Source organism: Lissotriton helveticus, chromosome 6, assembly GCF_964261635.1.
Source record: "Lissotriton helveticus chromosome 6, aLisHel1.1, whole genome shotgun sequence".
Classification (NCBI taxonomy): domain Eukaryota; kingdom Metazoa; phylum Chordata; class Amphibia; order Caudata; family Salamandridae; genus Lissotriton; species Lissotriton helveticus.
The window spans coordinates 1,682,084,647-1,682,156,735 of NC_136067.1; positions in this window are offsets into that span (position 1 = coordinate 1,682,084,647).

Sequence of the window (72,089 nt, forward strand, 5' to 3'; positions counted from 1 at the left end):
TAGGGAATCCCTTGCTACCTCCTAACCCTTGGATCACGCTAAAAAAAACCTCAATGAAACCCGGAAACATCTAGCCGTATTGCATGACTTACAGGGACGTCTTCAAATGTAAAATCATTTAATTATGATTGTACTTTAGTTAGTCCAGTATTTATCAAGACTGACCTTTTCGCCCTGCTTCGAGTTAACACTTGTTCGTTTTAGCCCTTTTGTATCCAAAACGATTTTAAAAACAACAGATCTATTCTCTTGGCAACTGGGCCTTAAACCGCATTGCCTAGAAACAACCTACTGGCGTCAGAACGCATTAAGTCCTTAGACTGAACTTTGATGTTCACACTCATAATTGTAGCATGTGAAAAATATGTAATAATTTTATTAATCAAATTACTAGTTTAAACTGCATAAAATCTATTTATTTAATGATCCCACACACTTGCACTTTATAAAGTGAATTATCTGAACAGCTAGGCTTTTTAATGAAGTGTTCTTAGTTTTAGGCAGTTCTTATTTTTTATCCGATCAAATCTTAATTGTGGACGAGTTCAAGCACTGGCTTTTTAAACATTTATAATCAGGATATTTATTGAAGTGACCTTACTCTTAGAACGTTACTATTTTTTTTACTGAGTGTGCACAAGTTAAACAGTATGTTTGAATATCATGCAATGGTTTTAACTAACAAAATCATTACTAATAAACATTGATATTGACAATTATTGTTTCAAATAAATTATTAATTAAATCAATATATTTAATTATGTCAGTATTTTAAAATACATTTACTTTGATGAGTTAATGTGCTCTAACACATAGGGTTGCTAAGTCAGCACTGAAGCAAGTCTTACTAGTTGTCTATTTGTCTTGTCTCCTCTCTCAATGGAACAGCCAGCTTGTCCTACTTAATTTTGGTTGCTTTCATTTTTAGGTCTCCGCCTGCGGAAGACTGCGCACATGCTGGCAAAACTTAGTGGGGTAGAGATAACATCACTAGCGAGGTTAAGCCCCGCCCCTCTTCTCCATTGGCTGGCCTCCTAAACGGTGGCCAGCCATTGGAGATGAGGTCCTAGTGACGTTCTTCTTTCTATCTAAACCCCGTCCTTTTCAGACTGGGGGCGTGCTTTTGACTTTCTTTCTTACATTCTGTTAAAACAACAGTCAAAAACACGCCCCCCAGTCTGAAAAGGACAGGGCATGCTGCCTCTCGAGGACACGAACTTTGTGTTGACAATGCCTCTGTTTTTTATGTACTGAAAAACTGCTCTGTTTAATTGTTTTTTATTACACGGGTGCCCACCCCGCGACTTTGCCCGCATTTATATTTTTAATTCCTAGCGGGTGCCCACCCCGCATTATGGATGCCTATTTTTGTTATTTTCGCATTTATATTTTTAATTCCTAACGGGTGCCCACCCCGCGTTATGGCTGCTTATTTTTTGTTATTTTAATTACGGATGCCCACCCGCTTTATATTTTGAATTAGAGGGAGCCTACCCCTCGTTTGCTTCGAGACTCACCGCCACGGCCCGTGTGTCCAAACCGACCGTCAGGCACCTCCTGCCCGTGATGTGGGGGGGGCCTGAAATCCGTGCGGAAGTGCAGGAGATGGCAGCTGGGAACCTCGCTGTCTCCACACTAAGTCCCGGACCTGAGATGGACCGGGTGAAACAGGGCCCTGGCGAGGCGGGGATCCCATGAGTAGAAAGAGCCCCGCAAGTGCAGCAGCCGTTGGAGAGGTAACATGGAGGAGGCACGAGGCACATTGTCGGTGCCTGCCCCCGCCGCATGTCAGCCCCGCGTGCAGCCACCCAAGAGCCCAGACAGCGATTGAACCCCCACCGGAGGAGAACTAGTGAGTGGGGCTCAACATAGTCCGTGTTAGGGAGGAAGAGTCAGAGCGACCCCGTCTAGCAGCGGGCCGCTCCACCGTTGTTGGGCAGTTCCTGGAGTGCTCCACAGTCCTGTGGGGCCGGTTCTGTTCTTGTGTTGTGTGTGGCTTTGTGTGTGTGTGTGTGTGTGTGGCTCTGTGTATGTGGCTCTGTCTGTGTGGCTCTGTGTGTGTGGCTCTGTGTGTGTATGTGTGGCTCTGTGTGTGTGTGTGTGGCTCTGTGTGTGTGTGGCTCTGTGTGTGTGTGTGTGGCTCTGTGTGTGTGTGTGTGTGGCTCTGTGTGTGTGTGTGTGTCTGTGTATGTGTGGCTCTGTATGTGTGACTCTGTGTGTGGCTGTGTGTGTGTGGCTCTGTGTGTGTGTGGCTCTGTGTGTGGCTCTGTGTGTGTGTGTGTGTGTGTGTGTGTGTGTGTGTGGGTGCAAATGCAATAGGTCTCGCATTTGCGAAAGATTAAGCTATTGGCATTGTAAATGGCAATGCCATTTATTTATCTGTTTTCAAAGCCAACACATAAATAAAAAGGTTGTCATTTAGAATGCCAATAGCTCTAACTATTTGATCTTCTAGCACAGTGCCTTGCTTTCGGGCCTTGACGTCAGTAGGGGCCATTTTTCATGCTATTTCTGTGGCAACCACAGATTGTTTTCTAAATTTAACGTCTGCATTGAAGAACTTGACAATTGACCATTTTGGGGAATCTATAAAAAAAATGGAAACTGGCAGCTAATAAAGGGTGTGAGGTGGAGCGTAGGGGTTTTCAAAGACAGATTAGAATATGTGACATATTGTCACATGGCTCTTGGGGACATTGTCGTCTTCTCTAAGCATGAGCGCGCTGCAGATTGCCTGCTGCTTTGCGCACGTTACTATAAGACTTTGTTTTTACAACTGTCTCTATTGCCGTTTTCACACGAGAAATCCATTGCTGTGTTTACACTCTGCAGGTTCCTGGAATTTTGTCTGAACATTGTGGGCAAGGTCGAACAACAATGCCCCTTGTTATTTTGTTTTGGCCAGGCCTTAGCACCTAGACAAAACATACTGATGCAGCTGTTGTTTGGGACAACGTACTTTAGTCTTATTGGAGTACACGAGAAGGTAGCACAACCTTGGAGAGGGAGCTTTCCAGGGAGAAGAGCAAGACAGCACCTCTGATGTAGATCTTCTCTCTATAGGCCATGATATGGGATTTGCTGACAAAGCCCAGAGATCTTCAAATATATAATAATACTATTTCCATGCAAGGGGAGGGAGATTAGGCTATAGTGTCTTTTCACAATGACATTTCCTTTCATGATTTATGGACTAACTGCTATGCTGACTGTACTTGTATTATGCATTTTTCTGCTTGTTGTGGCACATATACTGCATCTTAGAACACGTCAGTTAAAATAAATATTTAAAACTTGTTTTTGTCCCTGTCAGATCTTATTGTGGGCAAATACAAGAGTGAGAGCGAAAGGGTGTTTCTTGCTACCGCGATTTCCGAGCGAACTGGGAGTATTGTGTTCTGGGTTGTCTAATCACTTGTTTCTCTGTGAGTGAGTAGGAGAGCAAGGGAGACACTATAGCAGGTCGGTCATGGGCTCATGGGTACTGATATGGTAGGATGATTCAGTCCCTATACACTACGGTCCCATAATCCTATGCATAGTTCTGTTTTGGGCAGAATCCCTGCAACAGTATGAGCCAAAATATGACAGCTGAACGTAGAAGAGCAACAAGAGGTGAAGGAGGGTTGCCACCGATATAAACAGTTAATTTTTTAAGCTATGAGAACTAAATATTCAATGAACGCATGCCAAAATAGTTCATGGTAGGCTACTGAGAGGTTAAGAAATGGCCACTGTAATAGCAGGAGGTCGGTATAGGATCGGAGGAAAGTACCAAAGACATATGCCGCACCCTCAGATCATCCAATGCTAATCTATTAAAACCCCCAGCTTGCAGATGTATCTCAAAAGGGGGGCAATCTATCGGAGTGTTCGGCACCAAAGCCTGGAACTAACTACCTAGCAACCTCAGTCTCATTCAATCAGAAACCCTCTTTAGGAAGGCTCTGAAAACCTGGATTTTCATGGCCCCGAATGCTCTATGTAGAGCACTCATCTAAACCCCTCTTTCCAGTTCTCAATCACCCCGCCCACCGTTCAGTCCATTATATCGCCATGATGCTCCCCGGAGTAATAGTTTGCGCTTTACAAATACCTTCTAACATAACATAACATATTTGCCCTTTCCTGAAGATTATAAAGTGGAAGTATAATATTGGATCTGTAAAAATAAATATTAGTATCTAAATAAGACAAAATGGATTAAAAATATTTTTGCACGGCCTGGCAGGAGCGCTCAGAGACATCAGAAGACGCACCTGAGAGCGGGGAGGGGAAGGTATGGAGGGTGCTTTGGGTGCAGGGGCTAGGAAAGATGCTTCGCCTCTAAATAACATCTTATTGTAACCTGTGGGCTCAATATTCACACTCACGTCCATGCGTAATCCCCAAAATCCCAGCAATGGGCCAGTGAAAAATAATTTAAGAACACTGACAGGCACATTAGGCCTGAATTTATATCTTGTGAAAGTAGGGTGGGCGACTGGGCACACTCAGCATGGTCTGGTAGCAAAAACTGTGCTGATTCTAGACATGTGCAGATATGTTATTCAATGGCTTGAAGAGGAGGGTACAAATGTTATGTTTCGGGGTGTGTGAGTTTAATTGTTTATGATAGATGTTCAACATATAAACAATTCGGCTAACAACATACTGGCTCTATGCCAACAGAAATTTACAATAATGTGTACAACTGTATCTGCATGCATTCTACAAAGTTGATATGTAACTTGAATTGGATTGCTGATGTTTCAGATGTACTTCAAGCTGTTGCAATTTCATAATTGTCATGCACATAATACAAATGATAATAATACTAATAATAAAAACAAATGTAAACAAAACAAAATGGATAAAAAATATTTTTGGCACTAGGTGGAGTGTGTTATGTCATTAGATTCTTGACTCAAGCTACAGTCAAGAATCTCAGGTGGAATGTGGGAAGGGTGGTTGGTGACAGTTAATGGGGGGAGTACTGTTAAGGACTGACATGCCTAGTGACTCCCACAGACTCCCATTCAGGGCTGAATAAAGAAGTACTTATTTACTTACCGTGTTCTGAGTACTTCCTTCACAACATGTGGCGATGATCTCAGCCCTGGCAGAGAACCTACGCAGCAGTGAAGTGAAGCTGTCACCCAGGTTTCCGGTGAAACCAGATTGTGGTGGAGTGGTAATGCAGAGAGTCTGTGGTCTGCAGGAGGTGTCCAGCTGTTCACCAACCCATCAGAAATAATTTCAAAAATAACAAAGCACGCACTTCATAAAATTTTTGCGGTGAGTGCGTGTGCTATACTATGGCACAATGCATAAGACTGAGTGCGTGTGCAGTTCGGCTGAGTGTACTCGTGAGCCCTGCATGAGCAAGCTCCAGAGCACATGTCAACTGCCTTCCTGCAGGTCCATCCTGCTGGCTCGGACCTAAAGGTCATGTTACATGACCTCCGGGCAGCCATTTTGGAAGACTTTGCTGTAGGGCCATGTTCATCAGGAGGCATTGCGCTGATAGGCACAGCAAGAGGAGCCTATCAGACCATTTTTAATGTCGAATTTATCAGGAGGCATTGTGCTGATAGGCAGCCTATTAGAGCCACTTCAAAATGAATACAGGTCACGTAGACAGGAGGCATCATGCTGAAAGGCACAGTGAAGAAAGCCTATTGGGCAGATATAAAGTGCATCCAAGTTTTATTGCCACACACTGACAGGCACAGCTAGTCTAAGTGCTTTTCATGTGCTGGTAGTACACATGCTGATAGGCACAGCAAATACAGACTAACGTCCTTTAAGGGAATTGTCAATTGGCAGCTAAAATGAATATTTCCGTGGAGATATATTATGCAGTGTGGAGTCTAATTAGGATGGGAGCAATTTATTAATTATCTTCTTCCTTCAGGAAAAGACAAACTTTTGGGACCTCAGCTGGTTTAGTGGTGGTTATAGGGAACATGTGTGCCTCACAAATGTTCACACTTACTCCCCCACAACTGTTCTTAGTTGTACCAGGAGAACCACCATTGAAGTGGAAGGAATGGAAAGAGTATTTCTTAAATTATATTGACCCCACTGAGGATTAGGATTAGTTTGTGGAGAAGAAGATATAACAGCATTGAGAAAAAACAAGACTGCCTAATGAAGGAGGTATTGTTCTAAATGCCTTTTCACACTTGTTATTATTTGCCGGTAGTTTGTATTGTCATTGGCAGAATCAAATAATTTCAGAGGAGATAAGCAAATTCAGAATCTGTTGAAGACTATGTAGCAGTTTTATAGCAAATAGCAATTAATTGTAAATTAGGTCCACTACATGAGGAGCTGGCGAGAGATCAGCAAATAATGCATGTAAATAGTGAACATGTTCATGAGAGATTGTGGGCACATGGGGATACGACTTTGAGTGAGGTAGTGGCATTAGTGAAGAAAGCTGAAGTGCCCAACAGATGTGCTAAAGAAGCTTTGGATAACTCCTTAGCTAAGAGTTCTAGTGAGTTGGTGGCATAGGTTTAGCTGGGAAAATCGATGAATGGAAGTGAAGGCAAATATTCAAAAGATGGACAACGTAATGAGAATAAAGGAACTAGTAGGGGGAGCAACAGTAAGGAAAGGAAAAGTTCTTATCAATGTAGAAGTAGGAATCATGTAAAGAGATGCTTTAGGTGTGGCAGTAGAATACCTGGCATTTAGCAAGTGGCAGGTGTTCTGCTTGTGGGGTCAAGGGTCAATTTTCCAAAGTGTGTAGAAGAAAGGGCAAGGATGAAAGAGTGAAGATTGTGGAAGATAACAGTAGCTCGGATTCAGAACACATGCCTGCAGAGGGGATATAAAGTTACAAGAGGAATTATGTATTAAGTATAGAAGGGGAGGAAAGGAACAAGTCGGAATTCATAAGTAGCCTGACTAAAACACGTAGAAATAAACCGGCCTGCAAGATTAAGTTAAGAGGGGTTCAAGTGCTAATAGTTGGGATTCAGGATCCCCTTATGTCAAAGTAGATTGGGAGTTGTGGAAAAATACATTTGAAAAGGTGTTAGGTCATCATCTTTTCATGGAAGATATCTCCCCTGAAAGTTTCACGGACGAACCAATACACTGGTTGGAGACAGAGAAGTGGAATTTAAGTTTAAAAATTGGATGGCTATGGGGAAAATGTATGTGGCCAAGGAAGGACCATCAGTATTGGGATGGATAGATGAAACGGCATTGTATAGCATCCTTGATCCCAATAGTGAAGAACAGATGTTGGTGATGGAGGATGAAGAGAGAACGAGTAATTACTTGGAAAATTGAATTTTTGGAAGTGCTATCTGGAGAAGTTGGTTTGTTTACAAAAATTCACACAAGATCACCTTAAAAACAATTCTATTCCTAAACTTCACAGAATGAGGAATTTACCGTACAGTATGAGGGAGGGGGTGTATGTGGAAGTAGAAAGGCTGTTAAAATCTGGAACAATTGAAAGGGTGGTGGCATCATAATGGATTGCTCCCATTGTGGTGGTGAGGAAACCCAATGGGAGAATTCATTTATGAGTGGACTTGAGACACCTCAATGAGAACATTGAAGTAGAAATGTTCCCCCTTCCAAAAATAAATTAGATGTTGGCCATGACAAGATGGATGAAATGATTTTCGACTATTGACTTGGCATCAACGTGCCATCAAGTTAAGCTGCACCCAGACAGTAAGAATCTTACTAGGTTTATGATGCCATCAGTTGTTATAGGCTTGTGAGTATGTTGTTTGGCTTAGCTTCAATGGCAGCGGTATTCCAGAAACTCTTTAAGGGAGAAAAAGGAGTACTGTTCTTTCAGGATGATATCCTTGTGATGGGTAAGGATGAACATGAGCATGATAGTTGCTTGAAAACAGCACTATCCACTTTAAAGAGGAATGGGCTGTGTAAAGAGTTCAACAAATGCAGATTTAAGGAGCAAACACTTAATTATTTGGGTCATGAAGTAAGCAATGTGGGTATAGTACCAAAGAAGGATTTGCTAGAAGTCATACGCGGTGCTCCAGATCCCAGGGGTAAGGAAGAACTTAGGTCATTTATTGGCCTAATACAATGTTATACTAAATGTGTAAATTGTTTCTTAGAAAGAACCTATGAAATGAAACAACTGTTAAAAAATAAAGTTACATTTGAGTTTTGGGAGAAGCCAAAGGGAGAGCTTACCTCCTTAAAGGATGAGTTATGTAAAGCAGCCCCTTTTCATGGGTTTGAACCTAATATGAACTGTATCATTACTGCTGATGTTGTTGTATATCAATCTAGGACCCTTGTGTAATTTTCTCAATTCATGCCCATTTATAGGTATAAATCACCCTATCCTTATATAGGCATAGAAATCATAACCATATTTAGACTTAGCCTATGCAGTCCAAATACGGCATGGATTCTTCCACTAGTTCCGAGAATCCACAACGATTTCTTGGAAAACCCCGCCTTCAGCAGTCAGGGACTTTCCCTTTCTTGAATATTGATTTATCCAAGAACTCAAGGAGTTTTCAAAGAACTGAGTCTTTGATGACATTATTATGTCCAACCTTACGTCAATCTCAGCACCTTTAAGGTATAAATATTCCCACACTTGCCCAGGCAAATGCACAGTGATTTGGAGCAGTTTGACTATCTACCTACGCGACACAGCTTGCCGCAGCAAGTGCCGAACGAAGCCGACCCTCCAGCAGTCGCACTGAGAGAGACGCTGTCTTTTCTCTTGCTGAGAAATCCAGCTCCAGTGTTTCCAGGCTACCCTTGCGGGTTGCTGGGAAATCGAGTCATGAGAGAGAGATACAAGACCTCCTTCATTCTAAACCAAGGTACAGAGCGGATTAGACCCTTAGAGAATTCTTGGAATAGATTCTTGGCAAAGAATACTAAAACTGAGCTACACCTCACTTACTTCTTCCCTTGTACTAGACCTAGTTTAGGTACACCGGGGTAGGCGTCTTTTAGAAGCACCAGTTGAGTACTTTTAGTCTTTATTTATTAATGTATGTATTCTATGTGTTTTATGGCTTAGAAACCATATCATGCTTTTACAGTATTATTTTATAATACTCTTCGTACTATACCCATCGTACTTTGCAACCAGTATTACGATTGTAGCAGTTCATTTTCTCTGCATGAGAAAGAAGACTGTTCAATAAATACTCTTTTATTGAAAACGCCTGTCTCTCTATTTCTCTGCACCGCTGGTGAAATGAAGCATGCACGATTGACTGAGTGAAATAGCTATCTATTGCTTCCGCGACTCTAGAGATACATTTCTTATTCTTGGGAAACAAAGTTGTCATGTTTATGCGGTTGTCAGAAACTAATCCCTTCTTGTGAATTCGAGAAAGTTTCTAGTGACCTTTGAGCTAGCTGGCACTCATAATTAAGTCTAATATAATCGGTAGAGACCTAGTCGACCTCAGTCCTACATCTAAGCTACATGATATATTATTCCAATGAGCAGAGCCTATTGGGAATATAGGAACTACACTACATCGCGCCCAATGTTTGGTAAGGCAATAATTTAACGCTACATACTAGAGTAACTCAGTCGTGCTTTTCACACAGACCCCTTTTTCTCGTAAAATACTCCAATAGAAGTCTGGAGTGGGTGAAAGGATAATATCCGCCAAAACTGAGTAGGACGAAAAATCATATGCATTAGTTTTTGGTTTGTTCAACGTTGAAGGATACAGTGTTCCAAAATATTGTGCACCTAATCTTTGTTTCCTTGAAACTTGTTCTCCCAACATTCGGTCAACAAAAATGCCGGATAGTGACGAAGAATTAGCTAGAGCTGCTCAAGCAGTTTTAGACTACACAAGTCTCCAACAAAGCGAGGATGATGCTATTATCATCCCGGCAAATGTAAGAAAAACTGTAACTTACAAACTCATAAATAATGGGGTATTATTGAGAGGTGGTAAAGTAATCTTTGACATAGAGGCACATGAATATCGGCAGACAGAGGTATTCTATTCATGGATTTAGTTTCCTGCAGCAAATGCAGTAACACATGAGTTCCACTACTTCAAAGTAGAGGAACCTCCAGTGGAATATGTTCCTTACGAGGACGTTGAAATTCCATTAACTTACCAGGAGCATCAGCTCTGGTTTAAAGCTGCCCTACAACATCAAAATCACATTACCAGGCTCGGTCCACTAGGTAGACCAGGAGCAACAGGGCCGGTACTAGCCAGCTATACACCACATCCTGACATTGAAAACATGACAGGTCAAGAACTGTTAGCTCAACTAAAACAGTTAATTAAAATACATAGGCAATTGGTTCAATATGTCATGCGGACCTTAACCGTCCAACCTGCTGTAAGAATTCCACAGCACACCCCTCACCAGGGGAACACAAACAAAATTCACCACATACTATACAATCAGTCATTGGTAAATTACCCGCAAAAAGGGAACAAATTCCGTTTTGGTTATCCCAAAATATTACTCAGATAGAGGCAGTATTTCCTGATAGTACACCTCATGAGATACACAGAATTCTGACAATCTGTTTACCAATGGGGATGGCACCACACGTGGAGGACTGTGACACTTGGGTTACAGTCTTTGCTTCAATCTACACAAAAACACATGGTGTTCCATCTATGGCGGTAATACCAGACGTCCTAAGACAGATTCCAAATGAATATGGTCCACAATCTGCTTTAACTCTTGGTATGAAGTTACTAAAAGATTTCAAACAGGTCTCGGCTATACTATTAGCTAACATTAAAGGTGAAGCAGCGTCCGTGGCAATCCACCAAAAACTAAATGAAACTGATATAACAGAGCAACCATATGAACTTGCAAGAATAATTGAAAAATCCTATGAAGAACTAAGTAGAGATAGTTTGGGTGGGAAACCAGAAAAAACCCAACTAACTGAAAATCCTGAAAAAGTTTTTATTAAAAATAATCTCACTGTTATGGGGAGTTTTTGGCAAGATGGCCGCTGGTAGGCGGTAGGGAGAAGTCGTGTTTCTCTGCTCTCCCCACTAAAGAAGAAATGGACCTGATAAAGCACACCATGCTCTCGACAACAGAGGCATAAATTCCCTGGAAAATATAAAGTATGCTGCTCAGCTCTGGAGATAGCAATATAAAAACATTGAACTTACCTTTCGATTATTCAGCAGATTTTAAAGTGCCGTTTTTCCTAGTAAGGACCCGGTTCTCTTGGAATGTCAAGGAGAGCGTGGAGCGCAGACTGTCTCAATCCTTGCTGCTCTTGGTAGAGATTGCTGGCTGGGGTCGATATTATTGGCACAGGGCGTCAGCATCGTGGAGTGTAATGGCCCCGAAACCGCCAAGGAATACGAGGGAGGACAAGGAGAAAGCTGTCTGGAGCGGTTCCGATGCTCCAGCAGCTAATCTACGGGCAAAGAAAGCGCTTCGAAATCAGGAGGAGCGGGTAACTTCCCGTGATATTGAACACGGAAAATCTGACGAGGCTACTGGAGGGACGAGCTTAATGGAAAAGAAGGAAAAAAATAAGGAAAAAACGCTTTTCACTAGGAGGCAGAATCTTGGAGGCAGAATCTTGGAGCCAAAACCACTGAACAGCCAGGTCTGAGGCAGCCTTCTGTACTCGAGGCGTTCTCACCTGCAATGGCGGCGAATGCAAATCTCAGAGCGATGCCGGGTGTTAAAGTGACGGCTGCTGCGGTAGCTCGGCCTACGTGTTTCAATGTTCCTGACACTCATCCCTTGGAAGTACAGCAGAGCTCGAGCTTGAACAATGCCGAGATTCCTGGAGTAGCTGCGGCTTTCCCTACAGGTACGGGAGCGGCAGGCTCGCAGGGGGCGGTACAGCACTTGGGAGAAGACCTGACACGCATTGCGCGGTGCGGTGTAGAGCCCTTAGCTGGAGGGGGAGAGCATATCCTGCCAGATGGAGAAGGACAGGCTGTATGCACGGTGTCACTGACCCCAATAACTCTGGAGATAGCAAGGATTACACAGACAGTGCAAGAGCAGGGGCATGAGGTATTAACTGACGAATGTCTCCAGAAGATATGCGATAATTTAGGAGTTAATGTGCAGGCTGCTGGAGGTAATTTGGATAAATCTAGCAGCAACTTGGGGCACAATATGGAGATTGGGCTTGGGGTTATGGAAGAGCAGAATAGATCCAGGACTCTGCCTGCCTTATTGATGCCTCCCCAACCCCAGATTGATGAGTTTATCATAGACCCTGAGTTGCAAAATGGAGGTCCTAATTTGCCCCCCTGCACTAACCCTGGTTCACCCAGTGATGACTGTTTTTACTCTGTGAATGAGGGTGAAGAGGACGAGGGGGGTATGGGGGGGGTGAAACTGCCTCTATATCCGCTTCAAGCCCCTCAGATACGGAAAATGATTTAATAGCGTCTGGGTTAGTCTCAAATTCATCTGGTACTTCAGGCTCGGGAGAGGACACTCTTCAAAGATCACCCTTTAATAGAAAGTCAAAAAACTTAACGAAAAAGCGACGAAGTAAAACAAAAATCGTTATAAGTCCTCTACATACAGAGGTGGTAAAAAGACTGGACTGGGACTATTCTGCGACATCGCAGTTTTATCAAGAGGGTGCAGGGGCTGCCCCCCTGCAAGATCAGGTACAGAGGCAGAGTCAAGGTAAACCCCCCCCCCCCCGGGGTTCGACATGATGTACTCAATGCTGAAGCAGATTCAGGTGGAAGCGAGAGTGGAGAGTCGCAGAGCAAGACAGGAGAGTAAGAAGATACAAGGCTCTCTCCGGAAGGTGAATAAATTGTATGCAGATTTGGTGGGAAGAGTTACAGAAGTAGAGGAGAGAACTGGCAATTTGGAGGATGAAGTTAGGAAATGGCAGGAGTTTAAACAAGAGCAAGAGAAGACCACATCGGATGTTTTATGGAAGGTGGAAGACTTTGAAAATAGACAACGAAGGAACAATGTTAGACTTTTGAGTGTGGCAGAGGGGAAGGAAGGGCAGGATGTGCGGGCTTATGTAATTGAGCTACGTAGGGGTGCATTTCCGGAGATGGCAGGCTGGAATTGGGAAGTAGAAATACAACGTGCGCACAGATTTCCATTTGCACAGAGTAAGGGAAACTTGTCAGCTAAACCTAGAGCAATACTCATATATGTAGGTAACTATCTTTTGAGAGAAGAGATCATGGCAAAGGCAAAACCCCAGGCTAAATGTAGGTATAAAGATGTGGAATTTTTTGCAAGGCCCGACTTCTGCCACACAACAGTAGAAAGGAGATGGAGAATGCGGGAGTTGATTACGCCTTTTCAAAAGATAGGATGTGAGGCATATTTAATGTTTCCTAGCCGGCTGAAAGTGGTAAGAGATGGTCAGTTTAAGATTTTTTATTCTGAGATCAAGGCTCAAGAATTCTTGACTTGGTAAAAAGAAAATATGTCGCAGACTGATAAGGAGCGTACAGTGGCTCTGGCGTCACAAAGAGGCAAAAAGACATAGATATAGATGTTTTTTGAAAGGAAAGGAAGAGAATATGTACTAGCAGGGAATTGAGGGTGAAAAAAGGGATGTGCATGCTTAAGGGACTTTGGTGTGTATAGGTAGGCATAGTGGTGGGGGGGTACGAGAATCCCATAAGGTCACAGCTGTCACACATAGGTCCTGTGGACCTATTTGCCAGTAGGGGGGGTGGGATCGTCAGGGTGGGAACCCAGGGAAGGGGGAGGGTGTGTGGGGGGTGAGGGGCACAATGCAAGGATTTACTACAGAGGGACAAAAAAGAGAAATCAGAAGATGATGAATAATAAACAAAAGTGGAACTCATGTTTGTCCGATACAATGTTTGAGTTGAGGGGTGAAATAATGTTTGACCAATTATCTGATCCTCCCTGATGGCTATTCGGATAATGACATGGAACGTATGTGGTTTAAATGATAGACAAAAGAGGCAGAAGGTATCTACTCTAATAAGAAGTATGAGACTGGATTTTTTACTTCTGCAAGAAACGCATATCCAGGCATCTGAAGTACATTTGCTGGAACAATTGGGGTTCACAGTTTTAGCTTTCTCAAGACAGGGGTCTAGGAATAGGGGAGTTGCAATATTATCAAGACAGAGAGGCGTCACCATCAGGAGGAAATTGGAAGATGTTTGGGGGAGATGGGCTTTGGTAGAGTGTTTAGTGGGGGAGGAATGGACAACCATTGGTTCTATTTATGGCTCTACAGGGGATGACCCGGAAATTTTCGAGCAGTTAGATGTAGAGCTGGCTACCTGGGCACCCCGTGTTGTGCTCGGTGGAGATTTTAATATTAATGGAGCAGGGGGGCTGGGATTAGGTTAGGACCGCCTGTAAGATATCAAGGAAGAAAGAGAAGAGTTTTCCGAGCAGTTTGCTCTTTGGCAAGGAATAATGGTTTACTAGATATTTGGGACGTCCTAAAGCCAGGAGAGATGGGATATACGTACTACTCTGCGCCTCACAGGGTGAGTGCAAGATTAGATTATTTTCTGGTTAGTAATACCTACACCTCAAACTTACAGATTGAAAGGTTGCCACGTTTATTGGCTGACCATAATCCCCTGATTATAACTATAACAGTGACATCAATCTCAAGGGGGGGGTACAGTCTGGACTTTTGAGAGAGCACTCCTAGAAGATGAGAAATATATCCAACATATGATGCGGTGGATCGAAGAATATTTGGCAATAAATAGGGGCACTACAACAGAAGGCATGGTCTGGGATAGCTTCAAGGCTGGTGTGCGGGGGGAGACCCTAAGCTACAGTGTAAATAAAAGGAAGCAGGAACAACACAGAAATCAAATATTAAGAAGAGAGATGCTTTTAGCCGAGGAAGAGTTGAGTGAATGTGCAGCAAATGCAGCAAATGCGGCAACTACACCGACTGGTAATTTAGTGGAGCTTGCCATGATTAAACTAGCTAAGATAAGAATGGAGGCAGAGAAACATATTGCATTTGAGGCCGCAAAAATATATGTGGCAAATAGGGAGAAATGTCATGAGGTCAGCGAACGGGTAGGGCGAACGTTAGCAGTGCGAGCAAGGCAAAAAGCAGCGCTAGGAGAGATAAGCGCGGTTAAAGATAGCTCTGGGAAGGTGGTGACAGATACCCAGGAGATTAGAGAAGTCTTTAGACAATTCTATACGAAGAGCAGCAAGGGAAGGATATAGGGGAAATAACAGCATATTTGAATGACACTCCTAGGGTGGAGTTGGAAGACCAAGAAAGGCGGAGATTAGATACTCCACTAGATTTACAGGAGGTTGAAATGGCTCTTAGGAATCTCCCCTCTGGGAAAGCAGCCGGACCGGATAAGATACCGTTAGAGTTCTATAAGGTTTTCTGGAAAGTACTGGGGAAGGATATGGTGACTACTATGCAACTGGCGCAGATGGGGTTATCGATACCAGGCTCATGGTCTGCTGCAGAAATTGTAGTTATTTTAAAGAAAGGAAAATTACCCACGGATCCTGGGTCATACAGACCAATAACTCTCATGAACACTGATACAAAGGTCTATTCAAAGACATTAGCAACAAGATTTACGAGCATTATAACACCGCTAGTTACCATTAATCAGCATGGATTCATACCAGGGCGTGGAACCACCCATCATACACGGAAACTTATAACTCTTTTTGATAAAATGGAAGTCACAGGTGACCCGATTGCGGCATTGCTTTTAGACGCCGAGACAGCATTTGATCGGGTCTCCTGGGACTATTTATGGAGTGTATTAATTAGGGCAGGATTTGGGGTGAGCTTTATTACTGCAATAAAAGCATTATATAGGGATCCGGTGGCTGCTGTAAGGATAAATTCAGGATTAACTAAATTAGTACAAATTAATAGGGGAACTAGACAGGGCTGCCCGTGCTCCCCCCTGCTCTTCGCCATGTATTTGGATCCATTGATTCGTAGGATGGAAATGAATGAGAATATAATTCCAGTAAGTACACACAGAGGGGATTGTAAGATACTTGCATATGCCGATGATGTGGCTGTTTTAACATCAGCACCCACAGAGGCTATTAGGCAGGTGGAAATGGAGGCCAAGAAATTTGGAAAAGTATCAGGGTATTCCCTAAATACCAATAAGACTCAAATAATTAAAAATGCTAAGACAGTATGTCAGGATCAACGGGTGGTTCAGTCAGGAGTGTACCTTGGAATTACAATCACTCCAGATTTGGAGAAGATAGTAGAATTGAATATTGGCCCTGTTATAACTAAAGTTGGTAGGGATTTAGATAGACTTCATAACCTCCATCTCTCGATAGTTGGTAAGACAAATATTATTAAGATGCTCGTCCTTCCAAAATTTTTGTATATTTTCAGGGCAATTCCACTTATGTTTGATAACTTTTGGTTTAAAAAGCTAGAAGCTATGATTAATAGATTTATCTGGTCTAAAGGAAAAACTAGGAGAGCATTAAGATTCATGGCATTACCAAGAGAACGAGGAGGCTGGGCACTACCGGACTTGAAACTCTATTACTGGGCTGCTGCCCTACAATATATGGTTGGCTTGATAGGTGGAGCGGAGGCGGAGGGGGAGGATGAATTAGGAACATTAGCAATATATGGTCTTTTGATGGGGGAGGAGGTGAAAAATCTATTTCTAAGACACTTTGATACAGCCTATTTTAAGAGGACTCGTTTTAAGACCATTATGGCAGCATATAGTATTTGGAAGGCCTTTAGTAAAAAGTACGGCTTAGGGAAAATTAACAGCTATACAAGAATAAGGAATAACCCAGCATTTCCTCTTGATATTTTCTCTGATGCAGTGTTTGTGATATGGAAGAGAAAGGGAACTATGAGGGTTGGAGATGTGATGGACTCCCAGGGTACGATGCAGTTTGTTGAGATCCAGGCGAAATACGGTATAGAAACAAGACACTTTTTTAAGTATCTTCAAGTAAGAAGCTTCCTGGCAAATAAAAGGGGGGGTCCTAGTGGATTCGAGAAAAATGCCATACTGGAGGTGGTACAAGAGGGAGTCACTTGTACAATTAAAAAGTTCTATGCTGAACTAATCAAAACAAGACAAGACGATATGGATAAGTGGGGGGAAAGCTGGGCAAGTAAGTTGGAGGTAGAAGTGGAATGTTTTAAAATGTCATTAGAGCTGGGCCAGAATGTTCTATGTTCTGCAGCACTGCAGGCACAGCATTATAAGACACTTTATCGCCTTTATTACACCCCGGCAAAAAATGCACAATGGGGGGCGGTTACTGGAATTAACTGCCCAAGATGTGGAAGTCTTCAGGCTGACATAGTACATATATTCGCAACCTGCCCGCATTTATCCATGATACTGAAAGGAATAAAGAATTTTGTGCAAGGAGCTTTAAAATTAACAGTTAATTTAACCCCTTCGATAATATTGCTCGGGGTGAACTCAGATGGTATTCAGGGAGAAGGATGCTATTTTATTTTTGTAGCAATGGCCGTATTGAGATTAAGCATCGCTTCAGTGTGGCTCGACCACTCACCACCGACATTTCAACAGTGGCTAGCCAGGATCTTAAACATATATAATTTGGAAAAAGCGATCTATGCTAGAAAGGGTAAAAAGGGGAGGAAGTTGGGATTGAAAATATGGGAGCCAATATCAAATTGGAAGGAGGAAGCATAAGCCATTACGCTGGTTTAGCGGGATATATACGATGAAGGGTCTCTTAGCCCTGTATTAAGTCTAGTGCTTTCTTTTCTGCTATAGGTTAGTGCTTATTGGACATTATTTTTTTTTTTCGTATGTATTGTATATGTTTCTTTGTATATATGTCTCTGTAGAAAATTATGAATGATGAGGTTTTTTGATGTTCTATTTAGGAAATATGATTGATTGTAAATAGTGATGTGCCCCACACCCCTGGTTTAGGGGGAAAAATGTACTAAAAATCTAATAAAAATATTTTAAAAAAATAATAATAATCTCACTACTCCTAAAAAGAAGTGGGAAAACACTAAACAAACACTTCCTAAAGAGAAGCGTTCTCAGTCCAGAGGAAGATCTCCCCAACGGGGAGGTAGGTCTCGCCAATGGGAGCCCTCTGAAAAGAGGTACAACCTCAGAAATAGGGATAACTTGAGAAAACCTGATAGATATTGAGGTAACGGGTATTTAGGAACCCGTTTGGTGCCAGGGGATAACACCCGAAGACCTCTGAGTTCTCCCTTGTTCCGGACCACAGAAACACTGAGTCTTCTAGTCGCAGTCAGAGATCGAATTTTATTGGTAGCTACCAAGTAACAGGTGTCCTAGAAGCACGACAAACACAGGTCATGTGTTCTCAGGAGACTGTTCGTTTTTACAGAACCAGCCTTCTCCTTATATACAAAAATAATAGCTGCAAGCAAGAATTCTTGAGTTTATGATATGGCTATACACATATTTCTACAATAATACAAAAGAGCGAAGTCATGTAGGCAAGCCCGTATTTTAGACGTCCAATTCGTGATGGATTACCCAGCCAGGCCCGGAACTCCCATCAGATATCGATGAAACCCCAATAAAGGAAGGCACCTCCTAGTCATAAAACTGGCCATAAACAGGGAGCGTGGACAGGTGTGTCTGTGTGTAGAAAACATGATCTGGATGTAGTGAATGGTTTGTGGCATGTTATGTATTGATGCTATCGTATTAGGCCACTGGGCGAGGAGCTGCCCAAACAGGTTCGGCTGGAGGCAATGGAGTCAGTTGGGACGGGTCAGGGGGAAGTCAGGGAAGGTGGACGTGTCCTTTTAGATCAAGCTCGACCTTTAATTGACTTATCATGAGGGCAAGACACAAGAAGGATACCGTTTACAAAATGGAGTCTGAGGGGTCGGGACGGAAACTACGATTCAGGGGCGTCAGCATTCCTCGATCATGACGCAAATGCATAGGAATGATGTCCTAATCATTATCGGTTCGTCGACACCAAATTCGTCATGGTACGTTGATGTTTCGGGACACGGGTATTGGACCTCGATACCGGGATGACAGTAGGGTCCAGAATTTCAGAACCACAGACCCTCCTTTTGCCCTCATATAAGGCAATAATTCATGTTAATCCGAGTCTAAATCTGTATGAAGGAATTCGTGGAGATGCTGCTGTAGCATCATTCTGTTGCTCAGTTCGTCCCTTGACACAGGCTTCCGTACACATGAGGTAGCACAAAGGCCACATAGTGCAGGAGCGCACTGTACACACAGGCAGAACATAAACAGAAGTGCTAAGATCATCCCAATGAAGATCAGTGTTTTCCATCCCCAGGTGGCGATCAGTTCCCAGAACCACCCTAGTAAGGACCAGTCCCCTTTTTCTACGTGAAGGGAACCAGATATCTTGTGTAGCTTAGAGAAGGCCTGGTACACTGTCGGTGCGTTATCAGGGATGAAAATGCAACAACTGGATTGGATCACTCTACACACACCACCACGATCGGCGAGTATGATATCTAGGGCAACTCGGTTCGGAAGGGTCATAAGTCGATCCGACTGAAGCTCGGTCGTCAAATTGCCAAGGGCTCCGGCCGTTGTAATCACGGCTGATTCAACTATCCTCGATAACTGGCGAATATTCCTGCTGTTCACCATAGGCCCCCAAAATGGCAGAAAACCCTTTGCGAAGTCAGCGAATTCCTGACCCGCGGTGTCGTCGTTGCATCACGACACCCCTAGCTGTCCTTGTCCGATGGTAATCTGCCCTGGCCGTGTAGGTGGGAGGCAGCAGAAATTAGATAAAACATGTACCTGAGAAGTCAGGGGGCAATCAGGTGTAGGCTTGGTCATGGCAGACAAAATACGTGCCTTTGGCTGCTAATAGTATAGGGGAAGTTCGGGAAGCGAACACATATGTTTCCGTGCATATACTCTTTCCTAATTGTGCTTTGGGATCCCTGCCGATACCTTGTAAACATAAATGACCTCGGTTGGGTACTATCCAAACTGGGCTGGATTTCTTTGCTGTCTGGCTCTTACTCAGGTAAACCCCATATTTAGTCACGTTCCAACGAGTGTACGGAGTGAGTTCATCTTTGGGAATCGTTAGATATGTGTCGAACTCTCTACTCATATTTCTTATCCCTGCTACTAGTGCCTGGTTACTGGAATCACTCTCAGTAGAACGGGTCGGGTATGGTTCTAGGGCGAATAGGAACATGGTCTGGAAAGCCCACAGAGAACCATAATAACTGAAAGGCAGGATGAAGTATGGGATACCCTTATCAGTCGTGTGCGGCATGAGTCCGCATACCCAACAGTTCGATGTGTTCATTATGGACTGGTGTTGGTGTAGAAGTTGAATGAATGAGTTATTTACAAATTCGAGTCTTCTGGCAGACTCGTGTTCAGGTAGAGGGTGAAAGGAGTGTGTGGAGAGAGTGAGAGGAGGAGTTGGCCGAGTGTCATTTGAGAACAAGGAAACTTGAAAGACGAATAGAGTATAACCAGTCAAGAACATTGCTATGCTACACAACATAAAAATACATATTATCAAAAACCTTCTTTTGGCCAGTATCGTGCATAATTGTCTTTCAAAGTCCGTGAGTCATGCAGGTCTCTTTACCCTAGGAAACTCCATCCTCTACTTGCTGCCCGCGGTGGTGGTTTGGTTCTGCCAGGGAGTGCGCTCTGTTCAGTCCGGGGTAACTCCCTTGGACCAACCAGAACAGTTGACCTAAACGTCCCCAGTTGCACTCCCCAGACTTCAACCGCGACCCTAGCAGCAGAACCGGATGGCGGTTCGAAAATCAAAAAATGAGCAAGTTCCCTGGGCGAGAGAGCGGAAAAATCAAAAATGGTTCTTAGGGGAAAGGAAAATCACATTGGTTTGCTTTTATTAGTCTCTTTGTTTAGACCTTAAATTGTACCGTCGTTTTCCTGGTATGGTGTGGTCTTCAAACAATGTCTCAGGTTCGGTAGTGTCCAACTGCATAGACGGTGGCACAAGTCCTTGTAAAATATGATCACTCTCCTTTTCGGTACTAGTTCTTTCAAACGTGCATTGCTGAAAGGGAGGAAGCGAGGTATGGATTCTGTCTCAGAGTCGGCAAGTCCTTCCTTGACCCACCGGTCGTATGGGAGGGGTAGAGGGACCCGTTTACAATGGGTCCCGTGCACCCAGTTCTTTTTGCCTTCCACCCGAACAGCTGATCTCGTGGAAAGAAGTACCAGGTACGGTCCGGTCCACCTCGGCTGTCCGTTATTTGTGCGCTGGAAATTCCGCACCAAGACCCACGTGCCGGGTTCGATGGAGTGACCTGGATCGTCAGAGGCTGGCGGAGAGGAACTGTGAACCTGTTGGTGTAAAACACGCAATTTAGTTGTTAATTCGCACAAATAGTCAAGCAGTACGGGGTGCTCTATTTCGCTGAGTTTCTTTGGCCTTGGCACGCCCCAGAGGTTGGCTGGGCGGCCAAACACTATCTCATGAGGACTAAGTCCTAACCTGGAATGGACTGTCATTCTGGTTGACAAGAGTGCTAGGGGCAAGGCGTCAGGCCATTTAAGACCTGTACTGGCTTGGATCTTGGCTAATTTGAGCTTTAAAGTGCCATTGTAGCACTCTACTAATCCAGCTGATTGGGGGTGATTCGCAGAGTGAAACTTTTGTTGTATGCCTAAACACTCACACACTTTCTTCATCATGCGTCCTACGAATTCACTTCCATTATCACTCCAGACGATTCTAGGCATACCGAATCTAGGGAAGAACTCTTTGACAAGGGCTTTGGCAGTTGACAAGGCAGTATTGTCCTTAAGGGGGTACGCTTCCACCCACCTGGAGAAAGCGCGAACAACAACGAGCACATACTTCAGATTGTTGCACCTTTCCATGTGAATGAAATTGAGCTGCAAAACCTCGAACGGATACGTTGGAGGCGCAAAATGACCAGCTGGAGTTGGGGTTCCCCTACCGAGATTGTACTTCAAACACACCATACAGTTTCTGACCACATTCTCTGCATATTTCGGGATATTACCATTTTGCCATACTGGGGCCAATAGTTTACAGATTCCTCTCGAACTGATGTGCGCAATTCCATGAGCCATTGTTACTACTGCAAGTACATATGCGTTAGGTAATAGCCATCGCTGGTGTTCTGACAGTTCGACCCAACAACCATTCGCGTCTAATCTACCTTTACTTTCTCTCCATTCATTCACCTCTTTCTCAGTTGCCTCGGCTTGTATAGATTTCACGCTTTCAATGGTGTCCTCACACATTCCTACATCCGTAATCCATCTAGCGGGACCTACAACATACATCCGACTCATCGTGTTCCTTGCAGTCTCTTTCGCAACCTCGTCTGCAAATGCATTCCCGCGGCCAACATCATCCTGAATCTTTCTGTGGGCACTGCATTTCACAATCGCAACTTGTAGTGGCAGGGTCAATGACTCAAGGAGTTCATTAACTAACTGACCATGTTGTATCTTTGCACCATGTGACGTAAGGAACCCACGTTCACGCCATAATCTCCCAAAACTGTGAGCCACACCAAAGGCGTATTGGCTGTCAGTGTACACATTTACTCGCTTTCCTTTTGCTAACACACATGCTCTGGTGAGTGCAATCAGTTCTGCGGCTTGTGCAGAATTGTGGGAAATACGCGCGGTCTCTATAATGGTGTGTAATGTCGTTACGGCATATGCAGCAGTCGTATCACCATTCGGCAGCTGAAACATGAACCATAAACCCATAAAGTATCGTTGCATTCAGGAAGGGGAGTGTCCTGTAAGTCTACTCTCCCTTTTGTCTCTTCTTCTGTCCTAAAACAGCAGTCATGGTTATCAATCTTGTCTGTTTCTGTCGGAATGGGTAATAACGTTGCGGGGTTCAGTGTATCACACCTCTTTATGTGGATGTGACTTGCTAGCAGTGTAAGTTCGTAACTGGATAGTCGAGCGCTAGTAAGATGTTGTGTCTTCGTCCTGTTTAGTAAAATGTCTACTGCATGCGGGACCATAACGATCAGAGTATTATTCATGACTAATCCAGCAGACTGTCGAATGCAGACAGCTGCTGCGGCGGTGGCTCTCAGACAACTTGGTAGTGCCTTAGCCACAGGGTCTAGAGTTGCCGAAAAATACGCGCATGGGCACTGTCTGTCCCCAAAATGTTGTGTTAAAACTGATAATGCACAACCTCCCTTCTCATGGACATATAATGTAAAAGGCTTACTGTAGTTGGGGTTTCCCAACACAGGAGCCGAACATAATGCATCACGCAACTTGTGGAAACTCGTTTGGCAATCTTCAGACCAGGGCATAGGATTTGGCGTGTCTTTGCAGAGTAGTGCCAGCAAGGGTTTAGCTAGTAGTGAGAAATTCGGTATCCATTGTCTACAGTACGATGTAATGCCCAAGAAGGCCCGAACATCTCTCGGTGTCCTTGGGGCACTCAGTTCTGCAATTGCCTGTATTCTTTCTGGTGTCAGTCTCCTTCCCTCCTTCGACAAGATGTGACCTAGGTAGGTTACTTCTTGTCGGCAAAATTGGAGTTTGGAAAGAGAGACTTTGTGCTTCATGTCACATAAGTCACGTAATAATGATAACGTAGCTTTCTTGCAAATCTCTTCAGTGTCTGCAGCGATCAGCAGATCGTCTACGTACTGAATCAGAGTTGAGCCATTCGGTAGAATAATCGTGTCTAGTTGTGTTTTCAGGGCCTGACTGAATATTGATGGGCTTTCGCAGTAGCCTTGAGGAGCACACTTGAAGCGGAAGCTTCGTCCTCCTAAATTGAAGCCAAAAATATCTCTACTTTCCTCGGCAATCGGGATGCTGAAGAAAGCGTTCTTCAGGTCAATCACCGAGAACCAAGCTGCTGAAGCTGGAACCATTGTCAATAAAGCAGTAATGTCGGGGACAACTGGAAACTGTGGGATAACTACCTTATTTACTTCTCTGAGGTCAATCACGAACCTGTACACAGGCGGTTGTGAAGGATCAGTACGCTTTAAGACGGGCAGAACTGGACTGTTACAAACATTACCTGTTATTTCTTCGATGACATTTTTATCGATCAGATCATAAACGATCGTCAACAATGCATTCTCGCATTAGCTAGATATTTTGTATTGGGGAATACGTGGCAACCTAACGTTGGCTTTCAAAGTTATGACATACGGTGCTATCTCCAAACGACCTACATCATTAGAGCCATTAGCCCAAAGTATATCAGGAAGTGATAACAATTCAGTTGGAATATTGTCCTTTGACAAATACATTGGAGAAATGACTTTCTTACCTAAAGTAAGTTGTACTCCCAAGGGGGAACAGTACAAAGTCGCATATAACCTTTTTAGCAAATCCAAACCTAACAAATTTTCACCGCAACCTGTGGTAAGAATGAGGGGTGCTTCTAATTCGCACGGGCCAATAGAAAGCGATATAGGACTAGAGATCGGGTTTCTAACAGGGGCGCCAGAGAAACCTACTGAAACATTCATTTCGCCAGACAAAGGTGCGCCAGGAAGTTTCGAGTGCATGATAGAACTTTTTGTAGCACCAGTATCCAACAAAAATGGCTCTGACACTCCTGAGGTAATTACCTCAACATAAGGTCCATTCTGATCTACTGGAACTGAAACAACTCCCTCTCTTCGTCCATGGCTGTCCTAGCAATCGTTACCCTCATTTTCGTGTTCGGTGTAATATTCGTCAGCATAGTACTGAGCTGACCTAGACGATGCATTATTCTGTTGGTCAAAGCTGTTCATCGAATTCTGAGGCGGAAAAGAAGTTGTATTCTGGGTGAAATTTCCACGGCCCCTACCTCTAGGGGCATGTTGAACACCTCTTCCCCTTACACCTGAAGCACCGCTCAAACGTCGTGCAAGAGCCGGACAATTACCTTTAAAGTGACCCTCTTCCTTGCAATACGCACATTGATTCGGGCCATAAGCAATACGCTGATGGGAAAACTCGTTTCCTTGCGCGTTTCTCGAATACTGCTGTTGTTGTTGATAATTGGGCTGACTAGCCGTACGAGGCGGATAGGCTTGCTGGAGAAGAACTTTAGTTTTTAAATCTTTTGTCTTTTTGTCTGCTTTATCTAGCTTGTCTTTGCGCCTATTTTCATAGTACTGGGCTGTAGCTAACATTTGCGATGACGTAGAGACAGCCCAAGCACTCTCTGAATATTTCAGTTTATTACACAGTTCAGTGATTAAATTATGTACGAATTTGTCTACAAACAATCTTTGGCCACCCTCGGTAGCCATATCCTGACCACTATGATCGGTGAAAGTCTCCTCAAATCTTGTGAAAAAGTCAGACACATTCTCATCTTTCTTCTGCTTGCACGCAGATAGCTTGTCCCAGTTTACGCGTACTTCAGGCATTATTGTTTTCATGTACGCGATAATCCTGCCGGGAAGTTCAGCTATTAACGGCTCAGGTTTAAAACCACCTATTTGTCTAGCATCCATAGCAGTAATGTTCGCCCATGAGTCACCTAGTTCTTGGTCATGGTTCGTATGACGGATTTTGCTCCATAAAGGATGTGGAACAACGTTCCCAAACAACATGTCTATATCCGCTAAATTCATTATACATGAGCTTGCAGTTTGCGATAACTCCTTATAATACCCAGTCGGGTTTTTACGAGGATCAGGCAGTGTCTGCTTGAGTGCTAAGACTTCGGATCGTTTCCAGGGGACATGTACCCATACACGCTGGAAATGAGGCAGAATTGGTGGATTAGCATTCGCATCACCTTCCCTCCAAACCGGAGGAACCTCTCTCATGGGGTACTGTCTCGCTCTTTTCCCACCTGGTACATCGTCTTCGTGACATGATCTAGAGATGTTTCCCTTACTCCTATAAGAGAGCAATAACTCTATCGCTTTCTCAACATCTGCACCTATAATCATACCTTCATAGAACTTAAAGCGTGTACGCCATAGTTCGTTCATTGTGCATTTGGAATCATTCGTCTTCACATCTTCGCACAGATATACACACATTTCTTCGAATACGTATCTCTGGGTGGGTGCATTCCATTGACGGAAAACGTCCATAACAGACTGAACATCATATCTAACAGTATCCGTAATCCATTTACGGGCTAGTTCATTTAGCACTCTTCTTTCCTCGTAATCAGGCAGTTGACTACGGGATTGTCTATGTTCTGTTTTAGGCGTTGTTTTAGGCGATCCAAAGAAAGGTGAAAACAGACTAGTGACTGTACCTGTCACTCTTTGTCTAATAGAAGGAGAACCTTGCGGAGGGGTAAGTGCATCGGAAAAACAGGCTGAGGCAAAGAAGAAGTAGAGGCAATAGCAGAGGAAGTTGAAGTAGTAGCAGACGTAGTATCATAGACAATAGCTGGAGCTGTAGGCAAAGTCGTAGAAGTAGATGGAGTAGGTAGCAGAGACGGCGGCCTTTGAGAAGGCTGCGCCGGAGAAATAGGAACCAGCTGAACAGTAGCTGGAGTTTGTGCAATAGCTGTGTTCCGTGCGCCGGGGCGCGGTATAGTAAAATGCTTTGGCGTTGTAGTAGCGTCTAACGCATACGGTGGAGGTGAGCTTAATAAGTGGGACATTAATGGATCTTTCTCAGATCTCTCCTCTTGACCTTGTCCCTTATTTGGTAACATCGGGTAGCATTTATCTACTGCTAGTTTCTTGCTCCTAAGCATTTGTTCGTTTTCCTGCTCTTCCTCGTTATCCCTGTATGTTATGGCAGCTTGCACCATCGACATTCCTCTTTTATTCTTTTTTGCTAATTTTATTTCTTTCTGTTTGGCTTCTTTGCGCCATAAGCGGAAAGAGTCAAACATCGCCGGCTTTTCTCTTGAATAATTTGACCTCTAGGTTATCTAATATTTCTGAGTCGAAACTACCATATTGGGCCATTTTAAAACACCATCCTTGCGGGGGTATTTTATCCACACTTCATTATATGTGATGGGACCTACGCCGTGCTTCACGTAGAGCTCATATGTTGGAGTTCCAATCGGAGGAACCGGACATTAATCCTCTAATCGGGAGTCCTTACTATAACCAAGACAAAACAAGTTTCCAAGTCTGCTAAAACCAGGCATCTTCGCTCACTAGTCTAGCTTCAAACTTCAAAGGATTATCTGTTACGATATTTCTCGTGAATACACAAGTCCTTCGGCTTTGGGGCTTGCAAGTACCAAATCAAAGCGTATCTCAAGGATACCAAAAACTAAGGACAAACTAAGGACTGGGAGACGCTCCACTTATACTTAACTGAAGTATTTGAAGATCGGTGATGTCGCTAGAAGACTCGTCTATCGTTTCGCTCTACCAAGGATCACTGGGTCCAAAACAAGGCGATAGTCAGGGCAGCAGTCCTTCGTAGCCGTCGGGACGCGGGGAACCTCGCAGCAAAGACCTTCGGAACCACATCGACATACAGGGGTCGCTGAAGTGGCTGGCCGTCCTCTGGAATTTTCACACGAAGCTCCTCACGAACATCTGGCTTGGACCGTTGCCGCTTGATACCGCCCCACGTGGGGCGCCAACTGAGGTAACGGGTATTTAGGAACCCGTTTGGTGCCAGGGGATAACACCCGAAGACCTCTGAGTTCTCCCTTGTTCCGGACCACAGAAACACTGAGTCTTCTAGTCGCAGTCAGAGATCGAATTTTATTGGTAGCTACCAAGTAACAGGTGTCCTAGAAGCACGACAAACACGGGTCATGTGTTCTCAGGAGACTGTTCGTTTTTACAGAACCAGCCTTCTCCTTATATACAAAAATAATAGCTGCAAGCAAGAATTCTTGAGTTTATGATATGGCTATACACATATTTCTACAATAATACAAAAGAGCGAAGTCATGTAGGCAAGCCCGTATTTTAGACGTCCAATTCATGATGGATTACCCAGCCAGGCCCGGAACTCCCATCAGATATCGATGAAACCCCAATAAAGGAAGGCACCTCCTAGTCATAAAACTGGCCATAAACAGGGAGCGTGGACAGGTGTGTCTGTGTGTAGAAAACATGATCTGGATGTAGTGAATGGTTTGTGGCATGTTATGTATTGATGCTATCGTATTAGGCCACTGGGCGAGGAGCTGCCCAAACAGGTTCGGCTGGAGGCAATGGAGTCAGTTGGGACGGGTCAGGGGGAAGTCAGGGAAGGTGGACGTGTCCTTTTAGATCAAGCTCGACCTTTAATTGACTTATCATGAGGGCAAGACACAAGAAGGATACCGTTTACAAAATGGAGTCTGAGGGGTCGGGACAGAAACTACGATTCAGGGGTGTTAGCATACCTCGATCATGACGCAAATGCATAGGAATGATGTCCTAATCATTATCGGTTCGTCGACACCAAATTCGTCATGGTACGTTGATGTTTCGGGACACGGGTATTGGACCTCGATACCGGGATAACAGTAGGGTCCAGAATTTCAGAACCACAATATCAAGATACTGATACACGTTCCTCTCGTACCTTTCAGACTTTCTCACAGAAATCCGAAAGAAGAGGACGATCAGAACAGAAAGAAGAACGCGTGAAGTCCAAAGACGAACAGCACGTTCCAAAAAATAGGAAAACTCAATTCACCAAGAAGAAGGTAGCAAGTGTAAAGATCAGACATGCCGAGGATCTTGAGGACACAACTTAAGAACAGGGAGTGGGCCCAGACAATGCTAGAAAGTGCAGCAGAAGTGACCATAGCTCGCAAGATCTTGAAGGATCATCTGGAGACAGTGGACTTGGATGAATGCATTCAAGTTGAAACTGCCGACACCAGGGTTAGTGTACCCCATAAGTTATATGAAGTAACGCTCCGGATGGAGGGGGACATAACTAGAAAAATAAAAGCACTCTTTTGGGAGAAGCTATCTAAGGGTTATGACATTCTTCTAGCTGAACAAGACTGGCTACCTGAATTTGTCAGGGAGTGCCCACATGGCAAAGAAATCATTATACCAGCCTTCTCAAATCACATTCCGATTCATAAAAAATACACATATGCCAGAAAATGGGCAGTGGCCCAGGCTCCAGCATTATACAAAAATCATGTAGGATGGGATGAGGATTCTCCTCACCACGAAATCCAGTTAAAAACTCAACCAACAATGCAAAGGCAATATCCTGTAAAACAGGAAGCTGAAAACAAGCGCCGAGAGACTCCTAGGGGTGATTTGTGCGCTATACAAGTATCCCCACACTATACAAGTATCCCCACACAAACAGGTCAGGGAGATTTTAAATCAACTTGAATACCAAGGGGTGATTGAGACATGTACCTCATCTATGAACAATTATTTTTCCTGTCTCCAAGTCAGACAATACATATCGTCTAGTTTTGGATTACAGACACTTAAACTCTTGTTGCTAAACTTTCGCAGTACAAAATGCACACACTGCAGCACTGATGAATAACATTGTGTGGAAAAAATATAAAACCACATTAGATCTTTCAAATGGGTTTTTCTGTCAAAACATTGCACCAGAAAGCAGGTACTTGACCGCTTTCTCCATTATGGGGGCACAGGACAATTTTGCCGCCTCCCCCAGGGATTCAAGCATAGTCCAGGGTTATTTTCAGAAAGGGTAAAAGAGTTACTACAAACGTATGAGAGGAGTTGGCCTAACGGCTCGGGCGCTCGACCTCGGACCTGGGGATCTGGGTTCGAGTCTCGGTAACGACGCCAAACATCCTGTGATTCTGGGCAAATCGCTTAATCTCCCCGTGCCTAACAAAAAAATGAATGTGTGTCCTCATGTAACGTAACTGGTGCTATGTAAAGCGCTCTGATACCCGATTCGGTTTGGGTCAAGTTCGCGCTATATAAAACTCAGCAAAAAAAAAAATTATGATGAGGCATTCTCCTATGTTGATGACATCTATCCTACAGACCATGATTTGGACGTGTACTTAAAAAGAGTGAACACCATAATACTTGGGTTTGCTTCTGAGGGGTACAAATTAAATTTTAAGAAATCACGAATTGCCCACCTCAACGTCCTATTCTTAGGATACGAATTATCAAGTGAAGGCAAAAGCCTGGCAGCAAACTTTCTAGAGAAATGTGCGCTGCTCCAGCCTCCAAAGACGCTGAAAAACTTAAAGTCAATTCTAGGTTTCCTGAATTTTGGTAGAACTTATGTACTAAATTACGCAGAAAGGGTTAAACCTCTCTACAAACTAATTAAACCTGATTTCAAACAAACCAATTAGACTCAAAAACACACAGAAATTTTACGTTCAGTGCAAACAGCCATGTTAGCAAAAACACAATTACAGACACGTGACAACGTGCGCAACCTTGTGATCCGAATCATCCCAGGGAGATGCGGATTCACATACCTGACCTTTAATGAAGGTGAAAAGGTACCAATAGCATATAAATCACACTTGTACACACAAGCTGAAATGATATTCACTTCTACAGAAATAATTCTGACAGCGGTTCAAACTGAAGTAGCAAAAGAAAGAGCCCTGGCGCAGGGTAAACGCATAATGATCGTTACACCTGTACCTGCTCTAGAGGCAGTGACGAAAGCGAGCATTCCAAATGCAAAAGCTTTACATCTGAGATGGATACAATGTGTTAATTCTCTTGTTGCAACAGACGTTGAAAACGTTTTTTTAACCCCTTCTTGAAAACACAAGAATTTCTACAATATGAACATGAATGTCCTTTGCCGACCGAGATTCTTCTTCTAGAACATTACGGATGTATAATCTATACAGACGGATCAGCACAGCCCGCAATTGGGGGTAAACAAGCCTATAGTGCTGCGTGCGCGATTGTTAAAGGTCGCTGGCACAAAGGTAAATTTAGACCTATGGTCACTAAAACTCAATCACTATGAGACTGTACAGCTCAGCGAGCTGAACTACAGGCTTTCAAGATGGCACTTGAAAATACCGATCGCGAATTCCCCCCACTCATAGTGTGCGATTCGTATTTCTGCGTTGAATCTTCCAACGAACACTTGCAGAACTGGGTTCAAAACGGTTTCAAAAATGCAAAAGGTGGCACAATTAAGCATAAATTGCTTTGGGAACAAGTAGTTCTACTACAGAAAGAACTACAAAAGACTCACGTGATCCATACACTGAGTCATCAGCGTGATGGCGTTCACGTTGCAGGGAATTCATTGGCTGATGAAGCAGCGAAGGCAGCTGTGCAAACGGCTTCCGTAGCTACAATCACTCGTACTAAAAGAGAAGTAGACGGTGAAACATTGCTAGCAGTTAAAGCTTCAATGAAAGGTAGCTATGCAGCATTACCTCTAAACTATCTACTCACATATACATACATAATTGATGCAAACTCTGTTCCTTTTACTTGAATCCCTGGAGGGGGGACAGAGTAATTCCAAACAGGAACCGGAGAGGTGCTTTGGTTCACGAAGCACATATGGGAGAGGGTCTGACACATCAAGGGATCTTAAAATCTCTAATAGAATTAGATGTACTGGTGGCCGGGAATGAGCGTTCAAGTTTACGAATTCGGAATTAATTGCGATGTCTGTTACAGAGATCATAGCTTTGAAAACCACCAGATACCTGACTACAGTGTAGCCAGCCCAGTTCAGACACCATTGTTAGACAGCATTAGACTTTCTACATGCAGACGCCACCATGGACGGATGCGGTCCCACAACTATTACGACAAGATTCATTTGGATGTGGCCCCAGCACTCGGCTGACGCCCGAACGGTTATAAAAGATTTGCGAGTCTTTATCGGCACATACGCAATTGGCACGCTACATTCTGACCAGGGGCCTGTGTTTAGCTCTCGAGCTTACAAGGAGGCCATGACCAGCTTGGGTGTTGCACTGCGGTACCCAAGTCCATTCCATCCTGAGGGAAATGCGGTAGTGGAAAGAAAAAACCGTGACATAAAGCAATCCATAACAGCTAGGGTATTAGGTTTGGGTGATGGGTGGGTCAAACATCTAATAAGTGTCCAACGTAGTCTTAACAATCTGCCAAGAAATTCTCTGGGTGGAATCACTCCATATGAATTACTGTTTAGCACTAGAATGATAATCGAAGACCTCGATCGTCAAACTTCAATGGTGGAACAAAAACCCTTTGATATCAAAGATCGTTTGGCTGTTTTGCAGGACTTAAGTGAAACAAGAAGACGTCTGAGCAACACAACGCAAAAGCCAATGACCACTGAAGAAAAACCACCTGTCCCAGCAAGACCTGTCTGGATTCCAAAAATTGGGGATCTAGTCAGGGAAAAGATCGTGGTGAAGAAGGAATTTGGGCCTTCTTACAGAAAAGCAGTACCGGTCTTAGCAATCCACGGACCAAGATCAGTGTTACTACCGCCCCTTGCTGGTAAAAGGGAGAACAGAGTTGTATCGATCCACCTGGTCAAACCACATCATGTGGCCGATAATAAGTAGTAGGCCTAGTGGACTCCCACGATGTAGCAGACGACCAAATCTTGCTACAATCCAAGAGGTTCAAACTGAAAGACTTATCACCTTTGATAAACCTGCAGTAAGAAAAGAAGGACTATGCAACAAAGCCATGGAACTTGTACCTCTTGAGACCCAAATAACAGTTCATCAAGAAACACCTGTCTACAATGATATAGCCTCTGACTATACTAATATGACAAAGGAAGAAACAGCTCCAACGATTCCCAAAAATCCGGATGCAATCCCAACAATTTACAGAAATGACTCTGGCTATTTCATCAACTTTGATACATTTTCTGAGGATCCCATTGAACCTGAAACCACGCCAGCAAATAAAACTTTCAAAGAAAAAATAACAGAACTCTTTCATCAACTTGAAAATACATATCTGGTTTAACCATGGGATGAATTTTGGATTGTGTAATGTGTACTTTTTCTCCTGCTCTGGCTCATTCTTGTTTTAAGTTTGGGAAAAATGATAGATGGAAAATACAGTGCAATGGACACAGCAAGTAAGAACATCAACTTGCTCCTGAAACCTCACAAATCATCTCATCGTGAACGAAGAGACCTGTCATCAGTGAACATCACAGCCGTTCCTATACCTGGTGCTATAGCATGGGATACAACTGATTATGACATTTATGGCCCGGTGGAACTGTTGAAGATTCCACACCAGTTTAAGGTTTCTTTGAGTGACTTTGTTGCACCCAGCACATTTTCTGACGATTGGGACTTTGAAACTGTTAATAACATGATGACAGATTTAGAAATGTCAGCTAAATTCACAAAACATGAATACCTAGAAGGTTCATCAGATTATGAACAAATGTATTGTTTTAATCATTATGGTTACCATTATTTGCATAAATCTGCAAATACTAGAAATGTTTTTACTTGTAATCAATGGGAACATTGTCCAACGCCACCAAAGGGTAGCTCGAAAACATTTTATGAAAAGTTTCGATACTTCTCAGGGTTATATGTAACAAATCCAGAAACGTTTTATTACAAAAACATGAATAAGACGGGAATGAAAAACATGTTGACCAATACTAAACAAATGTATTCTGCAAACTTTTATGCTCAGTTGTCTACATTAGGTTTTGACTTTTGGAAAGACAACATTGAGACAAAACTGTCTGGGGCACAAAAGATTGGCAGGTGCAAGGTTTAGAAGCCTTATTTAGAGCCTGCATTATTCCAGAACAAATAATGTTTTTAAATGATACAACTCAACAAACATCTTGTCTTGGTTAAGATAAAAGATTTAAACAAACCGTCAATACCTAAGCCCACGCCTGACAGTAATAACACTGCAGATGAGGAGGTAGACGTGAAACAGATTTTAAAACAGAACAGAACTAATCCTGATTGGAAAAAATGATTAATCTAGCCACAGACACAAATAACTGTCAAGATAGATTCCTGAACAAAACACAAGGGTTCACAGAGAATAGGCAGGATCCAAGATACTCCCAGAGACAACATCCAGGGATAGTTACAACATACAGTGTAGGAAAACAATGCCTTGAATGGCTACAGAAATCCACACTTCCAGAAATTAAACAACACGTATCTTTACTTAAAGAAGGTGTTGATTTACGAGATTTATTCTGCTTACAATGAAGCATGGAAAATCACGCAAATGGAAACTGCAGAAAGAATATGAGAAATTGATTGTATTCATTTAGAGAAAGCTCTCTCTGTAGTGGACAATGGGTTAATGAATCTGTTCTCCAGAATTTATTCTTTGGACAGCATTGTATCATCTTCCATTGACATAATAGAGAAGGACTTGCTAATGTTACAACACGGCCAGTCTCAATTATGTTCTATAATGCTGTTAGGCTGGACATTGCAAAATCTGCGTTCAGGCTACGTGCCATGGCGTCTAATCAACACCACGTCATTGTTTACTGTATTTAACCTTACAGACCTGGAATTTACCATACACACACAAATGTTGGAGTGGGGGAAAGGAAGTATTCCTTAGTAGTAAAAATTGTAAGAACTCACTAAGTGGTACACTTTTATGCGTAGGTATTAATTTACACAGAGCCTGTGAGGGTTCTTCAAATAACCTCTCTTGCCACCTGCACGGTTCACCAGCAGCAGTGATAGAACCAATTTTCAGGCAGCTTTCCAATGGCAGCTACGTTATGCTCAATGATCACAGTTGTTGTGGCATGTTGCCAGGAAAAGCGTATCTAGTTAGTGTGTCAACCAGGGTCACTTGTATACAAGTATTGTATGAAAAAGCAAGACAGACAGGGAGTCAGCGTTATGGCCTTCACTGAATATCTCTTCTATACGAATTGATACTTTAAGCAGAATATAAGCCATTCTTTTGCAACAAACTGTGCCACTGACCTCATCTAGAGAAACGTATGATCTGCAAGTTGCAAGGACTTCTGCAGAGATAGATGCATTATTATCAACAAACTGCCCAGTACATTTCGCCGAAATGTTAGGTCAAATCTTAAACATGTCTGATACCAGCGGCATAGCACGTGTATTTAAGATGATTTTTTCGGGACTGTTAGCACCCTTTGAAGCAGTCCTCGGCATTTTTCCCTTTTTTTACACTCTGTGTTCGGCGGCCTGCCTCTCATTTTGGGACTCGTAGCAGGAATTCTATTTTTGTTTCTTCTGCTCCGATATGGCAAGTCCAGTCACCAACGATACCCAGACTACCATGGAACAAGCTCTCCTAGCCATGCGGTATCGTGACAGGATTACACAGATTCTTAACTTGGCTCGTTTAAGAGATCTGAATACCACTTGGTTCCTTTCGTTCAGACCAATCTGGCAAGATTGCATCTTACCTGTTCTACGATGCCTGCTTTGTGGAGAAGAATGCGTGTTGGACATTTGTCTTACACTTCCATCAGTACTGCCATCGGATGTTGACGCCTTGCTAGTTCCGGTAACGACTCATGCATCGTGTTGCCCCCAACGGCTACCAATCCTGATGACGGCATTCATTGAGGTCTCACCGGCAAGTCTAACTGATGGTGAGATACGAGGAACAACAGGCACACAGGTACCATCTGATATGAATATGGCTAACGCGGCAACTGACGTTGACGGCGATGTTTCTCATCTGTGCACATTTGATCTACTTGATGAAGTTGTTCCACTTTTACCTACTGTGGTAGACGATTTCTTTGCCAGCTTAGACGATTTGATGTTTTCTCCTGACACCGAGAATAACTTTTGAAATCTGCACACAGCATTCCATGAACTCTGAAATTCGACATTCGCTTTTCATAAACAAACCTACAAGAAATTCTTTTTGAATACCTCCTAGAGACAATATTTGACATTGCCCTCAAAACCAAAACAGTATATTATTTCTGCTATGGGATGGTCTCGAACTTTCTTCTGTAATTAAAAGCCATTTCATAAATGTACATTTCGTTATTCATTTAGTGTAATTTTCCCAATTCACGCCCATACATAGGTATAAATCACCCTATCCTTATATAGGCATAGAAATCATAACCATATTTAGACTTAGCCTATGCAGTCCAAATACGGCATGGCTACTTCCTCTAGTTCCGGGAATCCACAACGATTTCTTGGAAAAACCAGCCTTTAGCGGTCAGGGACTTCCCCTTGCTTGAATATTGATTTAAACAAGAACTCAAGGAGTTTTTAAAAAACTGAGTCTTTGATGACGTTATTATGTCCAACCATACGTCAATCTCGGCACCTTTAAGGTATAAATATGCCCACACTTGCCCAGGCAAACACATAGTGGTTTGGAGCAGTTCGACTATCTACCTACACGACACAGCTCACCGCAGCAAGTGCTGAAGTAAGCCGACCCTCCAGCAGACGCACAGAGAGAAACGTTGTCTTTTCTCTTGCCGAGAAATCCAGCTCCAAAGTTTCCAGGCTACCCTTGTGGGTTGCTGGGAAATCGAGTCCTGAGAGAGAGATACCAGACCTCCTTCATTCTAAACCAAGGTACGGAGCTGATTAGACCCCTAGAGTATTCTTGGAATAGATTCTTGGCAAAGAATACTAAACCTAAGCTACACCTCACTTACTTCTTCCCTTGTTCTAGACCTAGGTTAGGTACACCGGGGTAGGCATCTTTTAGAAGCACCAGTTGAGTACTTTTAGTCTTTATTTATTAATGTATGTATTCTATGTGTTTTATGGCTTAGAAACCATATCATGCTTTTAAAGTATTATTTTATAACACTCTTCGTACTGTGCGCATTGTACTTTGCAACCAGTATTACGATTGTAGCAGTTCATTTCCTCTGCATGAGAAAGAAGACTGTTCAATAAATACTCTTTTATTGAAAACGCCCATCTCCCTATTTCTCTGCACCTCTGGTGAAACGAAGCATGCACGATTGACTGAGTGAAATAGCTATCTATCTATTGTTTCCGCGACTCTAGAGATACATTTCTTATTCTTGGGAAACAAAGTTGTCATGTTTATGCGGTTGTCAGAAACTAATCCCTTCTTGTGAATTCGAGAAAGTTTCTAGTGACCTCTGAGCTAGCTGGCACTCACAATTAAGTCTAATATACTCGGTAGAGACCTAGTCGACCTCAGTCCTATGTCTAAGCTACAGGATATATTATTCCAATGCGCAGACCCTATTGGGAATATAGGAACTACACTACAATGTGAGTACGAAAGGCATTGGAGCAGTTTTTACTCAAAAAGATAATGAGAACAAGGAGACCACTGTAGCATTTGTATCTCAGGCGCTTTCACCTGCTGAGGAATGTTTTCAGTAGTGGAAAGAGAAGCGCTGGCTGTGGTATGGGAATTAGAACATTTTAGGAGTTTTGTGTGGGGATTAAATATGCTGGTGAGGTGTGACCATAAACCGTTGGCCAAGTTGCTTACCACGGAGGGATTACTTACTGCCACGCCTCGGATTGCGGGGTTATATATAAGGTTAATGGACTACAACTACAAAGTACAAGGTGGCAGACTGTCTAAGTAGGCTTCCCATGCCATTGTGCGAAGAGAGTGAACAATGGGGAGAGGAGTGGAAAGTGGCTAGGATGGATAAAGAGGAAAGAAATGCTGTATCCATTAAAGAGTAGGAAGAAGCGAGAGATGAGGATGTCACATTTCAGAGATGAAAGGGTATGTGATCAAGGTGTAAAAGTTAAGGACATTTTTGGAAGAGGATTGTAGAAAGTTTTGGGAAGTATGTGAGGAATTATCGGTGTGAAAGGAAAATGTATTGAGAGGAGATAAGATTGTCCCACCCCAGTCATTGCTATGTAAAATTGTGGAATTGTGTTAAGAATGCCGTTTGGGCATTGTTAAAAGCAAGAAGATAGTGAAGGAAAAATATTGGTGGCCTGGGACAGATGGAGATGCGGAACATATGATGAGAAAATGTGTGGAGTGTGAATGTGCAGGTAAGTCAAAGGTGACTTTGAGACCAACTGTGGTTCCAGTGGAGGTCCCCAAGATGGTATGGGAGACCATCAGAGTGGATATCATGGGTCTGGTGGCGTAAATTTGTTTCTAGTGGCCATGGATTTTTTTTCCAAATGGGCTGAGATAGTTTTTGTGGACGCGATCAGAGCAGAGACAGTTGTGACGTTTATTGATTAATTGTTTCAGAGGTAAGGGATATCTAGAAAAGTTATTACAAATAATGGTCCACAATTCCAGTCTGAGGAGGTGCAATCGCTTTTACAATGGAGTGGAACACAAACTTACCTCCGTTTATCACCCAGATGGTAATAGCGAGGTTGAGAGGTTTAACTAAGTTATTAAGGGGGCAATTCAGAAGGTAAGTACCAGAAGGAAGAATTGGATGGTGATGGTTAGAAAGAGGATTTTGATGTAGCTCACCACTTGTTGGGTTACTGGGTATAGTCCTTTCACCGTTATGCAAAGTAGAGTGCCCTTTACCAAGGATACCCAGGGGTGGATGGAAAAGTGGTTGCCAGAGGTGGTGAGCCAAAATGTTTAGGTGGCACAGGATAGGTACAAAATTTATTGTGATGCTAAGACTGGTGAAAAATAAGCGGGAGGTCAAGTAGGTGAAATGGTGTACATGAAGAGACCTGCAAGAGGAAGGAAGAGAGTTCGCTTTTAGTGCCATGGAGAGTGGGAGAGGTGTTTGTAAATGTGGCAAGGTTGAGCCACGGAAGGGTGGGGCACATGAGGAGGATTGCAAAATGTAACAATAACGTGGAAATTAAGCATGTACACAGGAAGAAAAGATTTGGATGGCTGGAGGAAAAAAGGGTTAAGGATGATGGATTGTTGAGCAGTAGGAGGGAGCAGGAAGGTGGAAATGAGAGTGAGGTGTATGAGACTGCTGAGGGGGAGCAGGAAAGTATTGAAGGTGAGAGGAAGAATTTGGATATGGGATGTAGGGAAAAACTGAGCAGGAGTAGTCGTGTAGTGAAAAAAAGGTGTCATTGGAGGAATATTTTCTTTAGGTTCCTTATACAGTCTTTGAATGGTATCATTCTGGTGGGTGGGGGGATGTTCGTCTTTTAATCGATTATCTAATTTGTATCCACCTTTAAATTGATTATCTATTTTGCTTGTCGTGTTACTCTTGGTATATCTTAGTAATATTACAAGTATGTTAGTCTTAGTAGGATTGTAAAGTTTTATTGTTCATATTTTATTATTTTGTTGTGAAGGAAAGGGTATGTGTTATGTCATTAAAGTCTTGACTCACGCTTGGGTCAAGACTCTAAGGTGGAATGTGGGAAGGGAGGTTGGTGACAGTTGATGGGGAGATGCTGTTGTGTACTGGTGTGCCTGGTGACTCCCGCTGACTCCAGTTCAGTGCTGAATAAAGAAGTACTTATTTACAAATCATGTTCTGAGTACCTCCTTCACGAAAGAGTGTTACTCACTGTTGATTAGGTGGAAGCTATTCGGTATATATTTCACAACTGGGATGCAGCTTACATTTGACGTCGTCTACACATGACCCCTCCTCTGGGGCACTATATTCCTTGGCTAGATCAACTCCATTTGCAAATATATGTTCTGACAAAAGCAGGTTGTTTAATGTTGATTTACATGTTTTCAATTCAGTGTATAATTCTGCACTCATTTAAGCGTGCTAGCAAAGAGAGATGCTACCATCTCTCAAACGTTTGTTGGGTATTAAGTCATAAGTCAAATGCTTTTATATAGCGCACAAATCACCGTAAGGTCTCGGGCGCTTTGCACTAAAGAACAACAACCATGACATGAGCTAGAGCTGCTAGGTAGCAGTTATTTCGGAAAGAGCCAGGTTTTTAGGCTTTTTCAAAACAGCGGCTGGTTGGTAATTGACAGAAGATGGGGGGGAAGTTTATTCCAAAGAAATGGAGCCACATAGGAAAAGGACCGGCATCCATTCCGCGCCATCCATGCCCGTGGTTGTACTAGAAGAGATTTTTAGCTTAATTTTAATGATCTGGTGGGACGATACCGGACTAGTTTTTTAGCAAGATAAGCTGTCCCAGTGCTGTAAAGAAGTTTGTGAGTCAAACTAAGAACTTTAAAATGTCTTCTCTGATGGATTGGCAGCCAGTGTAATTGCTTAAGACTAGGCAAAGCAGCTGATATAGGGGGAAGGCCGAGCACTAGTCTCGCCGCAACATTCTGCAGTGTTTGTAATTTAGAGAGAAAACATTCATTGATTGTTGTGAATAGGGCATTGCCGTAGTCCAAATGGCTTATGATTAGACCTTGCACAAGTGGTTTTCTAGTTTCCAGGGGTAGCCATTTGAAAATTTTACGCAGCTTATGCATGATCCCATAGCATGTGCCGGATAGTTGGTTGATATGGGCTTTCATGGAGAGAGAACAATCCATCATAATTCCCAGGTTACGAACCACCTCCTTGGGTGCGGGGCAGGGTCCTAGTTCTTGGGGCCACCAGTCCTGTGACCATACTTCGAGAGCCTTACCGAACAAAATGATTCTGTTTTGCTGTAGTTCAGTTGAAGCTTGTTGTCACACATCCATTTGCTGATGTCAAGCATACACTTTTTGAATCTAATACATGTTTCATGGAAGTCAGCCTCACAGCTGACAAGCACCTGCGTATCGTCAGCATACGATACTGTTGTGAAGCCATGAGCTTTTATTATATTGGCCAACGGAGTAAGGTAAATATTGAATAACATGAGGCTTAGAATTGACCCCTGAGGGACTCCTACAGTAAGGGGCAGACTACTGGAAGCGAGGGTATCAACCTTTATGGAGGTGAAGCGGTCCGCCAAATAGTTTTCAAACCAGGATAGGGCCTTACCTCTGACACCTATCTCCCACAGCCGATGTTTCAAAAGGCTGTGGGAGATGCTGTCGAAGGCGGCCGATAAATCCAATAGGACTAGAATGGCAGAATCACCTTTATCAAGAGTGAGTCTAATATTGTCCACAATCCCCATTACAGCTATCTCAGTGCCATGGGCAGCTCGGATGCCCGACTGAGAGGGGTCCAGGAGCTCATGAATTTCAATATAAGTAGTGAGACGCTTGTTCACCAAATATTCTAATACCTTTACAAAATAGGGCAATAATGAAATAGGTCAATAATTAATAGGTAGAGTGGGGTCGCTAGATGGCTTTTTTAAAATAGGTTTGACCAGGGAATGCTTTCAACTTCTGGGTATGAGAGCTAGCTCAAAGGAGGTGTTAAAGATGCTGGTAAGAGAGGTCGCCAATAGCGGCAGTATCTCCGAGCAATTACAGGGAGACAAAAGGTCAGTGGAAGAGCCGGATTTAATTTTTCTAAGGCCTTCCAGAGCTTCAGAGGGAGTAATGGGAACAAATTCAGTAAGATGTGGCGTATTCGAGAATACATTGCTCGTGGGTATTAGCGAGGGATCGTCATCAATAAGTGGAGATGAGTCTTGGCTGGTGTCAGGAAAAGCAGCATAGATCAACTTGATTTTGTTATCAAAATATGAAGACAGAGAGTTTACCCATTCCACCGTAGGAGTCAATACTGATTGTTCTACCAGAGGAGTAGTAAATTCCTTCAGAATTTTATAAAGCTCTTTACTGGAATGGACCGCTTTATTTATTCTTTGAGTTAGGTAGATTTTTTTTGCCACTTTTATATTTTTTATATAGTTAGAGTGAGCCAATTTGTAATTCTCCCGGTCCCCTTTTGTTTTCGTTTTCCTCCACTGGCGTTCGGCTGATCTGCTAATCAGCTTTTCTTTTTTTAGGTCCCCTGTGAACCAGGGAGCCGCAATGGTTTTCACATTCACACTAGTTTCCGGTATTAATTTGTCCAGAGTTTCCCCGATGGAGGTTTCAAGCTGGGTTAACATTTGTTCAACATTGCTTGATTGTTCTGTGAGGGGTTTGAAATGAGTCAGGAAAGCCTCCGAAGTCATTTTGCGCCACGGTCGGACTAGAACAGTTTTATTTTTATGGTTTTCAAAAATCATCCCATTGGGTTTAGGAAAACTGAATTTTAAAAGAAAATGATCAGTCCATATCATGGGAAGCGGGGCTTCATTGATTAAGTTGGGTATATTGGTAAAGATCAAGTCCAGGGTGTGCCCGGCCTGGTGTGTTGGTCCTGTCACGCTTTGAGTTAAACCCAAGGTTTCTATCGTGTTTATGAGGTGGCTGGTATCAGGGTCTGAAGATAGTTCAGTGTGATGATTAAATTCACCAAGTAAGATAAAATTGTTGGTTGCAAATACGTGTGAGGCTATTGTGTCTAGGAGATGATTAACAAATTTGGACTTTGGACCTGGGGGCCTGTATACCAAAGCTACCCTCCCAAAATCAAGCTTGTTTAGCTTCATATTGATAATCAAGATTGGTGGCTATTTGGGCTTTGTGGTCTGCAACAAATGGCACAACTAGACTGGAACTTTGGGGGGGCTGCTAAACCAAGCAATGAAGGCGGAGCTAATACTTCAAACAATTAAGAGTGGACTTATCCTCAGAGCCAATACAACAAAATAGCGACAAACTGAATTTTAAACATATAGGAAAAACTCAATACTATTAGTAATAAACATGATTTAGTGGATTTGACAATGTTTATAGACTAATTACAAGAACTTTAAAGGAGAAGTTTGAGAGAAGTGAAGTAACAAGCAGTTTGAACAGATTTCAGATCAATGCACATTAAACAGGTTTTCGTAAAGTTATTTCAAAATGTTGCCCCTTATCACCAATTCTCCGACAATTCCTTCCTGGCAGGATAGCATGCTCCATTAAGTGTTTATTATTTCATGTCTAGAAAGGTGCTTTTGTCTGATTGTTGGAAAAAGGTATGTTTTCAGTCTGCTTACCAGGATGTAGCAACATATGCTTTTTAGGGGCTGCACTCATGCACAGCTCTGATAAAACTCAGGTCAGTGGGTTAACACACCTGTTTGGGGTGTATGACTGGCAAGTAAATACCGAATCGGTAACACCCATTCAACCCTATGGGCCTCCAGGCTCATAGGAATGAATGGGAATTACCGATTCGGTATTTACCGATTCGGTATTTACTGAATCAGTAAATACCGAATCGGTAATACAAAATACACCCAATTGAGCCTGGCAACCAATCAGGATCACCCACCACACCCCACAACAAAGCAACAGAGGAATGACCCAATCAAATGCATCAACCCCACCCCACTACCAGGAAGTGGCCACACCCATGCAGGTGCAGAGCAACTGAACAAACAGGAGAGCTGTGAGAGACTGAGGAACAGGCTGTCCTGAGTTGAGCAGAGCTGCACAATGGAGTCCCAGGAGTCACAGAGGGATGGAGCAGAGTGAAAAAGGAAACAGAAATTCAGCCCAGCTGAACTGCATGTGCTGGTGGAGGAAGTAGTGAGACACCACACCCAGCTCTTCGGAAAGCAGTCTCTGCATGTTGCAGAGTCTGTTAAAAGAAACACCTGGCTGGGGATCCAGTCCAAGGTGAATGCCATCGGGGTCACAACCAGAGAAATAGATTACTTAAAAAAACGGTGGCATGATCTTAGGCTCATAACCAAAAAAAGCTGGCAGCCCAGAGAAAAGAAGCCAGTGATACAGGTGGGGGAAGGAACTAGGCACCTGCATTAACATACCTGGAGCAGCTGGTGGAGTCCACCCTGGAGCCAGAGAGTGTCCATGGGATCGGTGATGCTGACAGCTCAGCCAGAGCTGCAAGAAAAGAAGGTAAGCTGCATTGACATCAATCCTCACCCCCTTCCCAGTCCCCCTTCCCCAATGTGGTTGAGTGTATCACACTCCAGTACAGGTTTTAGGATTTTCCTGCAATGCATCATGGGAGACGTAGTCAGAGAAACATACATCAATACATTCATCACAGAATACAGCAAGGCATGCCACCCACTACATCCAGAAGCAGTTGAGGACTAGGCAATTGTGTGACTGCAATGTGATTTCATAATGACACACAGGTGTACATCACCACTGACTGAATGTTCATGTCTCTCCACAGGAGAGTCATCGCGCAGGACAGCACAGGAAAGGGAGGAGAGGGCACCGCCAATGGAGAGGAGTGATGACACTGGCACAAGTGCAGGGCAAAGCACAGATTCACCACCCGCACCCACAGCACAGGCACCATCAACACCTGTGCGACCCACCACAGCACAGCCTTTGTCACCTCTGCTGTACGACTCGCCACAGCAGGACCTACCACCACACTCCCCAACACTAACTTCAGTCTCATCAGAAGTGGTAAGGCCAAGGTGGCATGATGTGCCCCCTCTCAGGATCTTGGAAACGTCCGATGAGGATGATGGAGAGGGTGACACACAACCAGACCCACTGGAGGCAGACCATGCTGGGCAGCAGTCCACATCTGTTGGTGTGCGTAGCGGTGCCAGACGCCGGGGGTACGGGAGAGAAGCAATGGTCAGGATGGAGAGGGGCACAAGAAGAAATTTAAAAATGAAAACAGAGCCTCCTCCGCTGTTCGAAGGTGGTTTGGATGGTCAGCAAAGCACAATAGCCCAGCGTGCAGGTCTGCTGAAAGAATGCCATGTGTCCAGGAGGCTGCAGCAGCCGGACTAGAGAGCACGACCGGGAAAGGGGGGCTAAAGCCCTTTTAGCCTAATGGGAGTTGCGCGCCTGCACTGAAGTATTGGCTATATATAGGCGTCTGTAACCGGCAGGCGTTCTCGTTTCCGTAGTGTACAGATCAATTGATAGCAAGTTTTTCACAAACCCTTTTAATACAAACCAGTGTCTCCAATTATTACATGGATTCGAAGGGCTCGAGAAAGTTGCTTTTTTTAAACTATTGTCCTCCCTCCGTCAGGCAACCCTAACGATTCCCTAACTCCCCAACTACCCTTCAACTCACACTAGTTCCCAGCAGCTCCCATCGAACTTTGCAACCCTATCCTACTAAGTTTTCCACGTCCGTGCGTGACTAACTGCTCCTGTCCAGGCTTCACTTTCTGTGACTTGTAGTCAAACTTCTATATTGGGCTCAAATGGACTCCAAATCCCAGCATGCAACAGAAAAACCTAGAGTAGTGGCTTAATGATTCGCGCACAGCACCAGGAAACGTGAATCCTCGCCATTGTTTATTAGGTTAAATATCAATTGTTAGGAAATCTCAGACTCACGGCGATACCTCTGGAAGCTCATTAGGTGCTGGGTTCTCCTGTATGTATATAAGCCTTACTGACAGACACTGACCCGCTCACAGGTGGAGCCCTCGCGTGGCGGACAGAGTACAAATGTGTCTGCACATCTTTTTGTTTGAGGCGACTGCACAGTGCACACACAGCCTGAGCTAAGCCTTCCGGGGCAAGCGCTTGGTGTACTCCGGTTTCTCTGGGGATGGGTGTGACCTTCTTTAGACGAGTCATTTTTTACTAGCCAATCGCAGGGCTTACTGTGAAGTACACCCACAAAACCACGCCTAGTACCGCCCTCATCCTGTCAATCAGATTAAATCGGCCGTCCGATCTCCTTGCCTTGTCTTCGGATACTGAAGTTGTGTGGGATTGGAAGCAGAATATTAGCGATCGGATGTTTGACGTCTCCTACCCGGACGATAGGTAAGACCCCGGTTCGGAAATCCCCAGTCTGATTCAGCAGAGTTTGACTTGCAGGGCGTGGACGGTTCAGCACGCTGGACAGCGCGGTGGGCGGGAGTGCGCCACCTGTTGTTGTGTTGGCTTTAGTTGAAACACCTCAGGCAGCGCCCAAACGATGACGTGAATGTTCAGGACCTTGGCGAGCGTTACGTGTAGTTCTAGTTCAAGTGGAACCAGGCGTTCTTGACGCGCCTTCGGTTATTTGAATCACCTTTTAAACAAGTAGAACAACTATATAACAGTAGCAGTGTTAAGAAAGGCAAACTGAAAGCGAGATCACCTTGACGGAGTAAGTACGAATCAGCATCGAGGTTTGGTGGGGTTATTCGATCATTTCTGTTAGGTCGTGAAGGTTTAGGAGTCCGTGTGCGTTGATTGCGCGTGTGTGGAGGGGCTGGGGGTATCTGATTGTTTAATATCAAATTCAGAATTTATGATACTATTTTATTATCCGTTATTGTCAAACCGTGTTTACATTTTACATACTACGTAAGCACCAGCGTTACATTTCATTGTTATACGCCGTTCAAGAATCAAATCACTGTTTGGTCTAAAAAAACACCTGTAATGGGCATTTGTGTTTCAGTTCCACCCGATTCCATGTTATTCTAAACGAAGGAAGAACGGAACGGGGCAGCGGGCGGGATGGGTGGGTGATAGGCAAAGGAGTGGGCGAGCCACTATGAGCGCTGAAAGAGAAACATATGAGTTATGTGGAAATATATGGTTAACATGCATTATACCATAGAGAAAAAATAACACACAATATATACGATTTAGTTTAATTCTGATTCTTGTTGGTTGTTGCTGTCTTCTGAAGGATGGCAGGGTACACACAATGCTGTAGAGGTTGGTACATAGAAGTCTTTTCAGGATTAGTTAAGTACTTCTTTGTTATCTAGATGGGTATTATCTTTATTGTTGTTTCTACTCGATTATGTTGATTTAAACCCTTCACTAAGGGGGCCAGATATACTCAAGGGTTATTTTTGTGTGGTCACCAGCAGGGCATCATTACTAGTGCCACTTTATTCTTCCTTGTAAGACTCCCCCTCCAGAGTTACTGATATCATCGGTAACTTCCCTTTAGACATGAGGAATGAACATAGTAGTTATACGCCAAATCTCTCGCTTATTTCTTCTTTCTCCAACATCTCATCTAGATATTCTGGTTACTTTCAAAGTGGTAATGTCCAGGTGAAAAACATGGGACCCACAGTGATCCTGCAGGGCTCATGATGTCAATGTGGCTGCTGCAGGGGTCTCTAACCTTTTCTATAGTGAGAGCTTTTTCTGATCATTGAAAACCTTTCGGGGCTACTGACCAATATAGGGATTACATCACAGTACATAAAGACGAAGCAACTTAAATGCTGCCCTTGGACTATGCAAATCTTGCTGCAATGAGTACAGAGCCTTAATGTAACAGGAACTGTATCGGAAAAGGTTTTCCTGTGCGACCCCCATCCACCTGTGCTGTCCCTTGGGTTTGTTTAAGAATTAACTCTGTGTGGTATCTGATTGCCTGAGTAATGAACTATGGCCCATTGGTTGATGTACAGAAAACACCACTGTCTTAATATTTTAAGATTAAGATGAACAGTTTCTGGTGTCAGAATTGGATTGAGAATTGTTGGAAAGAACAGCCCGGGACTTTTTATTTTTATATCCAGCGGCCGAACCTCCCTCAGGGCGTTGCCCCATGCATATTTTGGCCACCCTCTCCCTTTTTTTTTTTTTCAAAATGTTTTATTTGCATCAATAGGGACGAAGACACAATAGCAACAAAGAAATGAAGCATTTCATACAAACGTCAAGAATAATTAATACATTAAAGTGATTGGTGGAGAAGTGTGGCTCACTGGTTAGCGGCGGCAGACCCGTAAGCAGAGAACGGCCCGGGACCAGGGTTCGATTCCCGACACGGCAGGGTCGTGGACCAGGGTCAGCGGACTCGATAATTCTCGCCTCAGGTGCCTACTCTAGTCAGAGACCACACGCGGCAACTCTGGGCATCAGCTTGCCTCATCTTCACAACGGCCCCCCCAGATCACCGGGGATGCTTGGTCGCACCTTAGAGATACCCATCTGGGACCATCTCTCAGGGTGAGCCAGGACGGGTTCCCCAGCGGTCGAAGCGTGGAGATACTCCTCCGGGAGTCGATTCCTAGCGCTATATAAACCCACAATTCAATTAAATTAAATTAAATTTCAGCAAGATAATCATAAATCATTAGATATCAAGGACATTTAGTATCAAATGAAGAAGAACTGAGTATTAAGACATAATCATTCCACAAATCCTTTGTACTTTCATTTTCATTTGAAGACCCCTTATTGTTGCTAAAGCTCGTTCCATATTATATATTTCTTTAACAAGACTCCACCATTCCTGAACCGTCGGTGGATTATGTTGAATCCAGACCCTAGCAATTATTAATCTAGCACATGAGATTAAAATGTTCAATGAATCACTATTCACCCCAGAAATGCCTACAAGCACATCGACAGATGCCAATATTATTGGGCAGGCTAGCTTTGTAGAAATAACTTTAATTATACCATTCCAGAAGTCACTCAATTGTGGACACTTAAAAAACATATGAGTGATATCAGCTGAACTTAAGTCACATTTTGGACACTTCGTGCGTTTACTAGTACTATTATTATTAGCCCATTTTAAAATCCTTTCTGGCGTATAGTAAAGTTGGCAGATAGTTTTAAATAACTGCAGCTTAAGGCTAGAGGAATGAACAGAGCGGTTTAAACTATTTAAAGAAGAAGTGATCAAATTAGGTGTCACATCAGTATCCAACTGCTTACTGCATTTCTTAGATAATTTTATAGAATCATCATTTCTAAGACCAGAAAACAATTTATATCCAATACTAATCCATGCTTTATCAGCTGCTTTATACATGCAGTTCCATAAATCAGAGTCCAATATATTAATAAGTCCTAATGTCCGCAGTAAATAATCTCTGATTTGATAATATTTAAACCTAGCCCTTTCTGTGAGATTATAACATATCTTCAGTTTTTCAAATGTAGAAAACCCCTGATGGTCATATAAGTCTTCCAATTTTTTAATACCAGCATCTGACAGCACTAAACCGGCTGTATTGTGAAAAATTCCTGGTAGGCATGGATTAGACCACAAGGGAGTGCTCGAATGAAAAAGAGAGGTTCTACATTTACCAAGAATAGATCGCCATATGCTAATAGTATCTCGTAGGGTCTTGAATTTCACACGTTTGAAATAATTGGGGTCATTTAGTCTATACATAAACATATTTACATCCTCACCCAACATAAATCTATGAAAATACAAGCATTTCTCGGGGATAATCAAACTTCGAAATCGAATAAAAAAGGTGGACCAATAATATGATTTGAAATCAGGTAAAGACTGCCCTCCTTGATTAAATGGAAGTTTGAGCAATGTAACAGCCCGGCGAGCTTTCTTATACCCCCAGACAAAGCTGCTAATAATACAATCCAATCTGTTGAAGTAAGAATTATTAATCCGTAAAGGGATGGATCGAAAGAGATATAAATATTTTGGAAGTATCTTCATTTTAACCAAATTTATTCGGCCAATAATACTTAAAGGTAATTTATGCCATTTCTTAAATAAAACTGCAGTTTCTTTTAATAGTAGTTCATAATTTAAAGCAATTATAAAGTTGACATTCGAAGAAATTTTAACCCCAAATAAGTAGCTACATCACATACCCCTATCACTGATCTTGAAAATGAGTAGTAAAGTGCTAAAAACATTAAGTGATTTTGTTTCTGCCTTGTGCCTCGGTGGGTGTGGTTGCAGTAATAGAGGTTTGAGGCAGCAAGATGAGGCCGGTCCATCAGAAGCCTGTGCAGGCCTGAGAGGGTGGGGCTCCACAATATGGTTTACAGAGTAGACATCACGTCAGAATTTGTAGGGGCACAAATGTGCATGTTGGGTTGGATGGCTGCTTCTCTCCGGCCAGCTTGATACGTGCACTAGAGGCTGGTTCGCCTGCACAATACTGGAGCCGGGGGTAACTCAGAGCTGCAGCCCCGGGTCTCAGTATGAGCGTGGAGGTTGCCTGCCCCAGCCAATCAAGGTACTGCTGTAACAGGAGGAGCAGCATCTGGATTGGATTAGAGGCGGGCCTCTGGCAGTGTGTGTGGTGCATGTGATGCAGCGTGGGTGGGAGGAGGCTATCTCACTCTCTTTTCATGCGGCACCGGCAGTGACAGTGACAGTCCGCAGCAGCATTGGTGGTTATACTAACTTATGGGCCTACGGCATGTATTGAAGAGCTTCCAAGTTCCATACAGGTTAGTTGACTGTGGAAAGTAGACAGAAATACATATTTTAATTATACATGTAATATTCAGTACATATTATGCATCTCAATATTTTAGCACCCATATGATAATTACGGTGGCGCTCAGCGCTCTATCTAAACACCATACGGCGAACTAGATAATCAAATGAAAGCGGCCATTAGCTCCCCTTACTTTGCTCAATCATGAACTGGCAGTGAAACATGTTCTGGCGTTCACTGGTGTGATTGGTAAAGTAACGCCTCAGGTACAGAATGTGGCCTCCAGTGGTGACTGAAGGAGGGTGTACCTGCTCAGACAGGGTTTGAACTCTGTGTGTGGGTGGGCCATGGCTGAGTTCAGGGCTTTAAGAGGGAAGAAAAACTGTGGGGGGGGGGATCTCAAAGAGGCGTGGCCAATGTAATCAAGGGCATGGCTTAAAAGCACTTAACCAAAAATCTGTGCTTAGTGTTTTGCTGTTTATGTCATTGCATTCAGATATATGATACAACAAGTAACATCATACCTACACCAAGTCAGGACTATTGGCTTTGTCAATCGTTGTTAGTTGCATAAGATAAATAAGCAGCAACTATGGCTTGTATTAATATTGAAAAAGCTTCCACTTAAAGTCCTGGTGACACCACGACGATGTTGCTGCTCCTGAGTTTCAAAAAGAGAAGGGAAATCCAGTGAGAAAATTACCCTCTTTAAAGGATTTTCCTTCTCCTACAACGCTCACCTGGCATGACCTCATGCCGTAACTTCTTCACTAGTGAGAAGTGAGCAGTGTGAGCACATGCACATTGATGTGCCTGCTGTCGCTGTAATCTGGAAAAAAACGGACCGCCTGTGCCAGGGCACAAAACAGAGCCAGATAGAGAAACGTTTCGAGTCCTCATTTAAAAAACTGCAGGTGTTCAGCACTGATGAGACCTGGCCAACTTAAAGCCCTGGCTGAGTTAATCGAGAAATAAATTCCCACGTTCTTTCCTTAAATCTCCGTCTTTCATGGGAGGAAAGGGAAGCTACAGCGGTGAGAGGGGAAGCAACAGCGGTGAGAGGGGAAGCAACAGCAGTGAGAGGGAAGCAAACGACAGCAGTAAGAGGAAATGGAGGAGACAGCAGTGAGAGGAAAGGGAAGTAACAGCAGTGAGAGGGGAAGAGACAGCGGTGAGAGGGAGGAGACAGCGGTGACAGAAAAAGGAAGCACCAGCAGTGGAAGAGAAGCGCAGTTGCAGGCCCGACTGAAAATCACTGGAAAAAAATGTGTTTATGTTTTGCCCTTATAAGAGAAACCTTCAAAAACTCACTTGGGCTCGGGCTTCTATGAGAAATAACCAGAATAGCTAACCTTCCCTCCAAGCATAGCCATACACACTCCTGGGTCCAGGTATGTGGGCTTGCCATCATAATTTTTTTAACTGCGTTTGTGGTGACTGGCAGTAGCGGTCGGCAGTAGGTGTTTCTGTAGGGCGGTGATGTGGGCAGGGGGAGGGCCAGGGTGGGGGGTAGTAATGTATGGATTAGGGAGTTTTACAGGTAAGTAAACATTTAAATAAAACACCTTTAAACACCTACTGCCGGCCGCTACTGGTGACTGGTGAAGTACTCTGAGGACCGGTTGGTCCATAAGCAGACTCCTGGCACCATGTCATATAAATTACCCATTAAAGTGGTCTTTATGAATGCCATATGGGGCGAGCATAAGTACTACTCGCAAATGTTTCACCATTGTGATTACATTTGGATCACCATCATGTTTTGTGCTAGTGCTTTGCCTTTGCTGTACTTGAAAGAAACCTGTATTCTGGCTGGAAACCATCTGTTGTCTGACCATTCACCACTCCTGGGGCCCCTGCTCACCCTTTCCATGCAGATGTGCGCCAGCAAAATATTTTTCAAGCGAAAATACATTTGATAATAAATATTTATCTAATATTACACAGTGCACTTTGTGTTTAAATGCATGGTCATATCTGTCCCACTGGGGCCATGTTTGTTGAAGGCCACATTTTAATAGAATTGGAAGTTCGCTTAAACAACAGTTAGCCTTCACAGATTATTTTAGAGGGCTGACATGTCTGCACCTTTGCATTTTGGGACTTGTACTTCTTGTAATGCAGTCTCCAGAACGCCAAGAAAATTGTACTCAGCTACTCTGGGACGGATCTGAAAACCTATTTCATTGGTATGAAAGGTTATCATTCGGCCCAGGGACCCAGACTCTCAAAATTACACTTGTGATGATACATAGGGAAGAAGTCTTTTTTTACTCAGGTGAAAACACACTGCATTCACCTTGTGCCAGGGAAGTTTAGTTAAAAGCAAATTGAACTTGACATTAATTCTAGCAGGAACCAGAGGCATAGCAAGGTCAGGTGGCACCCGGTGCGGAAAATTTCCTGTTACCCCCGGCTTGACAAAATGGCAAAAATATGTGATTAAAACACATATTTTTGCCATTTTGTTACCTCCTCAGTGATCACACCCGGGGCGGCCCACACCCACATCGTACATGGGGTTTGGCTCGTACACCGATCGTACAATGGGGGTACGGCTCGTACACCGATCGTACATGGGGTACGGCTCGTACATCGATCGTACAATGGGGGTACGGCTCGTACACCGTTCGTACAATGGGGGTACGGCTCGTACACGGTGCGTATCCCTGCGATTATGGGGAGTACGGACCGTACGGTGTGTATGTATTTGTGTGCTTTTCCGTACGACTCGCCCTTACCTGACGTGGACCGTACGAATCGCGTCCTCATACCCCGGTCCGGATCGTACTCGTCGGGTCGTACGGCATGTGTACGAGTCGTACGGTATGTGTACGAGTCGTACGGTTCACGGTTTCAGCCTTGCAATACGTACGGATTGTGACGATTCGGACGGATTCACGGAATACGGATCGTACTTCGCGACTCGGACGGACGGGTACGATTTGTACGGAGAGGGCTCCGGATATAAATCGTACGGACGTTTTTTTTCCCGAATCGGAATCGACCCCATAGTGTTGATACATAGGTCAGCGGAGGACAGAATCTGGGGTGTCTGTTTATGGTGCTGTTGAGCAATTAAATAGAAAAAACGCTGGACTGTGACTGTTTGCAGTGCTACTTGGCAGAATGTATTACATCTCAAATCTACCAAAGGCACCACCACAATATGTGATGTAAGGCAGCTTGAACCATGCCAACAGGATGAAATGTAGCTCTCTGTTTATCTGGACCTTTTTCTGTGACTGCATCCTGCCTGGCCTCTGTGTGCAGGTGGCAGGGCTGGAGACCAACACAGTCAGTACGCACCATGATGTGCACTCACAGTGAGTCACTGCAGGAAGCTGTTTTATGCTCCTATACATGCCAATAGAGGCACCAGTTGTAGTTTCTTCAACAAAAGGGCTTGATTAACATTTCACACTGACACACTCGTCATCTAATTAATGTGTTCAAATATGTCTGACTGCAGTAGCAGCATAGGTCGTGTTCAGGGCTTTAAGTGGGATAAAAAAACTGGGGGGAATCGCTCAAAGGGGCGTGGCTGATATATTTAAGGGTGTGGCTTAAAACATTTATGCAAAAAATATGTGCTCAGCCTAATGAGCCACCTGACTGGTATTTTGCTGCTTCTGTTATTGCCTCCACATATATAATGCAGCAAGTAACATTACACCTACAAGAAGCCAGGAATATATACTTTGTCAAAGGATGTTAGTTGGATAAGATAAATATACTACATACATACATACAACTATAGCTTCGTTCTAAATAATATTGAAAATGCTGTCGTTCTTGGGTATACAACCTTTACAACAAAACTTTTACAACGAACTACCATTACAACGCAACTTTTACAATGCAAACTATTACAACGCATTGCGCTGGGGGACGCTCTACGCTCTAGGATAGGGAATAGGTTAATTTACTATCCAATAACCTTCCCTAGTGTCCACGGGGACTGGAGTTGGAATAGTAAATTAAACTATTCACTATCCAACACCCAAAAGCACTATGCGTTGTAATGGACTGCGATGTAAAAACCACGTTGTAAAGGCAGGCGTTGTAACAGCCTGCGTTGTAACGTCATACATCCTAGTTCTTGTTCTAGAGGTTGTGGCGTAATGGCTAGAGCTGCCAGCTTTGGAGCTGTGGAAGCAGGTTTGAGTCTCAGCATCGGCTCAACATCATGTGTTTCTCGGCAAATCACTTAATCGCCCGAGTCTACCAAAAGATAGATGAATATGTCCTTGTTGGTGCTCATGTAAAGCACCTCGACTTTTGCAATATAGAACTGCAAAAAAATAAAAGTTACATCAAAAACAGTGAATTGTTTCAGAGTTAAGATTATATTTTCCATTCTGAGAGTGAGGACGAAAATGGAGAGCCCAATATGGATCCGTCTCGGCACCTGCTTTTAAGAACTGCTGGTGCTCAGCACCGGCAGGACCCGGCCCACTTAAAGCCCTGGTCATGTTAACTTTCTACACACTGTTCAAAAACACATCAGCAGCACACCAAACAAACAGTTAAGGAGACGGTGCCAGCTTTATTACATGATTTGCATTGGCGCTTCTCCTACACTACAGAATTGATATTCACTCAGGATCCCAGGCCACAACACATCGGAGCAGCTTTTCATTCCTAATCACCCATCCTTTGAACCGAGTCGCACCAGCAGCACTACGGGGCAGATTTACAAGCCCCTTGCGCCACTTTTGCGTCACTTTTAACATTGGAAAAGTGACCCAAAAGTGGCGCAAGGGGCTTGTAAATCTGCCCCTACGTGTTTATGCTGCAATTAAGAGTTCTGGAGCTGAGGCTGAAGGCACTGCGAGTTTCTCACAGTGTGTGCCATTCAGTCTAAAATGTGTTCAGAATGCATTGCCATCCAATCCTTGGCCTGTCTGCTGAGAGCACAGGGCAGTGGTCATGTACTCCAGTTGTAATTGTGATTGTGTGCAAATGGGTGTGATGGGACCCACATTATGGGGGTACACAGTCTTAAAAATAATTAGAAGGAAAAAGTAAATGAAAATGCAGTGCTCGCTAGCTACTCAAAAGTCATACCCAACTTTTGCACCCCACCACCTTCAATTTCGGTAGCTGCCACTGGGAACATCACGTCACACCTCCGCTTTACAAGCATGCACACATCTAGAAAGATATTTTTTAACATAATAATTGCACTCCCAACTATTTACCAATAATATAGTTCGCAATCTACATGCTGACTGCAATCATTTCTACAACAAGAAATGTACCTCTGAAGCCTGGGAACGTTGTTTTAAGAAGGTAAACACTCTTAAAGAAAAGTGGGAAGAAAATATTGGAAGCAAGGAGAAAGAAAAGAAGGGAGGTTGAGAGGAGTCTAGAAAGGGAGAAAGGTTGGGACGAATCGAGAAATGGAGGGAGGGTGGGAGCTATCGATATAAAAAGGGAAATGGAGGCCAATATAAAAAGGGAAGGGGTGGAAAAGGAAAGGCAGAAGAAAGAATGAAAAAGAAAAAAGAAAGACAGAAAGGAAGAAAGAAAGAAAAGGCTACTAGTCACTGCACTTTTTCACAAAAGTGCATTCTACTTGGTGTTCCTGCACTGTCAGATTACATGTCTCAAAGAACAAGGCACATATTTAATAGCGCAGCCTTAGAAGGCAGGGAATTTGCAAAGCTGCAATCCAACTGAGAGGCAGCTAGCTGGTCAGAGACAGCCTGGGAGTTATTGGCAGCTCGTGATCAACCTGTTGGAGTAGCCTGGGCTTTTATATACCATCACAGTCCCCAACGGTGTAACAGAGGACCTCACAATGGGGCCCAAAGTGTTTTTCAGTTCAGTTCTTTGAATGTGACAACCCAATGAGTGAATGATGGAAATTCAGGATTGTTCAGCAGGTAGTGATTTTCTGCAGGGGGATTGTTGTTAGTACGTTTTGTTTTAGGTCTAGGCATACTTCTTTTACTAAAGGTTTTGAGCCAAGAGTGATGATGTTAATTACAATTAAACATTTGTCTAGTATTGTTGGAGTAACCCACAAGTAAGCAACACTGATTTTATTGTATCATTACTGCTCTGGCAGCGCCAACAAGTGGTCAAATTAAGTAGCCTCATTCTGCCAAGTCTAGTAGGGGACTCTAGGCGTCTACTTGGTACTTTGGTAATGTAACAGAGGCTGACTCAGAGGACTTTGAATCTATCAGATCATTCTTAAGGCATCACCTTGAAGCTATTCCCTGTGTGACCTTAACCATGCATCTAGTTTTCTGGAAGCATGCTGTGTTGATGTCTGGTTCTGGATGTAATTGTATATGAGCATTGTTAAGTCTGGCTACAAGCAGTTTTAGTTGTTGGGATAGTTTCATGCTGCAAACCCTATTACAATGCTGTAGTAATATTATTATTATTATAAGGAGCTTGATTCTTTTAAAAGTTGGTCAGAATAGCCCTTCGCTTTAAGGAGTTGTATGCAAATTCCATGGCATTTCTTGGAAGGCTACCATAAATGCATTGGAGTTGCAATTTTATAAAAACAATATATAGTTCCTGTGTTTCAGCACAGAGCAGTATGATGGCTGCAAGGTTGTAATTTACAGCATGCTATATTAACCTTACTTACATTATTAGGGCTGATTGATGCGATTTTTTTTCTGGCAGATATAGTTGAGGCATAGATTGGAATAGAAAGTATATCTTCACTTTGTCATGCTACATCTACAAGTTGAAACATCACACAGCTTGTCTCTGTTAGTTTTTGGTGTTGTCTTTAGATATTTTATGTCAGGAAATTTAACGACTGTAGAGTGTTCGACTTAAATACTAGTATTTTGTTTAATGAACTGCTTAATTTTCAACGTCCGGAGTAATCATATTATAACTTCAAATGTTTTTATTATTATCAATGTTTGTTGGCGAAATATTTTCCGAAGCACATCAAGGAAAGAGCACCTTCGCAAATATGCAGCATTTCTGGTTGCTTGACCAGTACTACAGAACACGTTCTTCAAGCTGTATAGTTCAATTGCTAATAATGCAAGACATCAGGAAATACATATAGGTGCACGTGTGTTTTAATTGTGCACCTTATAGTGCAGTGGTCCATGTGTTATTCTTGACTTGTCCGTCGTTTCGAACATTAATTAAAATCTCGAGTCACATTAATGCACTCTGAATTCTCAATTTTACACTTTATGTAAGTGGTTGTTTTTTGTCGTATTCTTCATTTTTAATGGATTTTAGTCTACATTCGTGCAAGATTGTCTTTGCAATTGAGAAGTGGAGAAGTGGAGAAGTGTGGCTCACTGGTTAGAGGAGGCAGACCCTGAAGCAGAGGTCAGACCCGGGACCAGGGTTCAATTCCCGACGTGGCAGGGTCTTGAGCCCAAATATCCACGGACTCGATAATTCTCGTTTCGGTGCCTACTCAAATCATGGGTTCACACACTGCAGCTCTGGGCATTAGCCTGCTTAATCTCTACTACAGCCCCCCTGCGGCGGGATGCCTGGCTTTCACCTTGGGGGAAGCCAGGACGGGTTCCCAAGACAAGCGCAGAGATGCCTATGGGTAATCGAGCGCTATATAAGAACGCATAATAATAATAATAATAATTAACGAGACCGCATTTCCAATTTGAAACATTATACCAGAGGGCTGATTTCTTTTTGCTGTTGTATTTCATTATTGCTGAAAACGAATTAAAGTAATGCAGTCTTTCCACTTTAGATATTGTTGGTGTGTTAGGCAAGCTAATTTGTTTTAAGCATGCAGGAAATGAGTGTTATTAATCCTGGTGCTTTTTAGGGCTGGGGTTTTGACAGCACTGCAATCTAAAAGGCCTATTGCTAACAATAATCACATAGTGTGCCTTGAGTCCAGCCCTCAAGGCCAGTGGCATTTAGTATCAGCCTCTTCCACTGGCTTCAGACATTGTCAATGGCTTCTTGACTCAGTCTAGAGGGGTATTTATCTCTCACCTAATGCTATTGGCTGTTTGGGTGTATCTTTCTGCCTGTACTCAAGTGTTTGCCTTGAACTCCTTAAGGGATTCTTTTGCAGGTCCTGGGCTCGCCCTCTCCTGGCTCCTCTTTACAGCCGGATCCTCTTTCACCAGTGTTTGCACCTTGTTATCCAAGAGCTGGTGGGCTCTTCAGTGCTCCCACCACCTCTCCCTATTTCACTGGATATGCCCCAACGCTACAGCACTTTTACCCCCGTTTAGCCAGTCTCTCCATGTATTCCCTTGCTCCTGCCCCTTCATTACAGCTGTAGGCTGGCTTCCTAACAGCAGCTTGTGGGAATGGGGTCTGCCAGCTTAATTTGCAATGATGTTTCCCTTGCAGCCCTGTCTCCTTCAGTTAGATAAGCTGCTTTCCCTCTTTCAGAAAAAAACTGTATTGGCTGGGTGGAGACTGTTAGTTTTCTGATTGCTCTGCAAAGTCCTATTTTGTTATTGCAACACAAAGGCATGGCAAATTAGCTGAACTGTAGTAGCCCAGAACAATGCAAGCGTGTATAATTCTGATATCTGTGGATCTTTTTTGGTTGCAAAGCAACTACCCCTGTACTGTCTGCAGAACATGTTTCACTATACAACCTCATTTATTCCAGGTTTATTGGTGTCTGTTATTTTATGTGAATTATTTTCACACCACTCTTTCCAAGCCCTTAGGCATCTTTGTTATGTTATGTGTGCTTGTATACCGCACAACTCACCCCGGACGGTACCCTGGTGCTGAAGTAGGAGTTGTATGGGCTGAGCTGGGGTGACAGTTAGGTGAAGAGTTAGGTCTTCAGTTTCTTGTGGAATTCAAAAACTGAAGAGGCGGCTCTGATGTAGGGCCAGATGTAGGCGGCCCAATACCGGTCGGTACCGGCCGATATTACTGAATTTCGGCCATTACCGACCGGTATTGGGCATTTGGGATGTAGGGGAGGATTCGGTATTTACCGAATCATCATTTACCGATTCGGTATTTACCTAATCGGTAAATGACATGTAGGAAGCACTTTGAAGAGTGCTTCTGTGCTTTAAGGATTCGTTATTTACCACCAACTATTAGTTGGTGGTAAATAACAAAGACCTCTGTAAATGCAAATCTGTGCATTTACACCTGTGCCATGTGACAGACATACATGCCCTTAGGGCATGTATGTGTGCCACATGTGCACACAAGCACTATTCAGGGGTGCAACAGGGTGTCAAAGTGACACCCTGCCACCCTTGACTCTTTCCCTATTTTACTGAATCGGTAATTACCGATTCGGTAATTGACATTCCTTCCTATGGGCCTCCAGGCCAATAGGAATGAATGGCAATTACCGAACCGGTAAATACCGATTCGGTAAATACCGAATCTTAACGATTCGGTAATTTTTAGCAAATTATTAGCTACATAGGATTTACCGACTCTAAAATACCGAATCGGTAAAATTCGGTATTTTAGAATCGGTAAATCCTATTTACCTACATCTAGCCCCTGGTTCTTTGTTTGTGGGGGTATGTGTGAGTAGGAAGCCAGCTGAGCAGAGGTGTCTGGTAGGTTTGTGGAATTTCATTTAGTTGTTGTGGTACGTGTGGCCAAAGTTGTGCAACGCTTTGTATGTGTGCGTGAGGAATCAGAAGAGTGTGTGTTTGTGGATTGGGAGCCAGTGGAGCTCTTAGAGGTGTGGGCGATGTGAGTGTGGGTTCGGTGGTTGAGGGTGAGCCTGGCTGCAGATTATAGTATGGTCTGGGGTCTTTATGATCAGTTTAGTGTTGATGCCAGCACAGAGTATGTTTCTATATCCCAGCTTGCTGGTGATGAGAGCTTGGGTGACTGTTCTGTGAGTGTCGTGGGGAGCCATTTGAATATCTTCTTGCAAATATTGAGTGTGCGCAAGCATGAGACGGAGACTGTGTTCACCTGGCCAGTCATGGTAAGTTGGTTGTTGATTACTGCTCTGAGGTTCTTTGCATGGGTTGCTAATTTCGGCAGGCCAGAAGGTGGTGTCACAGAGCAAGCTGTTTTACTGAAGATTACAACTTCCGTCATGATAAATCTGCGCCCGATTCAACAATTATTAACTTACAAAAGTTAGAGGTTTATTTGTTGAATTTAGTCGCTCAGTGAAATTTAGGTAATTTGTTCCTCTCATTTAGATTGGTCGAAGAGTTTTCTCTGATCCTCAATGTGAACATGTCTCCCTTGAATGAGTGTTTGGTTCGTGCTATGCCTTGTTTACCCTATGATCCTAAAGTGGTTTAGCCATTTTTATGTTTTTGTTGTTACATAGGAACTTATTCTCCAATTCAGTACTTGCTTGCCTAAACTTTTTGCCATATTTGTTCACAGTTTGTCTGATAAATACTCGATGAAGGAGTTTCAAGTTGCCAATTGTTCCATAAATCACCACGGGTAAGAGTTCAAAGTTGACCTGAGGGACAGTTAGAGGATAATTAGGGGGAAAGTGCTATTCAAAAGTTTGATTTAGCCCTTGACACATGCTGAAATAGTTTGAAATAAGGGATATTGTTGCAACCCTCTGCTTTGGGGTTCCTGAGCCACTTGAGATATATCCTTGAGTGCTTCCCTTTCTAGGGGAATGAGGCAAGGAGTTTGTTGATGCACAGAAAAAACTGAAGTGCTCACCTGGATGTTGATTCACTTAACTGACAGGGGTAGTGGAAGTGACATCACACAACCTTTGACCTAAATTACATCACAGAAACTGATGTCATATGACATTTGACCCTAAATCTTCCCAAGAAGTGATGCTGCATAACCTTAGTACTGAGTACATCACAATAATTGTTGCCACTGAAGTTCCATAATATTGAATAATCGGTATTTATTTTATATATTCATCTATAATTGAAATAGGGTGCTGATATAAAATGCTGAGAAATATTGTTCTTTTTCTTTGCCGTACAGGAAACATTATGCGTTCATTTGAAGAAGAGGCTATAATGCCACATAACACAGAACAACACTGGGAATCTAAATTATACATATCACAACTGTCATGATTTTATGGCTACCCTTCTGTATAACTCAACGATAAAAGTACTGATCAATGGCATGGAAAGGCAAAAAAGACATTTGAAAAACAATAGCAGTTATTTTTTTGTAAAAATAGTTTTTATTGGCAATCAAGTTTAGAAGGTACATTACAAGAAAAAAGCAATCAAGGCATCAGCCGATAATTCAGTATATCAGTACAGTTCCAACAAGACACCTTTTATATAGAACAGTCCCCAACTGAGCCATCCCACCCTGTATCCCACCCTCGTAGCCAGTGTGTCACACTCCTCCCTCTTAATCATTTACATGTTATCTCATTCCTGTCCTTGACAGGAACCTCGGTAAAGGGTAAGGAACGTCCTATAATGGGGAATCAGGACCCCCAGATCTGCCAATAGTAGGTGTAAGTAGTGTGTGCGCCTTGGGGGGTGTGAGGTAACCCCGAACTCAGCGTCCTTATCCTGGTGTCCCTCCCTCATCCTCGCTCTGGTCACCCTCCGGTCGCTGGAGCGCCACAACCAGGGCCTCCCACGCCCTAGCCACCTCTAGCGCTTTGTCATTATCTAGGCTCCTGGCCTGTCGCAGCCGCAGGGCACTCTCCGCTTTCGCCCAGCGCTCTAGAGTGGTCTTCCAACGCAATTAGCTGGGACCTTGGGTAGATTTCCAGTGCATGGAGATTTCACGTTTGGCTAATATCAAACCCAAGTCGCAAAATTTACTGGTAATTCGAGTACGAGGGGTGTGAGGGAACCACAATAATAGGCAGGTGCCCATGTCGAGATCGATCTGCCGGTCCGTGACAGCATTCAGGCAGGACATTACCGCCTCCCAATAACCCGCCAGCGTGTTGCAGGTCCAAAACATGTGGGCGAAGTCCGCGTCCGCTGTCCCACATCTAGGACAAAGCGAGGATGCACCCTCGAAATATTGCGAGATTTTAATCGGTGTTAGGTATGCACGGTGCAGGGTAAAGAACTGGACCAATTGGAACCTGGCGTTCCTAGTGCCCTTCCATGCTCGACGCAGCAGCTGTGGCCATGTCGTTTCAGGAATAGACCGCCCAATGTCCCTTTCCCATTTGGTGCGCAGCTCGTCCAGGGGTTGCAGGGCAGCAGTCGATAACCGTCGGTAAAGGCATGTGACGGCCTTGTAAGTGCCAGCGGCCATTACCACGTATTGACAGCACTCCGAAGTCGGCGGTTCGGTGAGCCCACTCTTCCAGTGACGGCGAATACCAGCCACTAACGAAGCGTGCAGCAGATAGCCACCCCTCGGCAGATCGTAAGAGTCCCGCAACTCCTGAAACGTGAGCAGCGATCCATCCTTGTAGAGATCGCCGATCATCTGCAGGCCAAGCTCCTCCCAGACCGCTAGAAACAATAGCAGTTATGTCCACATTTATTAACTGATATGGACTATGGGGCCTCTTCATAAATGTAAATTCAGTTGTAAACCTAATGTTCTGACCAAACTCACCTTACTTATGCATGCTATAGATTAACAAAGGGATTCCTGGCAGGCATTAGCCCTTTTCAGGTGTTGCCTGCACAGCGCTTTTTTTCTGTGTGTCCCTGTCATAGAGCACGGACCAAGTACAGCTTCCGCATGTGTGCCTGCAGAGATACTTTATTTACATTTTGTAGTGTAGTACTCTATCAGAGTGCATCGATTTGCAGGCAGCCTCTATACTGCCCCTCCCACCCTGCCCACATTTGTTGTCGCTTGTCGAGTCCTGCCTATCAAATCCCCCCATTGCTGCTTACCCCTCTGACCGCTCATTGCTTGCCCTCCTTCCCCCTCCCCCTTTACTGCTCCTGTCACTGCTTGCCCTCTCTGACTTTCTGTTGCTTACCCCTTCCACAGATCCCCACTCCCCCAACCACAGTCAGTGCTTTCCCATCATTGCTTGCCTTCCCCATTGCCACCTCCAACTGTCCTTGCTTGCTCGTCCCAGCACACTCCATTTATTGCTCTCTTTAATACATCCCCAACATTTGCTTTCCAAATATATGTTTACATGCACCTCCCTCCAGACACCCCTCCCACCCCACCCTTGTTTTCACCACACTTGAAGATATGCTACCCTTGTATTATACATGGCTAGCCGGTGCTATTTTCCTTGCTTTAATAAATAATAACTGTGTCCCTATAATGTGCTTGTTGATGCAGGAGACGGGCGATCAAATTCTGACCTGCCCGGTCTGCACATATGCAATTAACAGAACCAAGATAGGCCACTCTTTGCCATTTCATAGGCGCGCTGTAGTGTTTTGGCGGGCCAGTTTATTGCTTTAACAGCCAATATCAGTATATTTACTTGGCCCTAGGGCGGCTCTCCAGGGATCACACAAGCAAGTTGCCAGAGACCATTGCCACAGCAGGTAAGCTTGTTGCTCCAGGGGAAAAAATTCTCTGGCTAGTTGGCCGTCTGCACTGGGTGGGGTCCTCATATTTAAAAAAGAGTGAGCACAGTGTTTGCGACAAGGGCTTAAAATACTTGCCGTCACCAGAAGCGTGTTTTACTGTTAACAGTCATTGCAAAGAGGTGGTGAACCGAATAATTATTCCACAATTAGCTGCTGGTTCTGCTATCATTGCACACAATGCTTGACAGTTTTCACCTACTGTTTAATTTTTTTGGGGTATATCTTACTCATACAATGTAATCTAACTATGACTAGTATCATGGGCACTAATAATTAGGAGTCACACCCTAGCAATAAATAGAGGTTGATCCTAGCGCTTTTACTTGGGGTCACTCCCGCTAGCCTTCATTGATCCCGCAAGCCCTGACCCCCACACTGTTTTTAGACATATTGCACAGCGGGCTGCTGTACATCATGGCTTATGGAAAAAAAGCAATGTGGTGCAGTTAATGCTGGCTGCGCCATAGTGCTTTGTTTTCTTAGCCTCAAGCCATGTTGCACAACAGTGTGTGCTGCTGTGCAACATGTAAAAAACATTGACAAAGTCAATGGATTTTGCATAGGCGAAACCTACTTGCTTTGCTAATGCTTGTTAATGATGCTGAGATCTCAGCCATAAATGTGGTGTATGCTTGAAGAGTAACTCACATATGAGGCTTGAAACATGGCCGTTCCTGTGCACTGTAAGGTGTGGTTTGCCTTGGAATTTGTTAACGCCCTTAAACTGGTACATTTGTGTTCATTTACAAGCTTCGATCATTCACCTTTCCGGCTTGGACAGTATTGTATTTTTACTCCAGCCAAGTGCATGTGGGAAGAGGAATGGATCAACACCAAATTTGGCAGGGGTTAGGAGAAGAGGTTTCTCCAAGGGGAAAACATTTTTACAGCAGAGAAAAAAAAGGAAACAAAAATGTGCATTTTCAAAGGAGAAACTATTTACAGTGTGAGGAGTTTTCTGCAAATAGAGAAGTCTATTTACATCGGGACTGGATTTTAAACTTAGAAGTCACGCAATTGCCCAAGAAATCGAAGTGAAAACCTGTACCAGGAGCAGCTTGCATGCAGATCCCAATTGAACTTCATGAAATCCAAAAGGTAGCAAAACTACACTCAGATTACACATTCAAGAGCAGTAGCACTAGGATTTCAATGATGTACCCCCCAAACATTGAATGGAAACCATGCTATTGGTTTAAAATATTCTTTATTGTTGATTCCTTCCGATTGATGTTCATTTGGAAGGCACTATCAGCTGTAAGAGGAAGAGCTGAAGGTTCTGTTAAAAAACATACCATTTCATGTCGTTACAGTAATGAACTTGTTCACAAACCTGTGTGTGTTGTCTTTCATCTATTTATTAAGTCACAAGAGTGCCCATTGTACTGCTAAAATATTTTTACAGAATCTAATGTTCCAGTGGAAAATGTGAAAAGAAAATGATGCTCATCAAGACACTGTTTAACTTCTTTCCTTGCACGTGTTTGCCATATATGAGAAGGGGCAAGCCAGGGATTGCAGGTGCAACGCCTGGCAGCCCCTAAATGATGTCCCTGAGAGGTGAAAGGGAATTAGGAGCATAGAGATAGAATAGAACATTGACGTCATTTTAATGGCACCGAGCATCCAACAATGTGAAAGGTTTAGAGTTGATCACGTGTGATCTTTTTTCTCGGTTTTATCCAGTATGCATATTTGATTAATACTAGTGCAAATGATAGTACATCTGATTAATTAAATGCTGCTATTTGATTAATAGTAATCCCAAAGCCTTTATCCTAATAAAAAGTCAAACCCTCAGTAAAAATCACACTCCATAGAGGTGCACAACAGAGATATCCTATCTCCCCTGGAATATTTATTCTACATTCAAACAATTTCCCAAAATAAAAAGAAATAACAGCAGATAGTGGGGAACAGAGTCAACCAACATGAAGATAAGTTTTTAGCTTATGAAGTACTTTTCTTATTAAATATGTTGTTAATCGTCTGTAGCCTATTCCAACAAGTCCGGTTAACACCGAATGAGTTTTCGATTACGCAGGCCGGCCAATAAATAGCTATTTGCCTTTGTGCTCAGACTGTGCCCAATGATGCAAACCTTATTCTCATTTAGTAATTTTTCTTTGTGGGAAGTATTCCTAACAAACGTTGCTTAATAGATCTTATCGGCTGTAACCCTGTGGGTGCACAGAGACTCCCCATCACTTTGCGGGGAATGAGATTTCGATATCAACTTATGATTGTGATAAATTTAATAAAGAATCCCATTCATCTGTTTGGACCGCTCGTATCTGTCATTGAGGAAAAGACCACCCTCGCATTTGTTAGATATACCCCATTAACTGACGCCACTCTGAAGAACCACTTACAACTGATAGAGTTTAAGAGTTTTATATAGAATTAATTTGAATACGATACAATCCACTCAGGATAAAATCTCCAAATATACAAAATACAAATCGGTTACAATATCAGCCACTTAAGCTTCGGTGTGAAGTGGTTTCTTCCGCGTCATCTGTAATAAGATAAAGAAATCCTCAAATTAATCTATCCCTATTCTATGCTATGTGACAACCCTACTTCGCAAGTTTCTTCCCTAAAAAGGTGCCAGCAGTTTGACTCCCAAAGAAGTTCAAACTCTCTTAGCCTCTAAAGGAATCCTTAAGTTTCAGAAGCAGTACCCTATCTGCCTACCCATTCGATCTCTCTAAGGGTCCTCGGCCTACTGCTCCCTTGCGTTCTGATATCTCAGCGCATCTGCTCAATGCATCTACCTTCGCCCTTGCTCTGAGCAATTCGTCTCGCTGTTCCTAATCTCCCAATTTCTCATCGCTAATGGTTCTATTCTCACTAATGATTCTGCTCTCCTCCCCGGGGTGCTGTCCCTAATATACACAATCACAGTGTGGGTAGAACGCCCCTTGACGCCCACCACGGACTTTCCCCGATGATGTCAGCTTCTAGCTTCGTCCATTGCTTCATCTCTTTCGTCGTCCGTTAAGCTGACCTTTCTCCTTTAGATGTCATCTTCATCTTCTTATTGGTGACTTCATTCAAATTTACAATTGACATTTCAGAGCACAAGTCAACATCGTCAACAGAACTTTAAACTACGACTGTGATGTTGACCCTTCTAGGTCCTGTGAATGGACTTCTCAAAACAAGTTTCGAATTCTTAACGCTTTCTCATCACGTTCAGGTCATAAACCTTGTCCAGCGTTGTCACCTTAAATCTAACAAGTGCTAGACTTCTTGGCTCTCATGTCCACATCAAGCTATTTACAACTCCTGTAAGTCCGCTAAATTATATACATCGGACTGTGCTCCTGCTAACCCTTGGTCAGTCTGGTTAGAATCACAAATGACCTAAACCTTTCTAACATTTCCTACAAAAAGTCTTCTACACAATACAACCTTTAATAAACATTTATATATTCATTTTTAGCAAAAGTCTTGATTATACTCGAATACAATTTACATAGAATATAACTACGTAGAGTATAACTTTATATTCTCATTCGCTATCTCGTGTTATATAGGTTCTACACATTTCCTTATGTTTCATTTATCGCTGCTTCTCCATTTAAAGATTCACACGTACATGAATTCTACTTTGCACGTTCTACATTTCGTAAACATTTCTACATCAGCCCACTACGTATACGGGCCTTCTAAATCTAACACATATTCTAAAGTGAATACAGTTACATTTTCTATATTACTTCAGATTATATTGGTTATCTATATGCTATAAGTGTCACTTCACATTACGATATACATTTCGTTCCTACGTTATTCAATGTGCTTATAAATATGCCCTATACATACTTTTTATTCAAATTTGCGCTCTCTCAGTCCCCCCTTTGATGACTTCTAGGAGTCATCACTAAATGCAATTTGAATACTATCTCTAAACAGAACTAGTTACGTTATTCCCTCTTTTCATCGTTTCGAGAGCTCTTAAGCTTTTGTACTGTTGATCTTGTAAAGCAGCTAGTCTCCTTTCTTGGTCTCTCATCGATCTTTGTAACTGGTTCGACCTGTACCATTTATACAATTTTACTAATCCTAATAATGTAATTATGCAAATTAATATTATTAATACAGGCTTCAAAATATACCAAACTATACCTTTGCCTAGATTAGCAAACCAACTTCCAACCTTTCCCACTCCATTTCCTACTTTTTCCCAAACATTTACTTTTGATAAATCTTCAATTTCTTGATGAATCTGTGTAATGTTCTGTATGACTTTCTCAAGTGGTTTTGAATTATCAGGAATATAAGTACAACATTCCTGAACTTTCAAAACTTTACAAACTCCGCCTTCTTTTGCTAATATCACATCTAAAGCAAGCCTGTTCTGCAAAACCATTGCTCTAATCGACTGCATCTCACCTTCTACTAACATCAATGATTTTGCAGTACTGGCCGACAACCTATCCACAACTGTTGCTAACCTTCTAATTTTGACGTCGTTAAGAACCAAACCTAACAATGGAAACATTGCTCCAAATACATCTCCGACTACTTCTGCATCTCCTACTTCCCTTTTCATTTTCCTCGAATTCTTTCCTTCTATGATTGCTAAATCCTTTGCATGATATATTTTGGGGAAGACAATTGCCAAGTAACACGAACCGTACCAATTGTCAGGTAGTTTTACATAGGCATTTCTCCCACATACAAAATACACATTCGGAATAGCTTGCATTCCTTTCATAAAATCTTTCGTGTAGTACTCTAATTTAAAAGAGTGCTCGCAATTAACTTCACCTACAAATTCACTCTCATAATACGTTTTGCTTCGAGCTAAACATAACTTTCCCTTTTGCGTTCTATCCAACGCTATTGGACCATTACTACCTTTCTTTTTATGTAGCTTCTCTTCTTCGGTCCAATCTGTTTTCCATTGTCCTGACATTTTCAGAATTTTCTGCCGTCTGCATCGATCATCTACTTGTGCTATAAACCTTTTCTCTACCTCTGTTACTTTGCAAGTCAGATTATTTCTACGCGCATATGATGTATCTAATGTGTCCCAAGGAAGAAAGAATTTAGCTAGTCTATCCTCCTTTTTGTAGTAGTCCCACTTGTTCATCTGCTTATAATTCGGAACTTCAGGCAGTACCGAATCATAATTTGAAAAGTAGTACTCAAACCCTTCTCTACCATAAAATATACTGAGCAGTAAACTACATGTTATCCCATAAGTCAATGGGAGATGGTGATATCTAATGCCTTCGTCTACAGAAACCGGCAATTGCATACAAACGTAGCAATCTTTGGCCTCCATGGCATTGATATATTCATACAATAATTTGGCATATGCATTTGACCTAAAGTTTCCTTGTGACTCGTCTATGTGTAATCCACGAGCTTCCTCTGCAAGTAACGCCTTTTCATGCGTAACAGTGCTCTCCTCCTTCCTTCCCACAAGAGCAGGTTTCAAGGTCGTTACAACTTTTACATTCGCTATTCTTTTATCATTCTCATGTCCTGTCATGTAAGATATCGTTACTACTATGATTATGAGGAATATCACTATTGCTATAAGTGTACCTACTATACATCTAGCCTTTCTGTTTGGGTTGCCGTTCTCCATGTCATCAAACAGCGTACCTCGTTCTCTAGCGAAAATTCTCTTTTCCAGTCTTTGGTTGTTTGTTTGCTTTCACAGTTTTTAAAGTACTTTTTATCAACAGGTATCTTTTTCACCACAATATCTTTTCTCTTCTTTGCAGCAGACAACCCTAGCCCTTCTCCGTCCCCTAAATATAATCCCTAATTTTTTCTTCTTTCCACTCGGTGCTAGGTTATCTTCCTCTTTATAATAATCGTACAAAAGGTCCTTAAGCATCAACAATTATTTTCGGTCCTGCAGCTTTCACAACAATTATTAATAGTTCAAAGCGAATAACTTTTTCTTCTTCTTCTGACATTTGCTGACCAACTGTTGGGAATTGTAATCTTTTTAGCACTAAATCTTGGATTTTACTCAGACATGGGGGTATGGGAAGTGTGAAAGTCAGTAACCCCTCAGTCTCGTGTCCAGGCGCCAACATCCATATCTCCACTGCCACAAATGGATCGAGATCGATTACTTTCACGCTCTTCACTCTCCCAGATTTCTGTCCCCAATACATCTGCTAGATAAGTCCACTCTGGGGTGGCGTACCTTCTGCAGGGCACACGTACCCTTCTCGATCTTCGTGGACTCTCAGTTCCTGAATCTGTCGTCTCTTCCTCCTGATCCGATTCTTCAGCGATCGGGACAAGAGTTCTTTTCTTTTCCCTTTCCGAACTTGGCCCTTTTCTTCTCTCTGGCCAACTGGCTTCGTCACTTTCCGTCTTTCCGCTCCTTGTTCCAGGACCCGTCTCTTGGTCACTCTCTGTTTGCTCGATATCTGTGTCGGACTCCCAATTACTTTCTTCTCCTGAGGCGACTTCGGTCCCACTAGTGTCCTGACCTTCGTCGTCCTGTTCCAACACAGTTCCAGCTTCTTCGTTCACCTCCACAGCTTGGCTTTCTCCCTCTATGGCTTCTCCGCTTCCCGCCGGATTCTCATCCGAGAGAGGAGCTATATCTTCTAGAGGTGTTGGCACTCTTCGGGTGTGTGAGGCATGTATCCAGTTTGGCAGACCTCCACACTTCACTGCGGTATTCGTGACAAGTATGACTTGAAATGGTCCTCTCCAACGCACGTCTAAGCAGTTCTTCCTGACATGCTTCTTCACCAGGACCCAGTCTCCTGGACTCAGGTCGTGGCACAAATCTTGTACTGATGGAACCTCTGCAGCCTGGACCTGGAGGGACACAGAATTTACGGCATCAGATAGTCCCTTACAGTAGTCCAAGATCAAATCGTCTGTGATATTCACTAGCGCTGCAGTCGGAACCGATGGCAATCTCATAGCTCTCCCCATTAACACTTCATGTGGAGAGAGGCCTGTTCTTCTATCAGGTGTGCTACGTATGCTCATAAGAACTGCTGGAAGTGCGTCAGGCCAACTCAGGGATGTCGATGAACAAACTTTAGCCAGTCTGGACTTGATAGTACTGTTAATTTGTTCTACGATCCCTGAAGCTTCTGGTCGATAGCTGCAATGTAACTTTTGATCGATATTTAAAGCCAAACACAGCATCTTCACCACTTCACTATTGAAATGAGTTCCTCTGTCCGATTCCAAAGAGGATGGCACCCCAAACCTCGGTATTAACTCTCTAAGTAACAATTTTGCCACTGTAAGTGTATCGCACCTACGTGTAGGGTAAGCCTCAACCCATCTAGAAAATATGCAGACGATCACTAACACGTATCTGAGTCTGTTGCATGGAGGCATTTCTATGAAGTCAATCTGCATCCTATTGAAAGGCCCCCCAGACCTTCCTATGTGACTCAAGGTAACTGGTGTTCTCTTTCCCACATTTAGTTGCTGACAGATCATACATCGCTGACACACTGCTTCTGCCGCTACTCTAAACTTAGGATTGAACCACGTTTGTCTGAATACTCTCACCATAGCATCTCTCCCTATATGTGCTGATCCATGCAATTTCCTTGCCATTGGACTAACAAGCTCATTTGGTAATACTGCTCTTCCGTCGGCAGAAACCCAGAAATTCATCTCACTTTTTCCACACCCTGCTGTTTCCCAGCTCTTTTTCTCATCAATAGGTGCATTTTCCTGTACAACTCTCAATTCATCCCATGTATCTACAGTGTCTAACAACATGGTCAATTCAGTTCTTTCCTGGATTCCCCCCACTTTTGCATCAGTGTGAGAATATCCCTGCTCTGCGCAATAACGCGCTACTTCATCTGCGTATTTGTTTCCTAGTGATACAAAATCCACATTTTTTGTATGCGCTACACATTTGACCACTGCTATGGCCATAGGTTTTTGCAAAGCCTCTAACAGTAGTTTCACGAATTCTCCATTCCTAATGGGAGAACCCGAGGAGGTCATATAACCTCTTTGAGACCATAACTGCCCGTAATCATGAACTACGCCGAAACCATATTGGCTATCGGTGTATATAGTGACTCGAAGTCTGTCGCCTGCTAGGCAAGCACGAGTCAAAGCCACAATTTCAGCTACCTGTGCGGAGTGTACTCCTTCCAGGCAAGCGGCTTCTATAACTCTGGTAATCGTGCATACTGCATAAGCGGCTCTCAGCTGACCGACATCGTTTCTTACACATGAACCATCGACGAAGAGAATTTCATCTGGGTCTGTCAATGGCTCATCTACGATATCAGGTCTCGGTTTGGTACATAGCTCAGTCACATCGAGGCAGTCATGCTCTGTACAAATTTCATCGTCCACTTCATTCGGAAGTGGCATCAAGGTTGCAGGATTCAAGACAGAGCATCTCTTTAGGGTTACATTCTCGGCGGCCAATATAACCTGCTCGTAGCGTGTAAGCCTGCTATTCGTCAGATGCTGAGTCTTAGTCCTGGTCATTAACAGTTCTACAGAATGTGGTACATATACTTCTAACTGGTGACCCATAACTACGCTTTCAGATCGTTCAATGCTGACACCCGTTGCAGCTACGGATTTGAGACATCCGGGCAACGCTGCGGCTACTGGATCTAAGGTAGCCGAAAAGTACGCCACTGGCCTGCGCGCATCTCCGTGGACCTGTGCTAATACCGCTAACGCGCATCCCTCTCTCTCGCAGCAGTAAAGCAAAAAAGGTTTAGTGTAATCTGGCATTCCTAAAGCCGGGGCACGACATAAGTCCTCCCTCAGCTGCAAAAACGCCATCAAACAATTTTTGTCCCATGGTACCGGATCACTTACTCCTTTGTGCGTCAGTTGCAATAATGGTTTAGCCTTCAGTGAAAAATTTGCTATCCACTGTCGACAATAACCGACCATGCCTAGAAACATCCTGACTTCTCTTTGTGTCGTAGGCGCGTTCATTTTCATAAT